At 41.0% G+C, this 72,089-nt stretch overlaps 2 protein-coding genes across 3 annotated transcripts in view; one reads left to right on the top strand and one right to left on the bottom strand.

Moving 5' to 3' along the window:
- The window catches only part of MGAT4B (alpha-1,3-mannosyl-glycoprotein 4-beta-N-acetylglucosaminyltransferase B), a 210,510-nt gene extending 197,323 nt beyond the window's left edge, over window positions 1-13,187 (top strand). The window contains exons 13-15 of the mRNA XM_075210020.1: window positions 8,144-8,231; window positions 9,408-9,520; window positions 11,564-13,187. Coding sequence (XP_075066121.1) covers window positions 8,144-8,231; window positions 9,408-9,520; window positions 11,564-11,587 — 225 coding nt within the window. The 3' untranslated portion in view covers window positions 11,588-13,187. The remainder of the gene's footprint in view (window positions 1-8,143; window positions 8,232-9,407; window positions 9,521-11,563) is intronic.
- A 17,073-nt stretch (window positions 13,188-30,260) lies between these two features.
- Window positions 30,261-62,767, bottom strand: LOC142150175 (leukotriene C4 synthase-like). Of its 2 annotated transcripts, XM_075205381.1 has the most exons (6): window positions 62,549-62,767; window positions 58,341-58,446; window positions 47,852-47,951; window positions 41,683-41,753; window positions 34,866-34,947; window positions 30,261-32,256 (listed from the first exon to the last, which is right to left on the bottom strand). In XM_075205381.1, the coding sequence occupies exons 2-6, from the start codon at window positions 58,396-58,398 to the stop codon at window positions 32,124-32,126; spliced, it is 444 nt and encodes a 147-aa protein (XP_075061482.1). In that variant the 5' UTR covers window positions 58,399-58,446; window positions 62,549-62,767; the 3' UTR covers window positions 30,261-32,123. The 2 variants fall into 2 exon arrangements, with proteins under 2 accessions (XP_075061482.1, XP_075061481.1); XM_075205380.1 differs by lacking the exon at window positions 62,549-62,767 and having other exon boundaries at window positions 58,341-58,538.
- Window positions 62,768-72,089: the final 9,322 nt, after the last annotated feature.

Genomic DNA, 72,089 nt, shown 5'->3' with positions numbered 1-72,089 from the left:
ACTCATAATTTTTCTTATTGTGTCCGGCACATAGGTATGGATATGCTGGTCACCGTTTTATGCTATCTCTTTATACAGGCAAAGGACTTAGGGTGTTGTGTCTATCACCTGTTTGTTCTTGATAATTTTTCGGACTGTTGCATTTCACCAGTGATGTCATACTTGTACTTTTGCATTTGGCCGCCTCTAAGATGTTGTGATAATAGAATGTTTACACATAAATAAGATTGACAGGAGGGATTTAGGAAGAGATAATTATGTGAGTGACGAGTGGCATTTTACTGAATAGGAATGTAGGAAAATATGTAAATATTTTGGTATACATTTATCAGTAAATATATCCATTAAGCAAATACAGAGGGAGAGTGTAAAACAGGGTTAAGGTGACTTTATAATGATATTTATTGGGAAAACATTTTTGTAGACCTTCTCTTTCAGATAATAGTACTTTAGCTATGACCAAAACATAAGATAGCCACCAAGGAATTGATGTTAAGTTCCTGGATAAATTATTTGATTGATAATTTATCAGACATTAATGGAGTTTATTGCACACAGAATAAATACATTTCATATAATGTGATCATCCGCTGCATTGGCTCTGATCGTGCATAGTGGTACAAACAACCAAAAATTTAATTTGTATATAACATATGAAACACGTTTTTAGCGAAGAGTGTTGCCAGCTTTACTGCTAGATCCAATTTATTATGCTACCATTTCCCTGTGAATTTGTCCACCAGGGGAACTGTTCTATTTGAGTCTGTTTGTTTATGAACTGGAAAAATTCTTGTAAAAGTTTCCTATATGTCCGCCTTCGGTGCGAGCTCCCCGCTCCACATGTTAAAGTGCGTCCGTAAAATTCCTTTGTGCGAGCATTTGTGGGGCAGCACGGTGGCTGTGTGGTTAGCACTTCTGCCTTACAGCACTAGGGTCATGAGTTCAATTCCTGACCATTGCCTTATCTGTGTGGAGTTTGTATGTTCTCCCCGTGTTGCGTGGGTTTCCTCCGGGTGCTCCAGTTTCATCCCACACTCCAAAAACATACTAGTAGGTTAATTGGCTGCTAACAAATTGACCCTAGTCTCTGTCTGTCCCTGTCTGTCTGTCTGTGTGTCTGTATGTATGTATGTTAGGGAATTTAGACTGTAAGCCCCAATGGGGCAGGGACTGATGTGAGTGAGATCTTTGTACAGCGCTGCGGAATTAGTGGCGCTATAAAAATAAATGGTAGTAGTGATAATAATTTAAGGGCTTGAGTCCTGTCTGATGAATCTGCATGTTGGCAAACAAATACAGGTCACTTCACAGTCCTGCCTACTATGTCAGGATCACCCTTTCAGTTCATTAAAACGTAATGTTTTTCTCCTAAATTACTGCTTGTTGGAGCCTTGTTTATGTTTTAAATTAATAATGAGTCAGGGGACATCTGGACTTTGTACATTTCATGTGTCATTTATCATGTTTCTTTATATGCACATAGAAATATGCTTTCCTGTGCACCTGAATATAGCAAAATTAGTCTTCTAGGAAGTAATGACTTGTGCTTGATCATTTCTACCTCGGAAGGCTTCAGAAAGGCCTGTCATTTTACAAGGTGCCCACTAAACTCTGTCGTGCCCTGTACAAATCATTATTATAGGCTTCTGATTTAACTTGATGTGTAGGTCGAGAAGGATGTAAATTAACAGCCATATGACTAACAGTCATAAGCTATTTTTTGCCTGTGTGTGTGACATTTTACAGAATGCTTAGACAGGAGTTTCTTTATTTTGCAAGATGTTTTTCTTAAAATACTGCCCAGCTGGTAAAGTGATAAATCCTGTGACTTACATACGTGTCTTACCATGTGAGGATTGATCACTCCTGCAACTACATGTTATAAAAACTGTCTGGAGAAAGGAGGAATCGGAGTCCTTCTCTAATGTACTAGATTACTACATGCCAATATGCTCTCCCACTGAATGAATTTCCCATTTTAATAAAAAAAAAAAAAAACTTCTGATCAACTCGTACCCAAATCTCCTCCTGTGTCATATTTGAACGACACGGACTCTAAACACTTTGTAGTTCATTTAAATATCTTGTGCAGATTAACAAAATCTGATTTTCGCATTTTGCTGCCAGTTCACTTTCACCAAGAATCCCCCAATCTGCTTTGCTCCTTTCAGCAGAACTAATAGTACTCACTCTCTCTCTCTCTCTCACTCTCTCTCACTCTCTCTCTCACTCTCTCTCTCCCTCTCTCCCCCTCTCTCTCTCTCTCCCTCTCTCCCCCTCTCTCCCTCTCTCCCTCTCTCCCTCTCCCCCTCCCTCCCTCTCCCCCTCCCTCCCTCCCTCCCTCCCTCCCTCCCTCCCTCTCTCTCTCTCTCTCTCTCTCTCTCTCTCTCTCTCTCTCTCTTTCTGTTTGCTGAATCTATGATAGTGAAGAATCTAAAGCTAGGAACACACTGGAGGTTTTTCAGATGATTATCGGGCCAATCACCCGATAAACGAACGCTTGGCCACTTATCGTATTAGTGTGTAAAATCACACGATGAAGACAATCGTTCCAAAGTGCCGATTGTCGTTTCATTTGGTTGGTCGTACTGGTTAATAATCTTGTTCCAATCACCTTCCGATCGTGTAGTGTGTACGCACTCACGATCTCCATAGAGTTTACAGAGTCATGATCTTTTCATCTTGTACTTGGAATAGTTTGTTCGTTCTGAGACTGAATATTTTGTTTCGTAGTCACGGAAGCTAACGAAATTCGTAAGGACATGTGTAAGGACATGTGGATAGCGATAACAAGGCGGTTTTAATCAGTGTGACAGGAATGAGTGACTGTTGTGTTGTCATTCTCTAAATGACTATAGGACCAGATGAAGAGCACAGATCTGAAGGTAAATAGTGTGTACACATGAATAGCCCGATCAAACTTTCAGTCGCAGGTACAATCGCTGTAGATAACAAGTCGGTCAGAAAATTCTTCAGTGTGTACCTAGCTTTAGTATAATTGTAGATCATAGACTTGGCAATTACCTCCAATACCAGTCTGCTGCATGCAGAATCGCAAGATATTATGTTTACACTAGAAACAGAAGATTAAGATGGGATATAATCACTATGTATAAATATATTCGAGGCCAAATAGCAACAGTCTGGAGCAACTTGTCTGTTTCAAGTCCCCAAAGAGGTCATAAGCCCACACCTGGCAGCTGGAAGAAAGGAGATGTAATAAACACCTATCTGGAAGGGTTCTTTACTGTAAGAGCTGTGAAACTGTGAAATGCTCTCCCACAAGAATTGGTATTAGCAGGATATTTGGGAAGAGATTGGATATTTTTCTAACAAAACAAAATATGGGTTGTATTATCAGCCAATGCAGCTGGTAGTAAAGATCCAGGGCCTGGACATGTAAGGGCTGATGTCTGCCACTGAACATCAAAATGATGTCTCTGCTCAGATGAGGTCAAATAAATATTTAACGCTTGTTGATTTGATCTAATCATTGTGTATAACAGTGATATTGGTTGTGTTTGTACAAGTGAGATGAGGGACCTTTTTGAGAGGCAGAAGTTGTCAGGTATGAAGTTTGAAGGTTGAAAGAGATCATTAATGTTGAATATTAACAAATAGGAAACCTAGAGCTTTTTGGGGAGGGGAGGAAAGTGTTTCTCTATAATTTATTTGTTCCGTAGGAAAGATATCGGTGCTGAATAAGACATTTGCTTCCAAGGACTTGAGCTGGAAGGGCAGCTTCCTGTAAAGGTGATCTGGAGAATGGGTGCTTAGTGTGGAGAAACACATTGTGCCAATATTGAGGTTTGGAGGTCAGCCAGCATTTGGAATAAATGAAGCATTGCTCACTGTAGAAAAATACACATTAATACCAGTTGGTCGGGACATATACAATAACCCCTTTTTTAACAGAAGTGTGTGTGACTAGTAGGGTAGGATTCTGTTGGAGGGATTTTACAAAGGCTTCTGTAAATGATTTGTAAATGTGTAATTATTACTATCCAAAACTATAATCTGTGTAACATCAGTATGCATCTGGAGCATATCCTTGTTTATATACAGTACAATGTAAGTCATCTGTCACATAGAGCCGCGGTACTGTCATCTCTGTGAGATAATTATTTCTGAGAATTACACAATCTAAGCAGATAACCCGATTGCACATTGTACTGTTTACCATCACAGTGTATACTGAAGATAAACTGCTTGTGCAGGCCAGCGACCTAGTAGTGTATAACGGAGATAAATCACTTGTGATGGCTAGTGGCACATTCATGTGTATGGAAAGTAGACTAGCTTGTGCGGGTTAACGACCTATTAGTGTATATTGGATATAGTACAAGTTGCGAGCTATTTGTGTGTACTGGACATTGTGCATTGTCCCACTTGTGCAGAGCTAGTGACCTGTACCTGTCTACTGGAGATGAATCACTTGGAGAAGTTCCCAAAACAGTATTGTATATTGAAGATATATTTTCAGGATAATACGCTCTGCACACCCGTGCACACAGAATCTAAGTCAGATCTGAGGCACAGAAGCCTCTCAATAAAACATACACCAATATTTCCGTTTGCTATCGTTTCCATTGTAAATCTCTGGTAGGTGAAGAAATGAATTGCCTGTCATTGCAGTTTACATGGCAGTATTTTTAAGTTAACTGCTTCCTGCGACGTGCTGGGGACGTATGAAGAATAGTAATAAAACAACACGCTAAGATATATCTTGTTTTGCAGAGGGCTGAAGATCTGTAATATACAGATAAATTGGCCTTTGTGTTACATTTCAGATGGATTTTATTTTTTTTGCTATACTCCATCAAGTTTAAACTGTTGTTCTGCTTCAGCAGATCCCTTCATAAATGAGGTGACAGTACCATCTAGTGGCATCAAAGGCTATGTTTTATGATATCACATATTACAATTTGGGTGCTGATTATTATCAATAGTCTGTATCTATAAAGTGACATTATACACACGTCTTGTTCTGCTGGTGGTGGGATCCCTGTGGGCCCTTCACCTGCACACAGTAGAGGAAGCTATATTGGTGACTTCAATAATAATTAGCAGGAACATCACCAATACATCAGTCAAAAATAGCAATGGTGTGCCATAAACTCTAGATCCCATACAGAGTATATTATGTCACTAGTCCCTAGCGGACTGAAAGCCTGAATATGATTCAGAACACATGGTTGCTTTCACTGTGTGTAGGTTATAGGTCAGTTATGGCTAACCTGTGGCACTCCAGCTGTTGTGAAACTACAAGTCCCAGCATGCTCTGCCAGCTATCAGCTAGTTATCTACTGGCAAAGCATTCTGGGGCTTGTAGTTTCACAACACCTGGAGTGCCACAGGTTAGCTATCACTGTTATAGGTCCTCTTTAACCTTTTTACTGCTAGTGGTCTGTGTCAAGATTGTTCCTCAGGAGGTCCCACAATGTTTTGGGCTTTTGTGCTGCATTTGTTTCACTGGAAATAGAAAAAAAAAATTATCCTATCTTTCCCCAAACAAATTTGAATTTGGGGGGTGATAGGGCTTGGTTTTGAGTACTGCGCTAAACAGGGATTACAATTGGATTTCTTTTTTATTTCATTTTTTTAAATGTGCTATGTAATGAGTCCACCCAGTATGGCAAAAATGGCAGGTCTTGTGGGGTGTTCCCAGTATGCAGTGATTAGTAGCTACCAAAAGAGGTCCAAGGAAGGACAACCGGTGAATTGGCAACCATTTCATGGGCGCCCAAGGCTTATTGATGCACGTGGGGAGCGAAGGCTAGCCCGTCTGGTCCAATCCTACAGAAGAGCGACTGTAGCACAAATGGTCGATAAAGTTATCTCGGCTTGCTGCGTAGCCACAGACTAGTAAGAGTGGCCATGCTCATCCCTGTCTACCACCACATGGGCCCTTGAGTGCCAGACCTGGACCATGGACAAGTGGAAGAAGGTGGACTGGTCTGATGAATCACTTTTTCTTTTACATCACGTGGACGGCCGGGTGCGTGTGTGTCATCTGCTAGCAGAATGCACTATGGATTGAAGCCAAGCCGGTGGAGGCAGTGTTGATGCTCTTTCCAATGATCTGCTGAGAAACATTGGGTCCACATACCACCTACCTAAACATTGTTCCCTGATGGCAGTGGCCTCTTTCAGCAGGATAATGCGCCTTTCCACACTGCAAAAATTGTTCAGGAATGGTTTGAGGAACATGACAAAGAGTTTAAGGTGTTGGGCTCCAAGATTATTTTGTTGTGTCACATAGTCATGCGGCATCCATGCTAGCAGGTGTATCATGACACCAGAATGGTTGGGACTCATTCAGCTAAATAATGTAGTCAGCAAAGCTTTGTTTATACGCTTGCCGTTATATTGCAGGGTCTAACGTGCACATACCCCAGTAATGGAAGCTTGGACACAGTTACTCAGAGCCGTAACTAGGGTGGTGCGGGCGGTGCCGTCGCCCAGGGCGCAAGCCCGAGGGGGGCGCAGCAGCCGCCCGCTACCTTACCTTCTGGCACAGAGTAAAAAAATAAACTAAAAAAAAAAATAAATTAAAAAAAATAATAATAATTTGTGGCCCCTCCCCCGACTCGCGGCACCCCCCCCCCCCCCCCGCGACTTGCGGGGAGGGGGGTGCCGCGAGTCGGGGGAGGGGGGGGGAGGTCGGATGCCGCGAGGGGGGGGGGGGGAGGTCGGATGCCGCGAGAGGGGGAAGGGGCTAGTGTGGTAGCTGGCTGACACATGACACATGACCCATGGGCTGCAGAGAGCGCGCGGCGCGGATGGAAGGTGAGTGTTATTAGTGTGTGTGTGTTTCAACCTGTACCTCCCATGGAAATACATGTACTGCAGAACTAGTGAGCTCACACATAGGATCAGATCATTTGTGATGATTCATTGCATATGCCAGTGTTACAATTATGTAGAATTATACACGTAGCAGTACTTCATGCTTCTTTGGGCCGTTTGCTGATTCCAGTAGGAAAATATATTTTTCACATTTACAAAGGGCTTTTGTAAATGATAATAGAGAAAATGTAAATGTTTATATTTCTGGACCAAAAAAGATGAATTGATTCAATTATGGGCCAGTATTTTGTGCCCAAACACCAGCCAAATTACAAGCAGATTAGAATTACAGACTAATCTAGTTGATAAAATGTCAAAATATTAAGACCATTCTGCATAAATTAGTAATTAAGCAATGGCAACAGCTAGTTTTTTTTAAAATCTCTACTTTCACATAACTGATTTGTTTAACTCTGTATAAAGTATAAACACTTCTATGAATGTAGTGAGGGAGGGAGGGGGGTCTTAATATAATGTTGGTAGGCTATTAATTTAATTGTGGAGTGCACGTGGCGGCTAATTATTGGGTGCTATTTTATTTGTGGGGTGATGGTGGGGCTATTTAATTTAATAGTGGGTCCTATGAATTTAAGATGGAGTAATTGGAATGCAGACAACCAGCAAATGAGCTAAAGACACCAGCAGCCACAAGTGGTGACAGTGACAAGAACAGGTAGGAGAGAGCAGGACAGTCTTCCAACTGTCCTGAATCTGGTGGGACAGTCCCAAATTTGGATGACTGTCTCGCTTAGAACAGTTGGGAGGTATGTCCCGCTTCACCGTGTACTGCTCTTGAAGGCAGAACTGTGCACCTAACAGTAGTGCACACTGTATTGCCTGTTTATTTGTCTAAAATGATAACCATGCTACATCATAGGAGCCCCCCTGCCTTAAGTGCCCCGGGCCCCCCAAAGCCTTAATCCAGCTCTGTATGTGAGGGGCCACTGTGTGTGTGTGTATTATGTGTATGTGAGGGGCCACTGTGTGTGTGAAGGGGGAGGCCCAAACCAATATCTTGCCTAGGGCCCCATGAGGTGTAAATCTGGCTCTGATAGATATATATATCATGCATTTGCAAATATGTGTAACAGAATTCTTTCAGTAAAGTTCTAGCCACACCCCCACATTAGGTTGGCCACACCCACTTGGCAAATGTCACTCCCACTTCGAAGGGGGGCGCCGGTGCCCTGTCTCGCCCAGGGCACCGAAATGTCTAGTTACGGCACTGCAGTTACTGAATTTTTCATCATGACTTTTTAAAGTTTTAATAATAGACTTTCTGCCTTTGTTTCAGAGCCTCCAGTCTGACAAAGAAGCTTTACAAGAAGGACGGGGTAAACCCTCTAAATACCACCGCACACCGGATGGGTACTTTCAGATCGGTGAGCTTAGTGATGCTGCTTTACATACCTCTATCAGAGGAATGTATTAATGACTGTCTGTCTGTGAATATGTAACCAAAGTTGTAAAGTGTCATTTTCTGTCGAAAACACAAGTTTCACTAAACAGGTTAAGATCATGTAATGTGATGCTCTCTTGTTACGTGCTGTACTGGTGTTATCGGCCTGTTGCCATCCAAAGTAGTTGGATGACAACAAGCCGATGTCAGTATAATCGATTAATTAGTTTCTGGCATGATCAAAAATCTAGTAAGCAGGTGGTGCTTTGTGCGCCAGCCTCATGGGATCCAGTACTTACCCGCATCTCCCTATACATGGCAGGTGGTGTAACCTCCAGGTTCCAGTAACGATGGTGCCAATGCACTCTCAGCGCAAGATTCAGCGCTTGTGGGACAGGAAATAAGAGTGTGCACAGGCTGTAGGCAAACACACTGTGTAAGCACCCTCTTCAAGGTGGCTGGAATATGCCAGCCCATATATTTGTAGCCTTAACTGCACAATTTTTACAAAGTGTACATAAACGGGGGTCCAAACTGCACAGATCTGGCGATCCACACTCAAAACTAGCGGTCAGATTGAATGGGAGTGCGGTAGTACAATCTGCAAATGACTACTCATACAGGTCACCAGTAGTGACCGCCCCCTGGAATGTCTGGACATGTGTGATCAGTGTTACAACATGCCTCTGACACTTTAGTATGACTCAGAAGAGAACATGTGGATATCGTGCTACACAAACATGTCTAGCCATTACCAAAAAGAGGTTTTGAAAAGATAAAGAAAAGCTGAAGCATATTAATTCACAAATGAAAAATATTATAATGTATTTCAGAAATACAAATGATGTTTCTTATCGCTGTCATTAGCTGGAAATGAATCTGCAGTAATCAAGCTAAAAGATTATTCTCAATTAAAAATACTGAAAGTGAAACTAATCATTTGCTATTTCTTTCCCGCTCTTTAGAATTATTAGCAATCCAATAAGGACTCAGATTAACTAATGTGTAATTATGAAATAAGCTTTTACGCTATTTTTAAGCACGGTTTATTAGTAGCAGGAAATAAAGTAGCCAGTAATAATTTTACACGCTGTATATACTGGTGACCGTTAGTCTCCCAGACTTCATTTATTTTATTTGGTTGATGTGTCTTAATTAGGCTCATTTAACAAGGGCATAGCAGAAGGAGAAGTGGATTCTTCATTTGGACCACTAGAGGCACTACGTCTATCCATTCAAACAGATTCTCCGGTGTGGGTCATTTTGAGTGAGGTACGTGGCATTGGGACTGGGGATATGTTTATGTGTATGGTATGTATATTAATAACGCTTGTTACAGCTTTATGAGTAAACTGATAAAAAAAAAATGATGAATGCTACTGGAGTTAGTGGACATTTAGTATCAAAATAAAGTACATTGAAAAGTCTTAAAATATATATATATATATATATATATATATATATATATATATATATATATATATTTTCCTGAAGTTGAATTACTTAATACAGTGTTAATAGCTCTGAAAGTTGTTTTCTTTGTCTGTATAATGTGTGATACAATAGCTAGCACTTCTGCACACTTATGGCCTGATGCTGTGGAGCATAACATTACTTACCGCTGCACATGCCCACAACGAGGGTGAACACATATGCAGGAACCAATGCGGCTCACATCTGGCACCTGTGACTCCTTATTCCTGGAGAGGCAGAACGGGGGAGGGACAAGGCGTGCACACACAGCTTGAGTACAGTAAGGGCGTTTTCAAGCAAATACGGTTCTCAGTAGCTATATCCTATGCGGGTGCCTCAGGGCTGGTGTAGGGTTTTAAAAGGAGAACAAATTTAATTTAAAAAATAGTGTTGCCGGCACTAGAGCCTAAGCTGGTAACGGCAAAATCAGAAGGACATGCAGCATTCCTTCCCCAACCCCTTCCCCAAATAAAAAAAGCAACCCACTACCAGCACACGGTGATAGCAGGCTGGGCTATACTATACCATAGTAGGGAAACCTGCAGCATGGGGTACCACTGCCATAATGCCACCAGCCTAGCCACTTTAGCACCGGGCTAGATTTCCCCAAGGGAGACAATAGCATTAAAAATGCAGGACTACGACTCTTCCTACAACCCTGATGCAGTGGGTGTAGGGTAATAATTTTGTTGAAACACTGTTTAAAATATTTCCTGCTGGTGCAATACTGTTCACAGAAAGCCCTGGCAGCTGTAAACTGGATGAATATGCTGGCACTTGTAGATTACCCATGGCTGCTAGACCATGCTAGGGCTTTGCTTGATCAGAACATGGGAAGGCCGCTCTGTGTTGGTTAGTAATGGTGAGACTCTACATGGTGTCTCGCCACTATCCGCAATGATTGTAGTATCTGTTGCATCCATGCTTACTGCCAAGAGTGACCTGATGTATGTGCAGGGCTTGTGTTGGGAGACAGTCATCTACACAGACAGATATCAGATCCAGACATCAAGGAGAAAAACATCAATTTAGACGCTTTATTTCCTGCAATATCTGTTACTAGACACCAAAATATACTTAAAAGCATAATACTACTAATATGTATTCACCCACCTCCTATTAGGCATCTCACTCTAAGCCAGTGACTAAAAAGTTGCTTATATGAACAGAAAAGCTTAACAACACTGTCAACATGAACTTTTTAATTTTAAAGCATTTCCTTTACATAGAACTCCCACTCCATAGTCTGTCCATTCCCCATAGCCTTAAACTTATAGCTTACCCTACGTATAATATATATACTAGATGAAGTACCCAGTGTCGTCCAGGTTTAAATCTTCACGTTATTAAATTATCAATGAGTTGTACGTAATTGTCAACCTTTTAAAAATAATTAGCAGCTCTTCCAACACACCCATGAGGTGGCTGCCCAGTGTCGTTTTTGTTTTTATATTAAATGTCATACAAATCCATCCAGTGGAAGACCCAGAACAGGCTCCCCGGGTCAAAGTTCTGGCCAGCAAACACCAACAGGAGGTCCGACGTGACCTTAACACCCCCCCTAAAAACAGCCCAGGATCCAACTTGAACCCCTTCACCTTGGTTTCATCCCAGTGTGTGTGTGTGGGACCATCTCTACCTTCTGATTCAGTAATCCATTACACATAACCTGCCTATTATATTATGCACCTGTTGTACATTGCTACATAATATGTTCTTGCATTAGAAACTCTAGAAACCTATAATAATTATAATAGCAGGGTGTTAATTTGGTCTTTTGTTACTGACCTCATATCTTTATTTTTTTTCAAAATTTTTTTCCCCATTCATTCCATTAAACAGATATTTATTAAAAAAGCGGACTGATGTCTTTTGGACCAAGTTGTCAATAAACTGAGCTCTATGACTCCTCCAGCTGCTCTGCCTTCGTTCCTCTCCTGTAGTTCTGCTATTACGGGAGCCCTGCGCAAGGTCAGTATTGGACAGAAGCAGAACATTTTCCACATTGCCCCAAGTGCAGCTGGAGAAGAGCTGGTGCGGTTCCCTGCCATTCAGGATTGCCAGAAGGCTGTGCTGCTCATGGAGAAGCAGCCTACTTCTCCTAAGCCACTTGTCACCACCACCTACACCAACTATGATGATGATCCTGGTGGAAACATTTTCTCAGTGAACTAAATATACCCTGTCGATGGCCCACTTTTGCCCGCTCCTTGGGGGCGGATCCTCTATAGCAGTCGTCCTATGTGGAAAGCACAATAGTAGTAAACAATGGACACCAAAGCATTGTTTTCTGCATTGGATTTGTTACATGTAGAAGTGTTTCATGTGCAGATGGATTGAAGGGGGGTGTACATGTATACAAGATCATGCCTAATTCTTAGTTACCAACTCCTTCAGTGGTGTCTGGCTCGAGTGCTGTTCGGGCACTTTCAGCGCTGAAGTAGTTAAAAAGGCCTTTTATTTGTGTTATACTCGCTGTGATCAAGTTAGACTACTCTTGTTTTTATTTTGTTGTTTTTTTTTTTTGGTTTTTTTTATAGAATCATGCGGTCACTTAAATAATACATTTTCCATCTCTACGCAGTTTAAAAATTCAGAAAAAAATATCAATTATTCCTCCACAGTCTGAAGGGGTTTATTTTATTTTTTTTCCTTTTAAATGGGTTTGTATGGCTGCAGTGGGGCGGTTAATGCCGTATTACGATCCTTATCCAATTTGTGTTTCAACCTGAGCAGGAGATGACGCATTTTAGCGATGCACAAAGTCCTGCGTGTCCTGGCCAGTCGGGAGGTCATTTTACAATGTGCAATAGCAGCACATTGTATAACGTACCTGCTTTTTAAAGGACACCAATGCACATATAAAGTCTGCGTTAGATGAAAGAGGACTTTTTTACATACACAAACAGTTTTGTTTGTTTTCTGCAAAAAAAAAAAAAAAATCCCCATATATTTATTTACAAGGAATTCTCCAGTTTTACAGTCTAATACGCCTCGGTCATGCCAATTACGTGCTACATTATGTACCGAGAGTGCCTACAAATATCTCAGCAGCTCTCAGAGGCCAAAAACATATCGTCACTTAATGAGAGGAACCTAGATACTTATTTATTGAGTCCTACGAAAACAAACAAACACCGCTGTGGTATTTGGCAAAAAATTCCTCTTTCACCAGTTTTTATTTTGTTTGTTTGTTTTTCTGCCATTATTGTATTGCAGAATCTTTTCCTGCTCTTGAGTAAATGTTTCTGTATATTTTGATCTGTTATTGTGGATTTTCAGGAGCCGCCTTTTCTGGAAATGTTTCCAAATTATACTTCGGAACTATTTAAAAAAAAATCGCCATAAACTCCCACTTCCTCTGTTATATACACTGGGAAATGTTTAAAAATAATGTTGTCATTTGTATTTTATATTGATTTCTCAAATACATCTCTATGAAAAATTAAAATAATATTGTGCACTGTTACTGTCTGGATTATAGTTACTTGTATAGGTTTGGTTTTTTTCTTGCTTGCTTGGAAACAAGAACGTTTGGAGCACATCAGAGCACATAAAATATGGGAGGTAAATTACTTTCGGATAACCTGACTCTGGACATGATGTCATTAATTTCTGGTAAGTTGATAGACCTCATTCTCACAAAGGTTGGTTCATATCCAAAAATGACTGCCCCCAATGTGTGCAGACTGTGCGTTTACTTTCAGAATCCACAAATGTGAAAAATATCAAATTATAAGGCGTATGCTTTTTATGTCTATTGAATATAAATATAAAACTTGCTGCAGGAAGACAGTGTTCCAGAAAATTAAATTAATTTGGCTGAAAATTACTCTAATGCGGTTTAGTCGTTTTATGTAGTCGGCTCATGCGGTTTTCCTAAAAGCGACTGAAAAAAAACCCCAAAGAATCACAATGCATTTGATAGTAATATACATGTGACTTATCGCCACTAAGTGACATTTTTTTTATTCAATAGTAGTAATACAAAAGTATAAAAAACACACTTCCTGCTGTACCAAGGATTTTATTATTATTTTTAAGTAATAATAATAATATCGTCATCTTGATATTATCGGGTTAATTTTGTTTGCCAGCAGCCAAATTAACCTATCAGTATCTGAGTTTCTCTTTTTGTTTTTGCTGTGAACCCCTGTGTTATTGTTAGTACATTTTATTTATACAACGCCAACATATTACACAGTGCTCTTCGGAGGGAACGTTTAATCATTCTCATCAGTCCTTGCCCCAGCGTAGCTTACGGTCTAAAATCTATCACACAAACAATAACTTTCCAGTACGGATTTGGACTGTGGAAGGAAACCATAGCACCCATTGGCAGCTGAGGGGGTGATCGATAGATGACCTATGGCAGCAGTTTTAATAGTTAGTTACAACTAGAGATAATCCGACAATGCTGAGTTCTACCGGAAAAGCGTTCCAAGATAAAAATGTAATGTGACAGAATCTTGCGATTTTTGCCCCTTGCAATGTGTATATACCACGATCTCTTTATGATGGGCGTTGTTTGATGTTGGGGAAGCATTTGTATCTGCAGCAGACAGCAGTGCAGCCAGCAACTTTAATATTAATAAATAAATAGGAAATATTCTGTTATTGGGAATCACAGTGCTAATAATGAAATAGTAGATATTTCCCCCTTTCTGCAAGACAGGATACAGAAGAGGGGTTTACTGTACACAAGGAAAAGGGCATAGAGAGTGGTGACCATTAGTTGCGCTGGTTTTTTTCTCTTATAGTGTTTTTCAGACAGCCTATAATGTTAAACCTTAAAAATTAAATAATGCACGTCTAGTTATTGCAGCAGCAAAACATAAGTTAAGCAAACCTCTGTGTAAAATAAATGTCACATTGATATTACATTTGTGTCAAATATTGTGTGTCCACGCAAGCAGCAAAAGTGAGTGGGGGAACAACATGTAGAGAAAGTGCTCAGTGGAACACAAACATAGCCAGGGCAAAACTCTAGCTAAAATGTGCAATAAATCTGACAAAAGTATACATACATTTTTTTTTTTTTCAAAGGCTGCAGAAAGGAATTAGTGATTCATCTGTATGGTTTGGTTATTGGGTATGGTTATGCAAGCACAGGCAATAACACAACGCTTGGTTGTGGTCCTACCTGAAGAAGGTATCTTAGAAAAGGGGCACCTGAAGTGGAACCACCATGAAACATTGGTGTACTTTTCTGTACTTGCATCAATAAACAGTACCCCACATGGTAATGATTCACTAACTAATATTGAATAGAGCCCCAAGAACATGCGAGACAATCAACAACTACCAGCGACCACCTAAAATAACCACTGCTGCACAACCAAGCAGGTGCACACCAAGGTAAGCGCACAACAGCACCACACAGCAACAGACACACCACACCGACATCTCCTTCTACAATGCGCCACGGAAACCTCCATCTAATCATCCACTGCACCGGAACCCTTGTAACCTCAGTAAGGGAGCAACCACAGGTGCAGACGTCCAGTGGTGCCCATCGCTGTTCCATAAGACTTATTTGTTCTATGGATATTACTTAGTTACTTTCACATAGTTTGTGCTTCTGGTGTACATTCATGATCGCTAGTAACTTACTCCTTCTACATTTCCAGCTGGCCAATTCACTGCAGCTCATAATGGTGGTAATTGTGAGGTGATCTCTATAAAACAGACTGTTAATCCATGTAAGTGATATAATACTAATACTGTAGGAAGGAATAAAAAGCTCAAATACATGATCTTGAGTTTTTGCCAGTGGTGTCAAATTTGAGGTGAAATCGAAAAAGAAAACACAAGCCTGGCTTTACCACAGTCAGCACTAAATGATGATGGTTCTGGAAACAAATGCCATAGCACTGGGTGCTTCACTCATTTCTATGTACAAGGACCATGGTGAACAATGAAGGGAAGGTTAGATTTCTCACTTTCCTTTTTACTCCTCTGTGACAACAATGGGAGAACTAGAAAATTTTCCAGCCACAGTGCCACCTAATGGCTGCTGTTTGAATTGTTACGCAAGAACAGATAACAGAAATGTCAGATTTTTCTCTTAATATAGCTTTAAAAATGACTTTTGTTCATTATTATCATTTGCACCAAATTTAATTCTAAAAGGGAGTAGTAGTATCTAACAGAGAGAGAAAGAAATTGGGTGTCCATGTGACCGGCTCCTGGAAGGAAGTTGGCAAATTCTTCCACAATGATAACAGCACCAAGCCCCAAATAGTTAAAATGTCTGTTTTAGAACATGGAATTCATCTAACAAACAGAAGAGTCCAATCACTGCCTAGAATTCAAAGAAAGCTCCCACTTGAATTACACTCCTTTGCTTAGAATTGTTCAATCTACTAGTATGCGCCATATATTGTCTCTGGTTTTTTTGTTTGTATTGTTTTTCCTGGGTCCATCTGCACCTGATTCTTCAAAGTTGTTTTATATCCTTCTATTACATATTTACATATGCAGGGAAACTGATATCTGTAATTGTTGATTTTCTACACCTAGTACAATGACTGGAGATTAGCCACAGTCCTTGGTGATGGCGGATGCACGGCATGCAGTGATTATATATATATATATATATATATATATATATATATATATATATACACACATATATTACACTCAGTAGCCACTTTACTAGGTACATCTTTTTAGTACTTTGTTATGCCCCCATTACCACCAGAACAGCCTGAATTTTCCATGGCTTGGATTCAACAAGGTGCTGGAAACATTCTTTTGAGATTCTGGTCCATGTTGACATGATAACATCACGCAGTTGCTGCTGGTTTGTTGAATGCACATTCATGCTGCAAATCTCCTGTTCTACATCCCAAAGGTGCTTTATAGGATTGAGATCTGGTGACACTGGAGGCCAGTGGAGTACACAGAGCTCATTGTCATGTTGGTAGAGCCAACTTGAGGTTTGGTTTGTGACATGGTAGAATTATCCTGCTGGAATTAGCCATTACAAGATGGCACAGTGGTTAGCATTTCTGCCTCAGAGTTGGGGTAATGAGCTTGATTCCTGACAAGGGCCTTATCTGTGAGAAGTTTGTATGTACTCCCCGTGTTTGTGTGGGTTTCCTCCAAGAGGTCCGATTTCCTCCCACATTTCAGAATCATATTGGTAGCTTAACTGGCTGCTGACAAAATGAACTCTGATATGTGCTAGGGAAGTGAGACCCTGAGCTCCAATGGGGCAGGGACTGACTGATATGAATGACAATATGAAATGGCAGTATATAAATAAATGATGACGATAATGGGTAGACTGTGGCCATAAAGGGATGCAAATTTTCAGCAACAATAGGCTGTGGCATCTAAAAAATATATATATATATCTGAGCAAGGATGGGTTCAATAAATAGGGAAACGTTGTATTTGTTGAGCTACTGCACCAGACTCTGTTTGAGTGATTACACTGGAGGGACTACAGGTGGTGCTGTTCCCTAATGCGTTACTGTGCTGTCTCTCTGTGTTAAAGTAATGTATTCTGTTACTAATAATGTTTTTGTTTTTTCTCCCTTTGGTTTCACATGCCTCATGTGTTATCAGTATGAGATCAGATAACTATATGGTTTAATAGAAATGTTATTCCACAAAGCACTTCCAAGTGTGCGTTTATTGAATGAATGAAGATGCATAACCTCCAACAGTACATTTATAGTCCCTGCTCTGTCTCCCATCTCTCTAACCTCCATAGTGATCAACAGTATCTGTCTCTCCACCATGGCCCCATCAAAAAAAAATAGAACAGAGCAGAAATAAAAAAGGACGAGTGCACATGTCCTTAGGCACTTCATTGCATGTATACTATGCAGTAATGGTGCACCCATAATCATTTACATCCATCCATTATCATGTGCAAAATCTCTATGTTGCATAGACCCATCCAGGACAGTTATAAATAGGTGAACTGTCAACAAATAGACCTGACATCATAGCAATGCTTGGAAACTTGCTCTGGTCCATAATAGTGAGCAGATCATGCTTGTTCTGCAGAGATGAACTTACCTGTTTATGAATTATGCAGTGTGGCTTTATTTGAAAAGAAGGAACAAATATTGTATTGCATATAAAAGCAGAACATCTCAAAAGTGTATTTTACGCAAATGAAGGAGCAAAATGAATGTATTTAAGGATAAAAGGGAGAAAAAGCTCATGTATACAATTATATAATCTCCCAATTTCCTCCTACATACTTTATTTTTTGTGCGATATACACTATATGGACAAAAGTATTTGTAAAATCAAGCACCTAACTGTGTAGTCTCCATTTGCAAACATTTGTGATACAAAATGGGTTGTTCTGAAGAGTTCAGTGACTTCAAGCCTGGTGCTGTGATAGGATGTCACCTTTGCAATAAAACTGTTCGTGAAATTTCATCCCTGCTGGATATTGCACGGTCATCTGTAAGTGATGATATTAGAAAGTGGAAGCGTTTAGGAAGAACAGGAAATCAGCCATGAAGTGGGGGGGTCAACGACTGCTAAGGCGCATGGTGCATACATGCTGCTGATTCCATAGCTGAAGTGTTCCAAACGTCCACTGGCATTAATGGAAGCACAAAAACTGTGCATCGGAAGCTTAATGGAATTGGTTTCCATAGCCAGGCATCTGCAGGCAAGCCTCACATCACCAAGACCAATGGCAAGCGTCGGATGGAGTGATGTAAAGCATGTAGACACTGGACTGGGTAGCAGTGCAAACGTGTTCTGTGGAGTGACGAATCGCTCTTCTCTATTTGGCAGTCAGATAGGCGAGTCTGGGTTTGGCGGATGCCGGAAGAACGTTGCCTGTCTGACTGCATTATGCCAACTGTGAAGTTTGGTAGAGGGGGGATAATTGTATGGGGCTGTTTTCAGGGTTTGGGCTAGGTCCTTTATCTCCAGTGAAGGGCAATCTGAATGCTTCTGCATACCAAGTCTTTTTGGACAATGCAGTGCTTCCAACTTTGTGGCAACATTTAGGGGAAGGCCCTTTTCTTTTCCAACATGAATAGAAAGCAAGGACTACAAAGACATAGTTTGAATTCAGTATTGGAGAACTTGACTGTCCCACACAGAGCCCTGACCTCAACCCCATCGAACACCTTTGGGATGAACTGGAATGGAGATTGCGAGCCAGGCCTTCTCTTCCAACATCAGTGCCAGACTTCCTAAATACTCTACAGAATGAATGGGCACAAATTCCCACAGAAACACTCCAACATCTTGTGGAAAGTCTTCCAAGAAGAGTGTAAGTTGTTATCACTGCAAAAGGGGGACCAACTCCGTATTAAAGTGTATGTATTTGAATACATTGTCATTACAGTCCCTGTTGGTGTTTCGGTCAAGCGTCCGAATTCTTTTGTCCATATAGTGTGTGTGTGTGTGTGTGTATATAGATATATATGTATATATAGATTATACATGTCTAAGGGTTATATTCATACAAAGCAGCATAACATCTAGTTGAAATACCATTAATATCAGGTTCAAATAAGGCAACTCATAAAGGTCACATATATGACAATTGAAAGGTATTGATCGCATTCGTCAAGAGAGCCTGAAATGTCAAATTCTTCTGGTGTAGATTTGTGCAATGCATTTTACAATGTGAATCACTAAATAGAATGTACATCTTATTTTGGGATTTATCAAGTATATCTGAGTACTCCTAAGAAGTTGTCTTGATACAATAAATAAACAAAAACAAGTTGTAGTGTTTGTTACAGAAGTACCTCCCTCCTAACGTGACTCTTATTGCAGAGGAATGAGAGAGCATAGTGGACATATGTAGTGATGTATATACATTGCTCAGCTCAGTAATACATAGGGATATATTTGCTAAACTGCGGGTTTGAAAAAGTGGAGTTGGTTATAGCAACCAATCAGATTCTAGCTGTCATTTTATAGAATGCACTAAATAAATGATAACTAGAATCTGATTAGTTGCTACAGGCAACATCTCCACTTTTTGAAACTTGCAGTTTAGTAAATATACCCTATAGTCTGTTCTGTGATCAAACTCTGGAATTGTTTGATGCACAAGGGGTATAATATTCCTAAAAGAAAAAACTCTTTGAAGTGCCTGTTCACAAGAGCTCCAGTGAATCTACTAAGGAGAATTGGCACTAAAGGATCTCGTCACATGGATGAGAAGATTTGCCTCTCAGCCTATTATATTGTGTACACCAGTGGTTCCCAAACTGTGTGCCTAGGCTCCTTGGGGTGCCTCGGACAGGGCCAGTGGAAAGCAAGATGGGGGACTACTTGGTAATTATTTTGGCTTAGGGGTGCCTTGAAAAAATTATGGAAACCCTAAGGGTGCCTTGAACTGAAAAAGCTTGGGATCCACTGGTGTACACATAAGTGAAAGCTACAGTGTTCTAAAGACCATATACCAAAGGCTAACTTTCAGAGGACCGCTAATGCAAGCACATTACCATTAGGTGTAGAAGGCAGATCATCACTACTACATGAAAACTTTGGTTACATTGGGGCATGCACTTTTGAGGTCACGTGGTGAAAGTGAAAAATGTATTATCTATGACATACTTGTGAAGACGAAGAATAATAGAAGAGAATATACTTCCGTTTGGACATTACATTATAGGTCATAGGCTAATTTGGGATGCTTAAATTTATATGACAAGATTATAGCGCCGAGGTATCCATCATTCTGTCATATTATATACGTTATAGTGAACTGTCCCTTAGGATGTAAGCTCGTATGAGCAGGGCCCCTCTCCCCTCCTGTCTCCATACCTGTTCTTCTGCTCCGTCTTTACAATATTTGCCTGCCTGGAGTTTCTGAAGTTCTGGTACTTTGTGTTTATTGTTCTGTATTGTTTTACTCTGTATAGTGTACTGTTTGTGCTGTGTACGGCGCTGCGGAAACCTTGTGGCGCCTAACAAATAAACGATAATAATAATAGTAATAATAACTGTCCTCTTGACTTTACTCTTGACTCATATGCTAATAAATACAACATACATTGTGAAATTATAATATATCATTACTGAACAAAAAGACACTTGGGGAAAAGTATGATTTGTGAACAAGCAAATTAAGTTATTGTAGTTCAGCATATAGTTTAAGAACTTCCTATTATAAGTCAGTGACTATGGAGGTGGTTTGGAATTTAATAGAAATGTGCCATTACTCAGCATCCTAGCCGCTACTTCTGATTAATTTTCTGGTTAACCTTAGGTGTTCTTTCATGCAGCGTAAATGTTTCATGTATGAGTTTGGTCTTAAGTCCAACTTTCTTATGTTCAACATTGTCTTGGTTAGAGTCAATGATTTTGAAACTTTCGGGAAACCATTCTGGAAAACCTCTCTTTATGTTCACTTAATCTAGTCGCACTGGATTCCAGTTGAGTGTGATTTACAAAGCTGGAATGGAAGTTACAAGGTGACCTATCTGATATTGGCAACGCCACAAGGTACTTCAGTGATTAATAATATTGGGATCAGTTCCTTCTCAATATGTTTCATTTCACTTCTGTTAGATATACATTTCTTTGGTTTAAGAGCCATTTGTTCTGTGGCTTTTGTGATATGGCAGTCAGTGTCGCCTATTACTGTTGTATTGAGGAATTTCAACATTTCACAAATAACTTGTAAAAATGTATAAAGAAAATCAATATTTGCTGAATTGTTTTGCAGTTTATTTATTTGGTTTCCTTTTAATCATTTATATCTTTATTTACATCTAAATAAATATGAAACACTGTAGGCCATTTGAACAAATACAGTTGATGTGCCATCTGATATAAGTTGTATGTAAACGGTATCCTTCATATGTAGGTGTGTTAACTTCTTTGCTATACATATCATGCAACAGAATGAGACATGCTAAACATATGCGTGGTGTCTGTTTAGAGAATACATATGAGATTGCAGAGATTAGGTGGCACAAAGGTTAGCATTGCTACAGCAAAGTGTTAGGGTCATGGATTTGATCTGGGCACAATCTGTGTGGAGTTTGTATCTTCTCTCCATGTTTTCCTCCGGGCGCTCTGTTTCCTCCCATTGTCCAAAGACATACTGGTAGTTTCATTGACTTCTGATGAACGTAAGCCTAGTGTGTATCTCCGTGTAGTAGGGAATATAAACTGTAAGCTCCACTGGATCAGGGACTGAAATGAATAATTGCATTCTTTCTGTAAAGCACTGTGTAATATGTAGTTATGTAAAAAAATAAGATTCAACAAGGGATAGCGGAGAATAAGCTAGATTACATTTATTCAATCCGAAAAATGTTTTCAAGTCTTAAGTATAAAACAGTTAATGACAAGACATACAAAATAGGTTGTACCAATAAGTTTCAGAAATATAAAAGGAAATTAAAACCAGAGTCACTAACTTATTAGTTTAAGACTTGGTGTGGGAGGAGCACACTTTGGGAAAAATGGCACAGTCCAAACTAGGCAGGTCTCCCGATAGAATGAACACCATTACTGGGTGAGGCAGCTGATTTTAACTTTCCTCACACTGCTCCCACCCCCACCTTTGGAAATGAACTCTCCCGATGTCAGGGCAGACTGATTCCCAGAATGACAGGGCTTTTGAAATGCACCTATCTATTTCCTGATATACAGGTATAGGCCTGGAATTTCAAAGGACAGGACTTCTCAGTTCTTTGCTCTGCCTGGCTGACCAGTGTGTTTACACACCCTCTGTAAAGCCTCAGAGAAGTTATCTGTCCCTGGGCATGCTTACTTTCAAAAGACTCTTATCACTTTGACAGGTGAAACTCATGTCATTCAGCAAAGCACATTTTGACATTATTTTACAATACAATACACACATGGTCATATATATAATATGAATATTCAGGGGAAAAGTAACAATCAGTGATTAGGTACAATACATAATCGCCACAAGTGAAGATTGGGACAGCTGTCAGGGAGCTTTATAAAATGAGATGGGTTTTTAGAGAACGTCTAAAAAAAGGCTGTGGAAAAGTCTGATTGGGTGTGGTAGGCAATTCCAGTGGGGAACAGCAGAAGAGAAATGTTGTAGGCACGAGTGGGAGGTGGTTTAGGCGCCGGTCAGAGGTAGATCTAAGAGGGCTGGAGGGAGAGTATTTTGATATGAGCTTTGAGATGTATGAAAAGGTGGTTTTGAGGGTTTTGAAGATAAGGGTGAGTAATTTGAAATGGATTCTGGAGGACACAGGGAGCCAGTGTAGGGATTTGCAAAATTACACTGAATGGCCGTAGTCCAATCACTGCCACATAACATTATGTGAAACGATCAAGTCCTCCTGCCTGACCGAAATTGCTCAACAGACATTCAACAAATGCTCAGTGTCCACCCCTTGAAGTTCAATAAAATATCTTTAGTACCTATATTGGTCACCATACTGCAGTGTGTTGGGCACCTTTAATTCACCACTCCTATGTACATATAGCTGTTAATATTAGCAAAGCACCTTTTGTTTGAGTCTTGCCAACAGAACACGTGTCAAATCTGCAAGGAGAAGAGCTATAATCCTCATTTGCTTGTTCTCTGTTGGGTGTTTGTATTATAATGGCTTTAAATTAATCGCTAGACACCAGTAAAGGGAATGGGTTTAATGCCGCGCAATCTCTTTGCAAACACAGTGGTGAAAGTATTAATACTTAAATACCCTACATCCCTTCAGAGCAAAAGTATAATGCGTTTGCTTTAAGTGTTTGTTTCTTTTTATAAATATAATTACTGGACCTTTAACTCACCCAAGTCTCCATAGACACTACAGGAACTCTATTGTACTAAGCCATTGTTTCATGTTTACTAAAAACAAATGACTGCCTTATTTGAGGTTATCAAAAAGGGTTTATTAAAAGTGATGCGTAAACCATTTTGTTTTATAATTACCATTACAAGTATCTATTATCTGTATTGCTTGGGGCTTGCAAGTTTTCTCGGTAGGCTTACTACAATGGAGTGCACCATACTTAAAATATGCTGCATGTTATTTCCCCACATCACCCCTTAAATTTCCCTCCTCATTATATGTTTATCAGTGTTCCTGAAAAGACTGGAGAGGGGGCTGTTGGTGATTGTCTCATTGTAACCTAACAGCAGCTTCTTGTTCCAATAATGGGTTCCTCCATGAAAAATATCTGTTGCTTGCTTTGGTTTTAGAAGAGCTCTCAAAATGTTGCAGATGCTACTGAAATTGAAAAGAAGCCAGAAGTGCAGATGGACACTCTCTCCCTTACCCTCTGCTCCTCTCACTCTCACCCCTGCTCCTCTCACTCTCCCTTACCCCCTGCTCCTCTCATTGTCTCCCTTACCCTCTGCTCCTCTCACTCACTGTCTCCCTTACCCCCTGCTCCTCTCACTGTCTCCCTTACCCCTCTGCTCCTCTCACTCACTGTCTCCCTTACCCCCTGCTCCTCTCACTGTCTCCCTTACCCTCTGCTCCTCTCACTCACTGTCTCTCTTACCCCCTGCTCCTCTCACTCACTGTCTCTCTTACCCCCTGCTCCTCTCACTCACTGTCTCTCTTACCCCCTGCTCCTCTCACTCACTGTCTCTCTTACCCCCTGCTCCTCTCACTCACTGTCTCTCTTACCCCCTGCTCCTCTCACTCACTGTCTCTCTTACCCCCTGCTCCTCTCACTCACTGTCTCTCTTACCCCCTGCTCCTCTCACTCACTGTCTCCCTTACCCTTTTCTCCCCTCACTCCCTTACCCCCTGCTCCTCTCACTCACTGTTTCCCTTACCCTTTTCTCCCCTCACTCCCTTACCCCCTGCTCCTCTCACTCAATCTCTCCTTTACCCCCTAATCCTGTCTATCTATACTTGTCACTGATCCTATTATTACCTCTTCCTAGTGAACTCTGATTCAGGAATATATGATACATATCTAGGTTTTCCTAAAATTTTAAAATAAGTAGCAAGTGAGAGGAAGTGATATGTGTGTTTTTTTGTTTTCATTTTCTTTGTTCTAATCCAAAATGACAGACTAAATACAGGACCCTGACTCCAGCTGAGGCGAAGTGATGTCAGGTTGCTTAATAAGTAAAATGGTTATCTGAAGATTTTGCCTTTTCTACATCATTCTCTCTTATATGCAGTTTAACTAGTGCATAGCACATGTAGAGAAGCTGCAGTGGACCTATTACTGCAAAGAACCTGGAATCTGAAAGAAGATGTGTCTGCCAGTGCTCTCCTCCTGTGCACTCCATGGCTTTTTCTCCTGTCATATGTATGTGTGTATATATCTATATGTATTCATACACTAGCATGCAAAAGTTTGGACTCCCTATGAAATGTCTTTGTTTTTGAAAGGAATTATCCTTTTTTTTTTTTTATCAAGGTACCATTAAAGTTACCTGAAATTATAGTCAATACATTAACAATGTCCTAACTTATTATTTTTATTTCATATAACTGTTCAATTCATCATCATATAACTGTTCTATACATCAAAACAACCTCCAATTCCAGCTTTGCATACATTTGGCATTCTATCTGTCCATTTCTGATGACATGCAGGGGAAATTTGTACCCATGACTTCTGTAGCTCTTCCCAGAGGTTTAACTGGTTTGTAGGTTTTTTCCCTGACATTATCATCAAGTTCATCCTACAAGCCCAATAAGGTTGAGATCTGGGGATTGTGCTAACCAATTCATCAAAGACAGTACTCTGGCTCCCTGTTTTTCAAACTCTGATGTACTTGTGCAGTTGTGTATCTGGGCCTTTTGGTTCTTTTTCCATTCTGGTGTGAGAATACCAGTTATTAGAACTGAAGTTCACTAGGTTACCACCCTGCCCTCTTAGTTTCAGGAATCGCACAGCCAAGGAGGAGAACGAAAGATACGCTATCTTTACTTTTTCTATAGTAGCACAACAGAGCATAAGCCTGCACACTTTAAACAATATGTCAGTGAATCACCAGTGTCCCACCAAAGTTCACTACCCACTTTAATCATGCGGCATTTCCACAAGCAAAAAGTCTGTCAATAAGAGGTTTAGGGAGTCCTGGTATCTGCGCTTCCTGGCTGCTTGGCCAATTCTACATCAGTGTGGTGGGGCTTCGGGTATCAATGTCCACTCTCCTGTGGGCGCACCAATTAACCCAGAACCTGGCAAGTATCTCCTGATGGAGTGGGGTGATCCCCAGATGCAGCAACAGCCTCCTTCCCAAGATACAGGACAATGGTGATGATCAGGTCTGCTGGTAGAGTACAGAAACTCAACACCAGACAGCCCGCCCAGCACTTTCCAGGAAATCAATCCTCAGAAAATTTCCCTCTCGAGTGGCTCCTTTATATCTATGGTCAAATTCCCACAGTGTGTTTCCCTCCCCCTGGTAAACCCCTGGGTCTCTCCTTCTTAAACAATGGTGAGTGCTAGACAGGGGTTTGGAGTGGGAGTGGAGATGAGTCAGCCTTCCACAGTGGATTCCCTGCCCTAATGTCTGGGTCAGTCCTGTGGAAGGCAATAGATTATCCTTGGCTTTCCCCACTTCCAGATCTTAGCATCCATTCCCTCCTGAAATTAACCTCTTCCACGCCTTTGGTACGTGTCAGGGTTTCTAGCTGCCCCTCACTTCCTGTCTATTCTTTCTTACTCCCCCATGTGTCTGCAGTAAGCACTTCCCCTATCCACCAGACAAAATGTAAGAACTGGTCCTGGGGTGACAATCCATGCAACCCTGCAAATTGACAGGCCGGTGGGAGATGTTATCTTGGCAGTGTGGCCTGGTCCTGTCACACCTGGTAAGATCCAGTATGCCTTTTTTGTCTCAAGACCGTTATCCACAATCGGCATCATCCATCACAGAGGTCTTGAGGACATGTCAAGTCAGCATTGAATGCACTGCCATTTTACTACAGAGCAAACCAGTGGGAAGGGATAGTCAGACATGATATTTGATATCCAATGGTAAACTACTGCTGCTACTTGACATTGTGGCTGATCAGGAGGATCGTGTACCCAATATTTTATCACTCTATTCTTTCACGTCTCTAAACTAATATAAAGGGAAATTAAAAAAAAGCGGTTTTCCGGTTTTCCTGTGGGTAATATTTACTATAATAATCTATAATATAAAAGCCTAGCGGCGTGTGTTAGTCTGTGTGTGAAAAAACAAAACAAAAACAAGCTGCAGCGCCACCTGCTGGGTGGAGTTATACACTGACCTAAATTCTTAGCATTATCTAATATATAAAAGTAAAAGCCTAGCGGCGTGTGTTAGTGTGTGTGTGTGTGTGTGTAAAAAACTATTTTCTCAGAAAGGACTCATCCAATTGACCTGAAATTTGGTATACTGACATTATTTGACAAAAAAATTAGAATAGTGAAGTCTGTTAACTTCCATCATCCCCCCCTTCCCCCCGTGGGAGGGGTAGTAAAGGCAAAATTTACGAGTTGAGGGCTCGAACTCATTTATGTGAGGTAATTTTACCTCATGAACACACATTAAAAAGGGCGCTTGCGTCGGGAAGTAACGCTCTTCCCCTGAGGAGGCCTGGGCTAGGCCCAAATGCATGACAAGAACCTTTTTAAGACCTTAAGTAGCTTGATTTGACTAGAATGCATGAGTATCATGCACGGGTTAACTTGTTACAGTAATAACTTACCAGGTCTGACTCATTCTACTACCTGTTTTATTCTGCCATGTACTTCAGCTGCCATTTGATATCATCCTAACTGGCCTTATCCACAGCCTTTGTCTGTTGTTCTTACACCATATTATTATTATCATTTATTTGTTAGGTGCCACAAGGTTTCCGCGGCGCCGTACACAGTACAAACAGTAGACCATACAGGGTGACATAGTACAGAACAATAAACACAAAGTACCAATACTTCAGAAACTCCGGGCAGACATATGGAGTAAAGATGGAGCAGAAGAACAGGTATGGAGACAGGAGGGGAGAGTGGCCCTGCTCATACGAGCTCACATCCTAAGGGAGGGTGAACAAACAGGCACAAAAGGGAGCCATTAAAGTAAGGGAGAGAAAGGCGGGGGCTAGGGAAGAGAGGGGAGAACAAGAGAAGGGGGTTAGCGAAAGAGCAAAGAAGGTTAGGGGTTAAGTGGATGATTGGTAGGCTTTGAGGAACAGGTGAGTTTAAGTGCCCGTTTGAAGGAGCACAGACTGGGTGAGAGACAGATGGAACGAGGGAGGTCGTTCCAGTGCAGCGGAGCAGCTCGGGAGAAGTCTTGGATTTTAGCGTGGGAAGAGGTAATCAGTGTGGAGGAGAGGCGACGGTCACCCTATATTAATTTATAATGATATAGCACTTCCTCAGTTTGTAAAGCAACTTAGAAATATATTGGCATTATAAAAGATACCATGTATAACATCAAACGTTTGTTTACTGGTATAAAATTATTTTCAAGTGCTAACCATCCCAATTGGTTTAACGCTGGACTGAAGGTAAGTAGAGTTATGTATTTTATCTTCTCTTACTGATATTCACTCAAAAATATTTTTGTAGTTTAATTGGTTCAGATGTACAGTATAAAGTGCCAGGACAAATGGTGTGGAGTGGGAATGGAGATGTGTCAGCCTTCCCAAGTGGCTCCCCTGCTGTGTCCCTGCCACAATGTCTGGTCCTGTCCTGTGGAAGATTGGACCAAACATTGTCAAAAAGCCAAAAAACTTTCCACTTTTGCGTGTTACAGTTCCATATTTGAAGTGTAACTCTTGAAGGCGCTTACTGGTGGGGGATATGGAAGTGATTTCCCTTTAAGGCTGTCCTAGGAGCTGAAAGTAGTAGTAGCATTGATTTAGCATTGGCTGAGCAGTTACTGTTTTTCTGAGTCTCATACTTTGGTATGTACTGTGTCTGATCACTTGTTTTAGCAAATACGCTGCAGAGACAAGGGTGGGAAGTGTTTGAGGTAATAACACTTTCTCTATACAGTGTTGTGGATCCTTTGTTGTGTTTTATAAATAAAAGATAATAATAATCCCAAACCAAATATCTACTTTAGAACAGCAGAGGAAAATAATTTACAGGAGATCTTGAGTGACAATAAAAATTATGCAAATTGGACAAATAGGATACCAGTCATTTTTTTTTTTTTTTTACTTAAAACAAATATTTATCAATATAATAACCCTTTAACAAAACTAACTTTGTATGTAATATACATATTATGAAGTAATATGGGCATCTAGCACCACAGTGTAGTATATAAAGAATGCAGTGTGTACATAAAGTGTTCACAGTCTTGGCCTGCACCTTACATTGGGCAAAAATTGGGATTGTCCCACTAGAATCACAACATTTCACAGACTATCCTGCTGTTCTTGTCACTTTCACACCTGTGGCTGCAAGTTTCTTTAGTTGCGGTTTGTCAGTCCTGGAATGTTGGGGGTCCTATTTGGGAAAAAAAATGGGTACATTTAGAAAATTGCAACCAGCCCTGGCATTAAATCAATAGCACCCACGATTAATAATTAGGCCTTCCTCCAGCCCCAACATTAAAATAATAGTATTCCCATTTAATAAATAAATCTATATCACGCAACCATCACTGCCATTAAATAATTCATATTCACATTTAATAAAGAGACCTTATTCTCCCCAAACTCACCCCCACATTCAATAGCCCCCAAACCAACCCATCTTAAATTAAGTCTCCAATATTACATTGCCCCACCATCACCCCACAAACAAAATAGCACCCATTAATTAGCCACCACCTACCTTACACGCATTATATTGCTAAAAGCTCCCTGTGCCATCACACACACATTACTGTGCCCCTTCATCACCCCGCTGTGCCTCCTTATGATCACACTGCGCCCCTTCATCACAACCACGCTATGCCCCCTTATGATCACACTGTGCTCTCCATGGTGCTTTTTCCCCCTTCACCTGGCCCCCCTCCATCACACTTTGCCATGCTGATTTTGCCCCCCTTCACACTCTACCATGCTGCTTTTGCCCCCCTTCACACTCTGTGCCATGCTGCTACCCCCTCTTCTTCATTACTCTGTGCCTCCCCCCTGTTCTTCATCACCCTGTGCCTTTCTCCCCCCCCCCCTCTTCTTCATCACCCTGAGCATTTCTACTTTCCTCTGTTCTTTTACTTAGCTTTGTATTGGCTTCTTTCATCTCTTCTTTTCTTTTCTTCTCTTTTCTCTCTTCACTCTTGGTCCTCTCTGCGTCGCTCCTCACTGAATGTTGGACGTGACGTGATGTCATGCCCGACATTCAGTGCAAACGGAGGAAGGGAGAGAGACGCTGGCCCCGAAGACGAAACTTAACAAATGTCTGAAATTCTTACAGTAACTGTGTAGTGTTTTCCAAATGACACTATCCACACTTTATAGTGATGATTTTGAAATAAATAATTCAGTCTCATTTTGATTCCAATTCTGTACTCCCTCTGTTAAATTTTAAAAGTTACACAAAACCGCTATTTGGAGCTACTATGTGTTTTAAAAATAAAATAAAAAAAATGACAATTCGATTTAGAACTCTCAACAGATGAGTGAATGTTTTTCTTTTTTTAGGAAATACACATATGCAAAACAGCATACAATAAAAATCTTTATTACATTTCGGGAACAGTAATCATAGCATGGTAACATTTGACTCGAGTTTCAATATCATGTTTTGCTGGGAAGCTACAAAAACTATGAATGTTAGAAGGACAAAGTTTAATCTGCTCAGAGAACCATTGAGAGAAAATTGGATTTTCTTTAACTATTTAAAAAAATATTGTTGTTGTGTTTATGGCAACAACCGTTCTAGTGTGGTTAAAAAAAAATAAAAAAAAATTGTGGTCTGACAGCAGGTGGGTGTATTTTGTGGCATTTTGGAATAAATTACTTGCTGGTAGACTATTTTGGCACAGTTTTTTTTATTTTATTATTACTAATATTAAAGGTAATATGCAGCCCTCTTGAAAGTGAGAGGCATCATTGAAGTGTATCCATATGCCAATTGTTGATTTAAACTGTTAAAACTAGTTAAAATGAATTCAATAAATATAGCAGATTGTGTAAAAAGGAAACAAGGTTAGCAGGAAATAAAGCTGAAAAACAAATTTCAAAAGATAACAAGTGTAAGCCAAAAACTTGTTTCTAAAATGATATAAACAGCAAGAAAATGAAAAATTTGAGGCGACTAAACGATATAGTGGGAAACTAATTGTAGACGATAAAGATGAAGCTGATATTTTCTTGTTTATTTTTCTATCTGTATTAACAAAGGATGAAAAATACTAGGAAATAGGTTGGGCAGAAAAAGGCTTTGCACACCAATAAATGTTATTTGTCTAACACAGGAGGTTGTGCAATTATGTTTAGACAAGATAAGGACAGCTAAATCACCGATCCCAGGTGGCATTCACCCATGGGTGCTAAAGGAACGAAGTTCAGTAATTGATGGACTCCATTAGGAGACTTCACACAGATGATGTGGTGTGATGATTAAAATCGAAACAAGGAGATTTTTGGATCTGCGTCTAACTTCATTGGTGGGTAAATCATTTGAAGGAATTTTGAGAGATGCCCTTCTGAAATTTAGTGTAGGAAATAATTTGATAACACAGTGTCAAAATGGATTAATGAAAGATCGGTCACGCTTAATAAATATTCTTACATTTTGTAAGGCCTACGCTATATTTGTTTATTGCAAAAGTGGTAAATACTGCTGAACATAACAGTCTGGCACATATGATTGGAGTATTCCTTGAAGGATAGAAGACAAAGGGTAGTCAAACATACTTAGATTGGGCTAAAGTTGTTAGTGGTGTACCACACAGGCTAGTACAGTGCTGGGGCTATGAGTTCTATTAATAAAAAAATGATAATATTTAAATGAGTATGGAGCTGTGTGTTATGTACCTAGGCCATGAAAATATGCTACTTATACATTCAATTAAATGGAATACATTTGAAGATGGAGAAAGACTTAGGAATACTAGTTGTCAGAATGCTGAGTAACAGGGAAACCACATCTTGAATATTGGAAAAGGACATAAGAGAATTTGAGGGTTCAGAAGCGGGCATCAACATTAATAAAGAGAATGGAAAGGTTCAATTATAAGGAGAGATCAAAAAACTAGGTCAAATTACTTTGGAAAGAAAAGGCACTTTAAATGCGACCTAATTAATTTGTATAAATATGTTCAAGGTCAATACAAAGATTTGTATAACGTACAGTGAACAAGAGGTATACATTGTGAGCAGCGTTCTCTGTTTGTTAATACCCGGTCTTGTGTTAGCACTATGGTTTTATTGACTTGTATAATACTGCAGAGTATGCTGGTGCTGTATAAAGAAATGTTAATATTAATAAGGGATCATCAGATGTAAATGCGACAAAGGCTGTTTTATTTCTCTAGATCAACAAAATTGAACTGGATGCATTGTTTTTTTTTTTTTGTTTTTTTTTACATCATTACTATGTAATCCAGGTTTCATTAAATCCACCAGACCAGGGTTTTCTTAATACTGACACCAAACTGTGAGTGTAAAAAAACCTCTAGCAGCCCAACTAGAGACAATCCAATGAGAATCCAGATGAAGGTTGAGCTGATGTACATTGGCTTCAGTCTGTAGGGAGAAAAAACATCATTGAATATTGTTACTTAGTATGCTATATAACATGGCTGTGTATTAATCATATGGTCAATACCTTTAGTATCTATTACTCGCTGCGGTATGATTGGCCAGATATTATTAAAATGTAATACAGGAGTACTTGTATAAACAGCTGTGACAGATCTCCTTATCTTTGTCACTCTCGAACATAAGTAGCCGTCAGGGAGAACCCGTGTCACTACGGTGGCCATGTTAGGACATTATACCAGAGAGACACAAACATAACTATATTTCATGATTATTTATACACTGCTTGTCTGTTTCATCCTTTACTCCCTTCATCTTTACATCAGAGCATGAAGCATGCTGGATGCACAGAGCAGAAGCTTTGGTTTTTGCAAAGATGCGCCTGGATCAGGGGAGGGCTGGCTAATGTTAGCCCGCGGGGCAAGAGTCGACTCAGTAGCTTATTTTAATGGAAACAAATGCAGGTGGCCAAGTGACCCAGCCCAAAGTAGTGCACTATGGGATCGACCCGGGCGGCATATGCCCCCCAGCCCAGCCTGCCCCTGGCCTGAATTGTCTGCCCAATGCATGCCCACTAGCAGGATATGACTTGGCAGACCAGAACGGCGGCTAGCTATGCAGATAGGCAGAGAAATCCCAAGATGGACACTGTGCAAAAGTGTAAACGTCACATCAAAAGTCCAACCATTTACCACTTTCATTAAATTGTTTTTCCCTTCTTTATAAAATGCTGCTTGGTTTATTTAGAGCTGAACACATCCTGAGAATGAGGGGGTAGAGGGATTGCAGAGATTACATGTGACACGCCTGTGCGTTTGACGATTGTTTTTTTACATTAGGCAAAGTGCAAATGGAAAGTGTGAAATGCATACCATTGAAAGTATAGGATGAGACCTGACTTCCACTGGCTCGCAGCCAATCAGGAACTGGGAGCTGTGCAGAGATAATGCTGACTGGCTGGATTAGCTGTAGCTGATTTTGTTTGTGTGTCTGTGGCATGATGATCTAAACTCAGATTCAGTTTTCTTGGAGAATCAAAAGGAGGAGATGAATGTCATCAAGGTGGGGGTTCTAGGAAGATATCTATGAACTCGTTACCGCTTAGTGATTGCGCAAAGGAGGGTTCCCCTGAGCTCCTGCTCTTTATGCCAGTGTGATCATCTGTTTATATAGCTGGTTCCTTATGGGACAGTAAAAAAAATAGTATTGTTGGGGACCGGTAACTGCTTGAGTCATATTCAATGTGGCTAACAATGCAGTTATTGCCAACTCACCAAGCAGTAGCTTTTATTTATCATTATATTAGTCACAAATATGTATTATAGACAGGGGCTGGCGGGCATATGACCCCCCAGGCCAGTCCGATAGTGGGCTACCTTCAGCTGGGTCATTGTGGGCTACATGCATTTATTTTCCTTTAAAATGTTCCAACTAGGATGCTGAGCAGAGCCTCGTCCCCTGGGCTGAAGTTTGCCAGCCCTTCCCTGATGATAGGGTGCCTTAAATGTGCCTCCTATTAGCTGGTTTACAATTTGAGGTGTAATAGCTCCCTCTAGTGGTTGAAACACAGCAGGTAACTACTAGTTAAAAAAAGACAGTTACAGTGAGGACTCTAATTTACATCCACATATAAACAATGTGGGTGACTCCTTTTGTATCTGTAGGTGATACACAGTTAATGCAAATGCTTGAGGAGCCACAGCCAAGGGTGAGAAGAACTGGTGACTAGTTATTTTGTACAGTGGACTAGTTCTCATGAGATTGGGTCAGATATAGGGTAACTGAAAAGGGAATCGTACTCATTACCCCAGTGCTGTGAGGCAGAAGTGCTAACCACTAAGCCACAATGCTGTCTATCTGATCCTTCCTCACCTTCGATGAAACCTCATCACTCTTGTTCTCTCTCACCTCAGCTATTGCGATCTCTTCCTCTCCGGCCTCCCTCTCACCCATCTCTCCTCACTTCAATCCGTCCTCAATGCCCCTCACCATCACCTATAATGCCCTCAGTCTCTCTTCTTCCACCTACATCTCTAAACTCATCTCCATCCAGTCTCACTCCCACCCTCTCTGCCAACAACTGCCTCCATACCTCCCTATTAATTATCTCATCTCACTCAAGATTTTTCCAGTGCTGCTCCCCACCTTTGGAACTCGCTCCAACAACCAATCAGATTTTGTGCCAGTTCACCCCCCCAGCTTACAGGCAGCTTCCTCTTTCCTCTTGTTTTTCCTGCCTGCCCCTCTCCTGTCCACTTTCTGCCTGGTCTCTGTCTCCTCCTACAGTATCTCAAGCCCTGTTTGGGGGGTGTTCCTAAGCACAGGTTTGCTTCACACTGATATGCTCCCAACTTGTCCCCATCTCCCCTCTGTTCTATGTTACTCGTTGCTGTTTGTTCATTTTGTAATTTGTTATGGTTTTGATTTAAAGGCCGCAGGGATTTCATAAAAAGGCCCCTTACCCAGAGTGATTTGAGGAACAGTATTTGGCAGAATAAAAATGAGCGCTATTAAAATAGGGAACAGTTGAAGAGGAGGAGACTTTAGTGCTTCAGATTTACATAAAATGTATAATGCATAAGAAGGCTACTTACCTGCCTTGCGCAGAATCTGTGTAACCATGGAAGTATTCATACCGGGCATACAGATAGAATAGGCCACAGATAGCAGCAACTCCTTCATAACATTCAGGGGGAAAAATGATGTAAGCTATCAAATACTGATGTACTATAAGTTATATGCATATTAGAAGTCAACAAAGAATTCTATTACCATATAAAAGCACAATAACTATAAATATATTATAATAATTTATTCCTTCCTTTATTGCTTTTCACTGAAGTTATGATATCAGAACTTCCCCAACATCTTTCATAAATCTTATACCATTCCAAATACACACATACATAGAATTATTTGCAAACCAAGGGAGGTGCTATTGCATACAGCACTTTATCACATGGACCTGTAAGCTTCCTGGCCCATACCCAGATACCAGAACATATATAATCTACCACCAAACCAGGCTCCACGCAAGGTGTAACCTCACCTGTAGAGTCCTGCAGAGCAGCGGTCACTCACCTGTGTACAATAAAATAGTAGAGGAGAGAAGGGAGATTCCTGGAATGTCCACTAGGTGGAGTGCACACTAAATAATTCTTCATTAGCCATTTCTTAAACCAAAATTTTATGTTTATCACAAAGTTGTACTTTTTTACAGATTTTACGTACACATTATTCTATTCAGACAAATGAACCAATTCTAAAATAACCAGACAGCAAAAATAAAGAAAAGTGCTCAAGTAGGGGAACTGGATAATGCACCATCATACTTCCAACTGTCCTGATTTATCCTGTTGCATAATGTTGTGAAATATGCATCACAAGGATAATTATTGTATGTATATGTCCACATTTGTAAGCTTTCTTTCATCTTTGTAAATATTATTATTACTGTATTGCAAATAGATTATCCTGCTTAATTTGGTTATAGACACTTCTAGTACTTCAGAGTATATGTAATATTACCTGCAATGACACAAAAATCCCTTTTGTTGTGTAGCTTAGGACAGAGCAGCCCCACCACTGTTGTGCTTCCAGTGGCTGCCATTGCCCTGGGTCCTGCCACCTATGAGCTTTGCCACAGACCAATCAACCATTACTCCCCTCCCCCTCGGGTCTCCTCTTCTCTCCTCTCCTCTCCACGGCTCTCCTCCTCCTTTCCCTCTTTTCTCCTGTCCTACCCACTCCTCCTCTCTGGACATGTGCTTGGTGCACGGGAAGCAGACAGAGAAGTCTGCTTCCCATAGCATAGGATCAGGAAGTGTTTTAGTGGTATTAATATTAGGTGGGAAGGGGGGTAATAGATTGCACAGACATAAAACTCATGCACAGAAATCACCCTCCTAAGCGCCAGTCACATAATGCACAAACATAAACCCCCATAGCCGGTCATGTATTGCACATACATACATAAACCTAATTGCCAGCCGTATATTGCACAGAGATACCATCCTCTGCCAGTCATGTATTACAGAGATGACCTCCATTATCACCCATATATTTCATGACTATAAACCTCCACTATCAGCCATATACTGTATGGCTATAAACTCATGGACAATCACATATTACACAGCCATAAACCTCATCATTGATCCATATTTTGATATCCGTGAGTTCTCTGTATAGCGCTACGGAATTAGCTGCTGTTGCTGATATATTGCACAAGAATACCCTGATCCCTAACTGCCAACTATATATTGCACAGACATACCACTCCCCTATCAGAAAGAGATCCATTCTGCCAGTCTTACCCCCCCCTTCACCAGGGCCGTCTTTCCCATTGGGCACGCTGGGCAGGTGCCCGGGGGCCCTGCAGCCCAGGGGGGCCCTCCGGAGGCAGGAAAAAAAAAAGAAAACCCTGAAAAAAAAGAAGAAAATACTTACCGTGCTGTCAACTGGCGATCCGGCTCCCTCCCTGGTCTCCTCCTCCGTCACGCTGGCAGTGCATGTCGGGTGTGACGTCATGCCACACGCCCGACATCCATTGCGGAGCGCGACGGAGGAGGAGACCAGGGAGGGAGCCGGATCGCCAGTTGACAGCACGGTAAGTATTTTCTTCTTTTTTTTCAGGGTTTTCTTTTTTTTCCTGCCTCAGGAGGGCCCCCCTGGGCTGCATGGCCCATATATATATATATATATATATATTATATATAATCATTATTTTTTTATTTTTGTATATATAGGGGCCCCGGTGCACTGCTGTGCCCGGGGGCCCAAGAGGTTCTTAAGAGGGCCCTGCCCTTCACTCCAACTCCACAATGCACTGAGTTAGAGGATCACTGTATTGCATTTCATCTTCATGCAAAGACAGAGACAACTTCAGCCTGTCAGTGTTTTCCCTTCTGGAGGACTGTTAGAAAATATTAAACTAATATATTCCCGCTGAGTTCATATAACCCAGGTTACCAACCAAATGTGCCATTGGCACCTCATATTCTTTACTGATACTAAATTGTTTGGTCCACCATGTACTTCTTTCAATGAGATGTTCTACTGCTAATTAAGTAACTATACTGGGTAACATGTCGTCATGTAAAATTAATTGAAAATATCTTGCTGACCTAAAAATAAATGTATAATATATCGGTAGACCAGCCTAAGTAGAATATGAAACACTATAACATGTAGCACATGAGCACATAATCTATCCATGCCAGAAAGGACCTGGGAATGCAAAGTGTAACATCCAGTCTAAGGGGTATATTTACTAAATTGCGGGTTTGAAAAAGTGGAGATGTTGCCTATAGCAACCAATCAGATTCTAGCTCTCATCTATTTAGTATATTCTACAAAATGACACCTAGAATTTGATTGGTTGCTATAGGCAACATCTCCACTCTTTCAAACCCGCAGTTTAGTAAATCTAGCCCTAAGACTTTCTGCTCCAATACCAACAGACACAAACACCAACAAATGAGTTTATCACACACTCTACACCAATGATGGGCAACCTGATACACTTCAAGGGCAGCTTGTGTGGCCCTCTAACCTTCAAAATGGCCACACATTATCGTTACTCTCAGCAATAAGTTAAAACAATATATTTAATTATAGCTATAGACTCCAACATGTAATAACATATTAGCAGCCATTTAAATGTAAGATAAGTGTTACAAGCAATAACAAACTAATCTGACAAATTAATGCCTTCTGGGTGACCAATATTTTCCTCCAGTTTTCGAATGTTAGTGTGTAAGGCTGAAACAGACACAACGCGTTTCTGCAGAGAGGATTTCATCATCAATCTCTTGTGCATATTGTTTTTAATGTGACCCATGATACACATGTGAACAGAAAATGTTTAAGTGTAGCAAAAGATACACAATAACTGTGCAACATACTGTTGCATACCAGGGCTTGTCCAACCATTACTTGCTTTGCTTTAATGAAGTAAGCAGGAATAACACAAGACTGTAGGTCCCTCCTCTGATCTCAGATGTGCTGGGCAACCTCTCTTCATTGTATGGAAGGAGCCACATGATAGAGAAGTTAGGAGCTCTGTGCAAAGTATGAGATAGCGTTCCCTCCTTTTAGATCTTCATCCCGTTTTGATCTCTCTATCACTGTCAATAACATCACCATTTCATCTGTTCCCCAAATCCGCTGCCTGGGTGTCACCCTCTACTCATCTCTCTCTTTTGCCCCCCACATTGTCTGAATATTCCTCTTTCCTTTTTCAGCATTGTGTTACTGTTGTGTTTCAGCTATAATCCTGTGTATCATTATTGCCAGTTCAGTACTGTGACTGTGTCATTATTCCCTGTCTGCTGCTGAGTCTCAATAAACCATCTATTACAGCAACACAACCTCAGTCTTCCCGCCAGTGTATTACTAACAATGGGTCATAATGCAGGAAGGAACTGATGGCTGCAAGTGGGGCAGCACTTAATTTACTCCAACACACATCAGTCTGTCACCTACTGTGCACTCACTAGTTTACCACAAACACTTTGAACCAATCACACTCTGTGCCAACACACATCAGTTACCAGTGGATCACCTGTGTGTAGAGATACCACATCCAGTGCACCCAGCAGCAAGGGTCCACAGAGACTCTTTCACATTATAACGGATATGGTCTGTAGTTAGAACAGTACCAGAAAAGTTACTCTTATTGGGAATCCTCCCGCTCTATCCTTATTCCCAGGAGAATTGTGATATAGGGAGCAGGGGTGTTTCTAGTCCTTCTGCTGCTTGAGCTGGCAACTTAATTGGTTCCTTTCTTTTATACAAACTACTATTCACATTTTTACAAGTAATATGCATGTACACATTGTTACTATTAATCGCTTGGTGAACATTAATCATTATTAAGCAAGAGCACCGGTATTTTTAAAATGTTTAAATTTATTTTTAGCTGCCCCATGCCCCAAAAACCTGCAGCCTTAAGCAAAAGCCTGATTATAGACAAATCACTATACCAGGGACTGAGGTCAGAGCAGAATCCCAATCTACAGAGGCAACAAGGGAGTACATGTCTACTCAACATTGTGTGGTCCTTTTCTGCCCCCCCCCCCCCCCTCCCCCAGCATCACAACATTGGTGCAGAGTAACAATTATTTGATTTAAATAAGTGTGCTCCAAATATTTACTTTGGATCTTCTTGCTTCCCACTCTGCATATGGGGATAGCAGCTCAGCCTCTCACACTCAAGTAACGCAGGAACCAAGAAGAATTTGGGAGGTGACTCATTAGAAGAGTAAGAGAAAGACATCAGGCCCATATCTAGGACCAGCGCTGCTTCCAAGGAGATTCGCCTAGGACAGGAGGGTTGTTCCTTGCTACTGAAAGCATTAGCCGGGTATGTGTTAATATTTAATTTGTTATATGTAATTTGCTTGTATCATAAAAACTCATTAATGTTTAGTAAGATGTACTGATCATGGATGTAAACCTATTCCTGAATATAATATGCATATTAAGTAAGCATAGAAAAATACCATTTTCAATGTCTGTATAGTGTCACTGTGCAAAAATGCATTTTCTCAAAAGTGACAGGTTCTCTTTAAATTCTGTCCAACAGGATAAGAGAAAACTTAACATTATCTTTAACACTATCGTACTTGCTTGGCTTATCTTATCCAGGGAACGCACAGTAGCACAATGCTTCTGTTGGATTCAATGCTTAACAATATTTTTTAATGTCCTATCGACATATGTCAAACATTTTTAAGTTCCATTTCTTTTTTGAGTTTCATTTATATATAAATTATGTACCGATCTTATCATTCCCTTGTACAAACATCCTGCGAAGAAGGGAGGGGATGGTGAGAAAGGGGTGACCTTCAATTTTTCATATACAGGATGTGGCATTTGTTAACTTTGTTTAATATTAATGCTTTTAGAATATGGTATCATTATTGTTGTTTTGTTGGCCCTATTTATCAAGACTCAGGTATTTTGAAGATTTTCTATTACTGATTATCACAGCAATAGAAAATCTTCCGCTGCCCAATTTATCCATTTGCTCATCCCCCAGGAGATTCTAACAAGATTTACCACTCGCTAGTCCAGTGCAGGGTCACTCTGCGCATTGGTGAGCACATGAGCACTGGAAGCCAGTTCATGAAACAAATTGTAAAAAAATAAAAAGTAGAAAAAAGCAAGCAAAACTTTATTTAAATAACAAAAGAAAAAAAGCTTTATTTTACTAAAAAAGCATTTTTTCCATTGCTAACTTGGAGATAGTGATAAGAGGACAGAGGTGGTACTTGCTCTGCTGCTACCCTTGTTAAAATAGGCTTACCTGTGGTTTGCATGGGGAAGCTTTGCTAGAGGCCCCCAGTGAAGGATACCACCAGCGTTAGACTTTACTTGCCCGGAGGCTTTGATAAATAAGCTGAAGCCCTAAATCGAGTGAAAACATTAGTTAGGACTTATCTCCCTTTCACAAATAGACCACTAAGTCTCCACCATGAGCCCAGTGTTTCTGCTGCTATTTTTAACCATACTTACCAACATTTTAGATTTGGCTTCCGGGAGCTGCCGGGGGGAGGTGGGCGTACAGGGGGGCTGGGCTCCGAAAATTGCATCATTTTGGCCCCGTCTCCATGATGTAATGACGCAAATCGCATCATTTTACAGCGGGGGAGGGGCCAAACTCCGCGATTCCCGTTGAATCACGGCGTTTGAACCAAATTCTGTCCACTTCACTAGGAAGTGGGCAGATCAGGGAGATTGCCACACTCTCCCGGGAGTCCGGGAGACTACCGCGAAATGCGGGAGTCTCCCGGACATTCCGGGAGAGTTGGCAAGTATGTTTTTAACTTTAATTTCTAAATGCCTGATAGATGATTTTGAAAGCGTTTTCCACCTCAGTGTGAATTAATATAAGTTTTTGCTATTGCAAAAATAATAAGAAAAAAATCATGAGGATTTCTGCCTGTAAGATTATGTGCTTTAATTTTTTTTTTTTTATTAAGTTATATAATTTAAATTGCAGTTAATGAAGATCCTGCTCTGTTGACATATTACACAAGGCAGTGACTTCAGTCACATTCACAGAACATAATACTGTATTGTACTTAATTTACAAGCAGAGTTTAGTTTCTAGATCTTGTCGGTAGATGCTTTTTTTCTGTGTTATTAGATTGGTAAAACCATGTAAGTATTTTTCAATCCAGTATGTGACACTTTGCCATTGCCGTCTGATTGATAAGCCGATCTCAGCAGAGCAACTGATATTACAACTTCTCTACACTGTGCTCATATGTTTCAATGAATGTTTAAAGGAAATTGTCACAAATAGTCTCCACAGTATTAGAGAGAGTAAGTCCCGACGTGGTTCCTGAACTGGATAAAAACAATACGTACAATGATCACAAAACGAGATTTACATTTGCTTACCCTGGTGGAAAAAAATCCCGGCTACCCACAGAACCGAGAGGAATAGGGGGAAATATTCTGTGCAGTTTAGTCTGGAGAGAAAGTAAAAACATCACTATGAAACAGAATACCTAGAAGTGAAATTATGTCCCATACATGTGTAATATAAAGTACAAAATCTAATATATAGGGGTTAGATCAGACGCAAGTGGAGTATTTCTTCAGGGGTGATACTGCTATTGGCCTTGCTCAATATGTATTATTACCCTATCACTACATACATGCATAGATTTGACATTAAAAAATGAGTGTACAGAATACAGCTTTCTACGACCAAAAGAGGAACTAGATTGTAATTACATATATATCATACTTGACGACTTTTATATAGAGGGGTGTTCTGGTGGCAAGTGTAGGAGGGAACGTTCTGATGTGATCATATAACCGTGTTCACGCCCACTGATAACGCAATTCGCGTCATTAAGGCCAACCTCCACTGGGACCTGGGGGTGTCATGACTCCCAGATATTCAAGAGACTCCTGGACATTCTGGGAGAGTAGGCGAGTACGATGTATATTACACATAATAGTATATACCCCAAGTAATCATTTTTTTATTTTTTTTTAACTATTTATTTCGAAAAATAGTAATGTTATACAGATAAGAATCATCAAATCATCAAATAATACATTGCAGGAGTAGAAAAGGATAAAATAAATAAAAACAAAACATGGGTAAATGTCAGTGTAACAGCAAATGTTTGAGTATCAAATATCAAAAACAACAACAGAATGTCAATGAACAAACATGCATACGATTGTTATCCAATTTACTCACAAGTCTATAACATTTTATAACAGTATAGAATGGGGCGGGAGGGGGGTAGCACTGGTCGTCAGCAAAAAGGAGAAAGCATTCTTCCCATTATTCTCTTTTTATTTATTTTTTTTTATTTTTTTCCCATCACGAAAATAACATTTTTCGAAGGAGAGTACTACCCCGACCAAGCAATCATTTTAAATGTGTTCAGTTCCCAAGGAATGCCAGGGCTGTGGTTACTGGACAGAGCATATTTTCAATATTTAAATATTTTAGACTAAAATTGAAGCCTTGCTTCCCTCATCCTCTGCTGCAGTAAAGTCTCTGCTATAAATGTTTTTAAAATGATTCAAGTTCATTGACAAAATATTCAGACTAATAATGTCGGGTTAAGTGTAATCTGTGGGGTCCCGCCATTGCCGCTGTAAATGAAGATTGATTCAGGTCGCGATGACGTGAAACTGTTGTGCCGGACATCTGTGTTTTCGGGAATAACTTGCGGTGAGCACGCTGCTGCGATCGGAGATGTACAGCGTCGCTTTGGAGGTAAGTTTGGTTATATTCAAATCGGTTTTTCAGACATTCGGATTTTCCTTGTAGGTCTCCTTGGTGTCGGAATTTTCTGCACCGTTAAAGCGTACCCAACCCATTGGAAACACCAATATAAAGTAATTTACTACCAATGTCTGGAGTAGGGCAGGAGGGATGTAGCACAATTCCTCCATAATAAAAGTCACTAACTGATGCAAATTAATTCCAGAATATTCCATAAAAGCTTTGATTGGATGGGGAATCGTCATCATGGAAGTCACTTCTACCTGGCAGAAAAGAAATGCTGCAATATGGGGTGAAGTATCATTATGTAGTATTGACCTTACCTTCTAAGGGAATGACTGCTCCCCACAACATTCTAGAACCACCAAAACCCTTCACCGTTGGAAACAAGCACTCAGGGCTACAGAGATCTTTAAATTATCTTCACTCATGAACTTGTCCTTTTGTCACAAACATGGTGAAGGATGAATCATCTGACCAGATCACTTCCTCCACTATTGTGTATCAATTGCCTGTGCACTTTGCACCACTGTACATTCAAAAATGTGTTGCCAGGTGTGATAAGCAGTTATGCCCTGCAACCGAACTATGATGTCCTGTTCTACGTCAATATTACATCAAACTGGCTGCTCAATATTCATTCATTTGATCTGCAATTGCACACCTGTGATGCTTTGCACTTGGAATTACTGCACCTCTTTCACAATCCTGGATTATGGTGCACACTTTTACCCTTTGATGATTACCCGTGGAGTTCCATGTGGACACCACCTCAGATACTGATGTTTATCAAACCTTAGCAAGTTGGACTTTCTTGCTCACTTAGCTATGCCTGCTAAACGCACCCCAGCAATCACCCCTCTTACAAACTCCCTGAGATCTCTTTTTGCAGTCACGCTGGTTATAATTATAGGTATTCAAGGCAGTCCAGCATTTTTATACATCATCCTGACCATGCTGGGATGCCATTTGCTTAATTAACGCTTGAGCTATACGTGTATGAAAGCTCTTGCATCCTTCATGCTTGTTGTCACACGTGTTTTTATTTTTTTGATCAACTACCGCTATATGGATTCTGGTTTCCTTTAAATCTGTGTAATCTTTGCAAAAACGTACCGTGTCTGTGTGACAGCTCCACTAAGGATTAAGGGGCACATTTATCATCACTCGCAAAATATGAAAAATAGTTTTCAATCCTTATCGCATTGATAAGGATTGAACTATTTCTCATATTTATTAAAAAAAGCAACACAGGAACAGCAGTTCCGAAAAACTGCTGTTCCTGTGCAGTAGAAATCATACTTACCACAGCTGCTTCGTTCCCGAAGCAGTATGTGGTCAACGTGGGTCCTGTTCTTACTCCAGTGCGCATGCGCCGAGTGAAACCTTTGGGCATGCGCACAAACATCTCTGTTCTCTATCGGCAATTATAGTTTGCAGAGAGAGAGAGTGAATGACAGGGAGGGATCATGTGATCCCTCCACACATGCGCTGTCCAGTTCTGCTCGTCGGAGCAGAGCTGACAGCACTGAAACTTTTCATTTATGATAATGTACGCCAGCTTCAGCTGACGTACATTAACATGTTTGAAAAGTCAATTACATTTATTGTTAAATAACGTTACTGAGCACTCCCCATACATTGTTATGGGGAGTGCTCAGTAAAACCATAGAAGATGCAAAGCAGCAGATCTGCTGCGATGCTACTATCATAAATACCAATTTAGGGCCTGAGTCATTAAGGAGAGTAAAACATAAAAAAAGGAGTAACTTTGTATCTGGGCAAAACCATGTTGCATTGGAGGGGGAGGTAAATGTAAAATGTGGGGACAGATTTATAATTAGGGTAGAGCATGTCCTAAATCAACTTGAAATTTCAGTGTACAAATAAAGCTATTAAGTATTTGTGTGCTAGATGAAAAAACAGCCAGTATTTAATTTATAATAATATGATAATATGATAAACTGATTTGCACCCCTTGCATCATAACATGGTTTGTCCCAGAGAACATTTACTTTTTTTTTTTGCCTTAATGACTCAGGCCCTTAGTGTTTAATCCCCGAAAACTGTTGTTTTCAGGGATTTTACAGGAGGAAAACCTTTAATAAATAGGCCCCTAAGGGCATTGAGAATGAGTAAATACAGAGCCTGCGATACAGATGCTGACTTTGACTCTGTGACCCAATGAGGGACTGCAGTGAAAATGCCAAGCAGCCCTCTGTACACCAAGAGAGACAGAGAGAAGCTGTAGTTAGTATAGTGTGGTGTACACATTCTTCTATGAAGGAAGGTGGAGAAGAAAGTCTACTGGAAGTGCCAAGTGCTGACCCTGCAGGGCTACAATCTACACTTCCAAATGTCACTGGCTCCACTGACTGATGGGAACAGCCATGGTGTTATGTGAGGTATATGTCATACTAGTTCTCTTGCAAATATATGGAATATAAGGGCCTGGGGCAGTGATACTTATCGTTACATTATGGAATGGGGATATTATATTTTGCACATACAGCTCTGGAGTAGGACGTTGTCTCCTGCTTGTTAATTTATGCAGCTTGTAACGGTATTGTATTGGCTCTTGTTTTGTTTGTTTTTCCCTTTTGTATTCATTGACGTAAACATTGAAACATTTTAAAATTAAGCAGATGACAAAAAGAAAATGGATTCCAAAGTCCTTCAATAAGGTGATCTATATTTTTCATTCTAATTTCACAACAGCCTTGGTGAAGGAATGCGAGTTGTTTAAAGCGGCATAAATATATCTGATACTAATTGGTGGTTTAGTCGGAAAGGGAAATTATCTCTTCCTCTTGTAGATATTTTTGTATTTCCCTTCTCCCTCTCAGGTTAAACAGAGGAAGAGAGCTAGCTATAGAGTTTAACCATTTAGCCGAGTGCCTTTGTAGCAGTATACTCGAGAACAAATTTAAAGGTACGGTGATCGAATCCGGTGTATGTTTATACTAAGCTAACTCTTATGTTTCATTTGTCATGAGTAGACCATTATAGGGGTCTGTTTAACAAGCAGTGAAGCGTCAAAATGCCAGCGTTTCTCTTTCACCGCTTTTTTTTATTTAACAGAGGGTTAACGCCGGAGAACTCAGAGATTTCTTTGGCCTTAGCCTAATACCGGAGCTTACCTGTATGGGGACAGCAGCAATAGGGGCATATTTAACAAATCACGGTAGTGCACTATTGTGCACTTACCGTGGAATTAAAGTCCCGATGTGCCCTCCGCAAATTTATTAAAGGTGCATCGCAGCAGATCTCATGGATATCTGCTGCTTTGCACTTCTGATCGTTTTTGCGAGCAGTCACCATTCAACAGAATGGTGACTGCTCTGGCCGCAATCTAACAAGTCCCGGAATTTTTTTTTTTTCGGGAACTTGTCTTGATAATGTACACCAGCTGAGGCTGGCATACATCATCCGAATTGAGGAAATCCACTGCTGTCAGCTCTGCTACGAAGAGCAGAGCTGGACAGCGCATGTGTGGAGGGATCACATGATCCCTCCCTGTCACTCAGCGCGCTCTCTCTGCAACGATAGTTGCAGAGACAGAGTGGGGACTTTGTGCGCATGTGCACTGCACATGCGCAATTGAAGGAAGAAGAGGAGATCCTGAGACAGCGCGTCCGAAGAGGGAGGTAAGTGTAATTTTTTCTATCACAGAAACAGCAGTTTTTCGGAACTGCTGTTTCTGTGTTCCCTTTTTAATAAATGTGAGAAATAGTTCAATCCTTATCCTTGCGATAAGGATTGATAACTATTTCTCACTTTTGCCGATTAATGATAAATGTGCCCCTTAGTCAATTCATTAAGGTACGAAAAGCAAAGAATGGCATTACTTGTCATTTACAATGGGATGCAACTTTGCTGGAGCTCTCATGGGTGAAAGCACTTCCTCCATTACCCCGGCAGCGTTAGGCGGCATGGTAAATAGAGGTGGTACTTAATTGTGTATCCATACGATTTCTAGCAATACATAATGAAGGTTACCACCAGGGGCATGCTGGGCAGGGGGGCATCTGCCCACTGGGCCGGTCCGATAGTGGGCTACTCTGGGCTGGGTCACCTGCATTTGGTTTCATTTAAAATAGGCTGCTGAATCGAGTCTTGCCCCCCCCCCCAGGCTTAAGTTTGCCAGCCCTCCCCTGGTTATCACCAACCCATAATAAATGGACCCATAGACTGAACAAACTTCAATTCATAGTGCTAGTTTTCTGTTTAGATATATGGTACCTTTGATGTGGATCTGTCAGCTACAAACAGTGGAGCCATTGTGTGGGCTGGACTAATAGTCATCAGAAATTAGTTTATCAATTCCTTGCATGGATGTTACCCAGGATGGGCCTCTGAGCCGTCACTGATTCCTATCAAACTGATAGGCTGCATACTGGTTCAGCCCAAAAATGTAGGCCTCCACTGTGTGTGTGGGTGACAGGTCCACTAAAACCAACATTTATAAAATACCAGAAGGTGAGGAGTCGTAAAGCACAGTTCCCCATGTCTTCGGGACGTCTCTGGACTAGACTAGGAGAAGATAATTGAATTGTGAGTCTTCCCCAAGTTTTAGACGGACCAACGACAAAAGCAGTAATATTCTATAGTGGATTCTCCTTAGTGGTGATGGAGGTTAGTGTATCAAGAGCTTACATATAAGGATCCAATATAGTAACCAAATAAAGGGATGGGTCAATACATTTATTTTAAACATTGGGGGAGGGTTTAAAATTGTGTACATTACAATTTTAATAGTAATAGAAAATATTGTGCTTAGTTTCTCTATAAAACAAGTAATGACCTCAAACTTACTGCGCTCGGAAAATTCGTTCAAACGTTGGATGACCTGATGTACTTGGAGGAGAAATCTTGTATTTTCTGCGTGCCCATACGACTTGCATGGAGAAATATGCTGCACGACAAGAGTTTAGTATTTAGTCACTATATAGGTCATTTACAAAGCACAAAACATCAGCTTTGCAGAGCTTTGGACCCGCTGTGGGCCTTAATTTGTGCAGGTGCACCAAGACTTCCACCGGGGAGCATAGGATGCGGAGCAAGATGGTCCCATTTGTGCAGAAGTTTGCATAGGCTGAGGGGGGAGTTAGGCGGAGTAATGGGGTAGTTAAATTTCCAGATTAACAACTAAATTGTACCCAAGGGTCTCTTTGGAAATAATTCTTATATAACATAAAAAAAAATCAGTCGTAAATATTAAATACATAAAGAATAAAAACAATAATAATAAAGATATTACAGTATATATAAAAAGAAAAAAGAAAAAAATCCAAGAGGCACAATAACATCTTTAATCAGTTCATCATGTGTGATCCCTTCAATGCTGGATATGCACCAAATGTTCACTTGTGGGACAAAGGTAGTTGTGACTCACACCTCACCATCACCTCCGTGTGAAAAGTAAGAAATCAAATCCTACCAGAGGGTGTTAGATAATGAGCATGTAGCAGATTCTCTATTTCTCTCTCCGTATCCTCTTGAATAATCATAGATATATTGCTAGTTAATGTTTCCTTCCTCGTTGTATCTCTCAAACATTAAAACCATGGAAACAAAAAAAAAATACAGATCTAGCCTGATATAGTTTAAAAAGGGGAGGTTTTATTATGTCCCATAAACATGTGACAAAAAAGGCATAAAAAAACAATTCCAGCAATAAAAAGCCTCAATAACGTTTATGTAGAAATACTCCTACCATATAGGCAATGGAGAAGCGCATATCATACATCCAACAAATGGGTCAGCACCCGATCTCACTCTCTCTCATCGGCAAAATATTGAGGTTGATTGATAAATCGGAGTAATGGGGTACCTAGAGATGGATGGAATAGGTGCACCATTGTGTCTTGTTTTTGCCAAAACAAGATTTCATTGTGCTCGTTACCCTGGGCCGGTTTCCGCTTTAAGAGGGAGACAACGAACATTGGGTTCCCCTGCTATCGTTAAACCATCCCCTCGCGTTGGCGTTCGCCACACTTACTGTTTGCTCCTGACTGTTATTAAAACAGATAATTGATCCCTAGATAGCATAACAATATAATATGAAAGTTTAACCCATCAACATGAGATACACTGGTGAGGCCCCTCATGTTGAATGAGTTGGGGGGGGGGAGGGAGTGTATGAATGAGATATGTTCATGACAAGTGGAGGATTTCAAAGGGTATTTTTAGAGTGATACTAATCTATGGATCACCACCTTCCAGCATTAGCAGTTGGTTGAGTACTTAGGGATCTGAGAGGGATATAGTCTAAAATAGAGATGAGCGGGCTCGGATATCTGAAATCCGAGCCCACCCGAACGTTGCCGATCCGAGCCGGATCCGAGACAGAATCGGGTATTCCCGCCAATTGCAAAACTGAAACCGAGGCTCTGAGTCCTAATCCCGCTGTCGGATCTCGCGATACTCGGATCCTATAAATTCCCCGCTAGTCGCCGCCATCTTCACTCGGGCATTGATCAGGGTAGAGGGAGGTTGTGTTAGGTGGTCCTCTGTCCTGCTATATCTCGTGCTGTGCTGTGCTGTTCAGTTCTGTGCTGTGCTGTGCTGTGCTGTGCTGTGCTGTAATGGGCTGTGCTGTGTTGTGCTGTAATGGGCTGTGTTCTGCTCATTCCAGTGGTGCTGTGTCCTGTGCTCTGTCCTTCTGAGTTCACTTATTCAGCAGTATAAGTCCAGTGGTACTGCTATATTACAAAGTTCACTGATTCAGCAGTATAATTCCAGTGGTACTGATATATTACAAAGTTCACTGATTCAGCAGTATAAGTCCAGTGGTACTGCTATATTACAAAGTTCACTGATTCAGCAGTATAAGTCCAGTGGTACTGCAATATTACAAAGTTCACTGATTCAGCAGTATAAGTCCAGTGGTACTGATATATTACAAAGTTCACTGATTCAGCAGTATAAGTCCAGTGGTACGCTCCTGTACCGCATATAATTTTTAAAGGCTTTGCCGAGTGTGTGTGGCTTAGGGGTACGCTCTCTTGTGCTACATATAATGGAAAACAAAAATTTGAAGGATAAAGTAGGGAAAGATCAAGACCCACTTTCTCCTAATGCTAAAGCTGCTGCCACTAGTCATGACATAGACGATGAAATACCATCAACGTCGTCTGGCAAGCCCGATACCCAATCTCCTAGTACAGGGCATGTAAAATCCAAAAAGCCCAAGTTCTCAAAAGTAGCAAAAAGAGAAACTTAAAATCATCTGAGGAGAAACGTAAAGTTGGCAATATGCCATTTATGACACGTAGTGGCAAGGAACGGCTTAGGCCCTGGCCCGTGTTCATGACTAGTGGTCCAGCTTCACCCAAGGATCTAAGCCCTCCTCCTCCCCCCCCCCTACAAAAAATATAAGAGAGTTATGCTGTCAGCAACAACAACAAAACAGCAAAGAACTCTGCCTTCTAAACAGATGACATCCCAAATCCCCAAGGCGAGTCCAAGGGTGTTGGTGGTTGTGAAGCCTGACCTTCCCATCACTGTACGGGAAGAGGTGACTCCATCCTGCATTTGCAGCACACCCTCTGCATATGTTGGAAGGATCACCCACAGTGTAGATCCAGATTTGGATAATCAAGGTGTCAATGTTGTACACCGGGAGGAGGCTATTGATGTAGCTGGCGCTGTGGAGGAACTTGATGATGAGGATGGTGATGTGGTTATTGTAAATGAGTCACCAGGGGGGGAAACAGCTGATGTCCATGGGATGACAAAGCCCATCGTCATGCCTGGTCAGAAGACCAAAAAATGCACCTCTTCGGTCTGGAGTTATTTTTATCCAAATCCGGACAACCAATGTATGGCCATATGTAGCTTATGTAAAGCTCAAATAAGCAGGGGTAAGGATCTTGCCCACCTAGGGACATTCTCCCTTATACGTCACCTGAATAACCTTCATAGTTCAGTGGTTAGTTCAGGAACTGGGCCTAGGACCGTCATCAGTACAGGGACACCCAAATCCCTTGGTCCTGTTGGATACACACCACTAACACTCTCCTCGTCAACTTCCTCCACGATCTCCATCAGATGTAGAACTGCAGGACATGTCACCAGCCAGACTGAGTCCTCTTCTATACGGGATTCATCCGAGGAATCCTGCAGCGGTACGCCTACTACTGCCACTGCTGCTGTTGCTGCTGTTAGTCGGTCATCTTCCCAGAGGGGAAATCGTAAGACCGCTACGTCTTTCAAAAAACAATTGACCGTCCAACAGTCGTTTGCCATGACCACAAAATACGATAGTAGTCACCCTATTGCAAAGCGTATAACTGCGGCTGTAACTGCTATGTTGGTGTTAGACGTGCACCCGGTGTCCGCCATCAGTGGAGTGGGATTTAGAGGGTTGATGGAGGTATTGTGTCCCCGGTACCAAATCCCGTCGAGATTCCACTTCACTAGGCAGGCGATACCAAAGATGTACAGAGAAGTACGAGCAAGTGTCCTCAGTGCTCTTAAAAAAGCAGTTGTACCCACTGTCCACTTAACCACGGACATGTGGACAAGTGGTTCTGGGCAAACGAAGGACTATATGACTGTGACAGTCCACTGGGTAGATGCATCCCCTTCCGCAGCAACAGCAGCAGCTGCATCAGTAGCAGCATCTACACAAAGTCTGCTCATGCCAACGCAGGCAACATTGTGTATTACAGTATTTAATAAGAGGCACAACGCTGACAACCTATTAGAGAAAATGATGGAAATTATCTCCCAGTGGCTTACCCCACTTACCCCACTCCTGGGGATTTGTGGTGTCAGACAACGCCAGTAACATTGTGCGGGCATTGCATATGGGCAATTTCCAGCACGTCCCATGTTTTGCCCACACCGTTAATTTGGTGGTGCAGCATTTCCTCAAGAGTGACAGGGGTGTGCAGGAGATGCTTGCGGTGGCCCGCAAAATTGCTGGACACTTTCGGCATTCTGCCAGTGCCTACCGCAGGCTCGAGGCACATCAAAAAAGCATGAACCTGCCCTGCCATCACCTCAAACAAGAGGTTGTGACGCGCTGGAACTCCACCCTCTATATGCTGCAGAGGATGGAGGAGCAGCAAAAAGCCATTCAGGTCTACACCGCCACCTACGACATAGGCAAAGAAGTTGGGATGCACCTGAGTCAAGCACAGTGGAGACTGATTTCCGTGTTGTGCAAGGTTCTCCAGCCATTTGAACTTGCCACACGAGAAGTCAGTTCCGACACTGCCAGCTTGAGTCAGGTGATTCCCCTGATCAGGCTGTTGCAGAAGCAGCTGGAGAAAGTGAGGGAGGAGCTGGTAAACCATTGCGATTCCACCAAGCATGTAGCTCTTGTGGATGAAGCCCTTTGTACGCTTTGCCAGGATCCACGGGTGGTCACTATTTTAAAGGCAGAGGAATACATTCTGGCCACCGTTCTCGATCCTCGGTTTAAAGCGTATGTTTTGTCTCTGTTTCCGGTGGACACAAGTCTGCAGCAGTGCAAAGACCTGCTGGTCAGGAGATTGTCCTCTGAAGAGGACCGTGACATGCCAACAGCTCCACCCTCATTTTCTTCCACATCTGTGGCTGCGAGGAAAAAGCTCAGTTTTCCTAAAAGAGCCACTGGCGGGGATGCTGATAACATCTGGGCCGGACTGAAGGACCTGCCAACCATTGCAGACATGTCTACTGTTGCTGCATTGGATGCTGTCACAATAGAAAAAATGGTGGAGGATTATTTTGCTGACACCATCCAAATAGACATGTCAGACAGTCCATATTGTTACTGGCAGGAAAAAAAGGCAGTTTGGAAGCCCCTGTACAAACTGGCTCTATTTTACCTGAGTTGTCCCCCCTCCAGTGTGTACTCGGAAAGAGTTTTTAGTGCAGCGGGGAACCTGGTCAGTGAGAGGCGAAGGAGGTTGCTTCCTCAGAACGTTGAAAAAATGATGTTCATAAAAATGAATTATCAATTCCTCAATCAAGTACAGCACTGCCCTCCAGATAGTACAGAGGGACCTGTGGTTGTGGAGTCCAGCGGGGACGAATTGATAATGTGTGAGGAGGAGGAAGTACACACTGTAGGGGGAGAGGAATCAGAGGTTGAGGATGAGGACGACATCTTGCCTCAGTAGAGCCTGTTTATTTTGTACAGGGAGAGATGAATAGCTTTTTTGGTGTGGGGGCCCAAACAAACCAGTCATTTCAGCCACAGTTGTTTGGTAGGCCCTGTCGCTGAAATGATTGGTTTGTTAAAGTGTGCATGTCCTATTTCAACAACATAAGGGTGGGTGGGAGGGCCCAAGGACAATTCCATCTTGCAACTCTTTTATTGCCATTATGTGACCATTCAACAGTCGTTTGCCATGAGCACAAAGTAAAACAAAATTAAAACAAATTCAACAAATTAAACCAAAAGTAAAATGCCCTGTCATAATCAAAAACAAGAGGTATTGACGTGCTTGAACTACTGTAGTGTTTATAAGTTATAAACACTACACTTGAAAGCTTGAGCCTTTAATAGAAAAAGTCACTCTTCATTGCACCAATATTTGCAACAGGGACAGTTTTTTGGTTAACAAAGTCAACAAATAACACTTCGACCCTGTCTGTCTTTCACATACTTGATGGGATCTCAATGATGAATGCTCTGTACCATGGTCATCTAAAACAGGAGGTATTGACGTGCTTAAACTACTGTAGTGTTTATAAATTATAAACACTACACTTGAAAGTTGGAGGAGGTATTGTGGCCCCGGTACCAAATTGGGTACCGGGGCCACTCCACTATGCAGTCCAGATAGAGGCATATCAGATATTAAACAACGTTGACTGTTGCTGCCAAATCATAAATTAATGTAAAAACAACACAATTTTAAAGTTAACTTGAATTATTATTATTTATATAGCACCACTATATAATGCAGAGCTTGACAGAGAATATTTTAATCAATCACATAAGCTTCTTCCCCGTTGGAGCTAACAGTGCAATACTTCAGTAGATATCTTACTTTGCCGCAAATTATAATGTGTTTGTTGTTTTTTTATTTTTTTATCTTACCATTGGAAAGATTTCATGAGCCGGTAGTATTTCAGCAAGTTAAATTATATTAACGTCAACATGTTTGATAAAATTGTCCCAAATGCTCTCTAAGACCATCGGCAGAGACTTGTGAGTGCTCTTAATATTATAACGCCATAATGTACCAGTGAAAGATAATGGACTAAAAATTACTTTTAATTTTCTGTTGTTTTTTTTTAATCCTCACTCGAGAGTTCAAATTCCCAGAATCTGTGAGCGCACATAAATTGCTTGTAGCAACCACTGTATCGTTCATGGGCAGTTAAGATTATTAATAATAAAGAAGCATTGTTATGAAGGATACAAGTAATAACTCTGAGGTTTGGATGGGAACATTCAATTCTAAAAATCAATGGTAACATTGTACCCACTGAAATCCGCCAGGGGAGGGGGCAGTTAGAGCGCCGATTACATGCAAGTTAAACCATCTGGTCGTCACAGTCACTGTTCAAAGCATTTATGTAATCAGCATGAGCATGTCTAATACGTATTTGGATTTTTAAGGACAAATAGAAAAGTGCAGTATAGTGGAACCAGCAGAGGGAGCTGTCTGCAGTGAACCCTCATTCTAAAATGTCAAACCAGTTACCAATATTGTAAATAAGTTCCAGGGACAGTTTCCTGAGCAAGTGCATTACTAATTTGCATTGTGTCATTTAAGTAAATGCCTTTAATAAATATTAACTGGAAAGAGCTCCAATTTCAAACAATTCACTGAATTTGAGGGGTTCCATGGACATTTTGGGCTAAGTATGTGCATCTAAGCATGTCACACACAGTAGTGTCTAGGAGGACCTGTGATTACTATGATCCAATTGGGACATTCCTACTGAGAGCGGTGGAAGTACCGCCACATGTACTGTCATCTCATTGGTTTATGAGCGAGAGCTGGAGAGGTCACATGACTGCACATTAAGAGAGCAGTGTATCTAAATGTGTGTAAAGCAAGAACACTCCTTAACCATACTTGCCAACTTATGGCAAGTATGATCCGGGAGCTGCCGAGGGAAGGTGGGTGTGCAGGGGACGGGGCTCCGAAAATCATGTCATTTTGGCCCTGCCCCTGTGACATAATGATGCAAACACTGCATTTTACAGTGGGGGCGGGGCCAAATGCCGCAATTCCTGGTGAATCACAGCATTTTGGAATTAATCCTGCCCACTTCACTAGGAAGTGGGTAGATACGGGAGATTGCCATACTCTCCCGGGAGTACGGGAGACTCCCCCAAAATGCGGGAGTCTCCCAGACATTCCGGGAGAGTTGGCAAGTATGTCCTTAACGCTCCAGGAGGCTTGGCATGATTCTTTTATTAGCTTTTCAGATATCTTTCTATTGTCACATGGATGCATTCCTTAGGGTAAATTCTCTTAAAAGATGATTGGTGGTTTTTTTCCGTGACATTGAAAAGTGCTGTGTGTACAGTATTTGACATACCGTGATAGGTCAGAAAGAAATCACTGAAAGATTGGATGTGATTGGTTTTCCAGTGGAAGTGTCATTGCTGTGTACATCAACTCCTGTTGGAACCTTGGCTGCAGACAGAGCCGCATCTGATATTGCGCGTTACCTCTTACCAGTAGATTGTGTGTGTGGCCGCTTCGGGGCACAGAGGTTATGGGTGACTTTCTAATACAAAATCTCTCAGGAACAAGATTTTGCAATTAGAAAGTGTTCTATGCCAACTGATTGCTGGAGAGCACACAGGGCACATATACAAGTGGTATCTCCCGCACACAAAAGACAGTAGGGTACAAATATAAGAAGGCAAACAGGTGGCAACGGGGAACAAAATAAAGTGAGACACACAATGCACAAAATAGGTCAGAGAAAGGGTGGCACACAGCAGACGTGGGGTAGAAATAAAGGCGACACACCAGGAACAAAGGGCAGTAGATAAGAGGACTCGAGACCCCATCATGCAGGGGAAGGCAGACAGTGTGGGAGAAATGCTTTTCACATGGTGTGAGGCTTGTTTTTGTTTTGTTTCCATAGTAAGCGTTATGAGTGGGGAATTTGGTGTCCTTAACAGGATCGTGAGTGAAGCCTGTAGTGTGTACCCAGATTCTACAACTGGACTGGCATGAACGGGGGCAGAACTGTGCATCGCCATGAACCAGCCAGAATCTGGTTAGGGGCCCAGCAATGCCCATCGCTCTATCATCTCCTGATCATGTGCAGCTCAGAAGAGGTCTCTGCTCTGCTCTTGGAAGAGAAGGTGAGAGCCAGGCATTGCCTCTGGACAACAACAGCCCTTGAACCCACTGTAGTTCTACTCTTGGCCCTGTAGCTACTCTACTGGCACTGCTTATATTAGATACCTCAGTAATATTTATTTATTTGTACAGAAACATAGTCTCATAAAGCAAAGGCATAAAACCATAAAAAAAAGAAAACATTTTGGAATAATGGTTATTTAATGTTTTTCGTGACAGCTACTGTATAATGTATGCAATTTGTTAATAAAACAATTAGAGGCTAGGAAATGACTGCTTGTGTGTTGTTTAAGTTGTAGGTCTGCAGGGTAAGTAAAAAAGAAGCGCAAATTTAAAGTAAGTAAGCCTGATTGGATAAAAAAAAATAACAAAAAGCCCAAAGTATTATGTCCCTTAACCAAGATCAAACTGTGCATGAATACAAATGTGGAAAGAGCAAAAAGTGCATGAACGTCTCAGTAATAAATTATATGTAATCAGAAAAGTATGTTTAACGAAGGGGCGTAGAGCACTTATGTGGTATCTGGCAAGCAATAAGTCTTTCTCATAGATACTTGGTGGTCCCTGAGACACCTATGAAACTCTTGTGACCACAGTTGATGCTTAACCAAATGAAGAGCTCAATCACTGAATTTGTTAAAGACGAGCTTGTAGATGAAGTCACTATTTCACTATGTAAGTAATGTAACAAAGCAATGAGGAAGTCAAGTCCGTAGCAGAAAGAAAGAAGTAATAATACCACTGTATAGGTCATTGGTACGACCTCATCTAGAATATTGTTTTCAATTCTGGAGGCCATATCTCCAGAAGGATATAAATACATTAGAAACTGTACAAAGAAGTGCAACTAAAATGATGCATGGTCTACAGCACAAAACTTACCTGGAAAGACTAAAAGAACTTAATATGTATAGTTTGGAACAGAGAAGGGGAAGGGGGTTATGATAGAAACTTTCAACTATATCAAGGATTTGAACAAGGTACAGGAGGGAAACATTTTTCAAAGGAAGAGAAGTACTAGAACACGAGGACATGCACTGACACTGGAGGGAAGTAGGTTCAGAGGAATTCTGAGGAAAAACGTATTTAACAGAAAGAGTAGTGGATAAGTGGAGCAGCCTCCCATCAGAGGTGGTGGAGGCTAATACAGTAGAGCAGTTTAAACATGTTTGGAATAAATATAAGGATATCATTATAAAGGAACTAAGGATTAAATAGGGTTTGAGGTTGTCATAGGTTAAAAAATGGGCAAACTTGATGGCCAAGTTGTCCTAATCTGCCATCAAATTCTGTTCTATGAATACAAGCGGAAACAGATAGTGTAAGTAATTAAAATATGTCCATAGTGGAATCTTCACTAAAAACACAAGATTAGGGTAAGGACTATAGTTAGTAACACAATACAGGTGAATTATTTTTGGCAAGAAACCTGGTCACTTAAAGGTCGACTGCCAAGTTTGGAAGCTAAAATGAATCCGGTAAATAAATAATCATCAGGTATCCATGTTGTAAAAGAGAATGACACCAATTTAGGTGAGTTAAATTTGGAACCATGGATCATTGGACAAAAACTTTTTGTCTCTACTTGTCTAAGGTAAGAGTTACCATAGAGTGGACCTCAGTATATGACCTTAGAAGGAATAGGGGAACTACCTTCACTGCTTAGTCTCGCTGCGTTCGCCATAAGGATATCTGTAAAGAATGTACCTACTTTGACATGTGAGTGAGTATGTTGCATCCTGGGGCATGAGACTCAGGAATTTGAGCTTGAGAGTGCTGCAGGGCAGAAGGCTGTTAAGCTCTCCTGCCTGTGAGTCGAGAAGTATTTGCTCTAAGACACCCGTGAGTTCTGAGGCTACACTTGACAGGGGGAGAAGTGACTGTATGGCATACAACCATATACCAGCCCACGGCAACCACTGTCTACAGTTATTTTTAAACTGAGACAAAGCTGGGGAAAGAGATACAGGAATAAACACTACAATGAAATGATGAACCTATCTCAGAGAAATAAATAATAGGATTACCTTGTTCCAGGACGGCAGCAACAGTTACCAAAGCCAGTTGAGCCACTTGGTCCTGCATGGCAGAGGAAACACCCGGATCCTACACGGAGGCTTCAAGTTGTATGTTCTGGTAGAAGAAGAAAAAAGGACGTTCTCAGATTATGAACTATATGTGAAGAAACTGGCTGCAGTGTGAAATGTGCTGAAGGTGTTGTGTTTTCTTGCTTCTGATACAACTGGTGGAACACGTTGCTGTGTAAGATGCATAAACTGATAATTGACTTCCTCTTTCCAATGAATCAATAGCTGTTTTGCAAAGGCTAAAACAATGATCCTTTATTGTTAAATACATTGACAACTGCTGCCTGCAAGTTGAAACACAGGATTCAGCCCTGGAGTGGTCAGCTCAGGATCTGGGGGACAAGCAACTTTGCACCTTGACTTTTAGGATTATTTGTTTCACCATATAGTATACCTTCCTGATTTGGGAAATGTAACTGTTTAGACCATGCACTAAATCTATTTGGAGATCGAGTGGTGTGCTGCTAGTTACGATCATCATCTCACTATCCGGTTTTGGGATATTACTACATTCAAGAAGTGGCCCGTTATCGGGAGCTATTGGGAGATCCGAGTCCAGATTATCCGGTGGTAAACTCTTTGCCGGACTGACTGATTAGGATCAATCTCGTGGATTCATCTTGACACGGTATTTGTAATGCTTGCTGGCTAAACCGGATGAAGTTATATAATCTTTCCACACTGAGAGATTGAACTAGTTTTGTCATTTGGAGATCTATCAATGAATGATTAGAGACCTGATCGTCCCCATTCACCTGTGTATCCATTACTGGATGAATTGCACTATCGTTTTTGCTCGTAGATACTTACTTTGGAGACCATTTACAACTTGTCTGATTGATCAGAAATCATGGCTCATTCAGAGGTTCTGCGGACATAGTACTACGAGTACTTTTGATCTAGCAGACACACCTGCTTTGCAGACTTTACTAAGTATATGTTCCATTTTATTACTAGCTCGGTTGAGCAAGGGAGTCATTACCAACTTAGAGACACTTGAGGAGTTATTTAGTGGTCATTAACCATCTTTCTACCCTATCCCTATTAGACCACTTTGGAACATTGACATTATTTGTTAAATTTTTTAATGTGATCAGCTGGTCATTTTTGATTATATGTATCATTCATTTATCTATTTGTATGTTCAAGTTAAATAAATTGTTATATTTTCATCTATCCATGCTGTTTGATATTGACAGAGATATTTCCGAAATCTCACTCAGCGCTGTTTTATGAAATTTTTTTATTTTCCTGTCTTACCCGCCGCGTTAAAAATCAATTGAATAACTTTTAACGTGGCTGCCTCTCGTACACCCTATACTTTCAATAGACCTTCTACTGGAGCGCGAGAGGACCGTTTCATGAAAAAAAATGTAGCGTTAAAAATGGAATTGAATTGCGGGTAAAGTTAACCTGCTCGAAAATTATAAAAAACAGCGTTAAAATTACTGAACAGGCTCAAAAAAAACAACTCGCTGACAATTGAATACCCCCCTATATGTTTAACCATATTCTATTAGACTGTATTTATTTATTTTATTATATTAAATGCGTTTTTTTTATTTTTTTTAGTAACTTCACTATGACTTATTTTAGTCTATTTAACGACAAGATCATTTCCTAATTTGTTTGTGAAGTACAGGGAAATAATAATCTATTTTATAATGCATAGTCTAAAAAAATAGTGCCATTAGTGATATTTTGTGGCTTTAACAAAACCACAACCACATTTTTTCCATTGGCATTAGATGAAGGTAGAAGTTGCAGTGAAATTTGTAATACACAGAAGGACAATCCTTAACACAGGATAATATTTCTGTTCCTCCTTTTTTTATAGAGAATTACAATTCCCACATTAGCAGCATTAACTCAGCATTCTACAATATCCTAGTATATACAGCTTAAAACCACCACCATTTGGTGGCAGGACCGACTGAACAGCATTACAGGGCCCCAGGCAAAGCCGTGCACTTTGGCCCTACCTATACAGCCACTCATAGGAATAAACATTCAATTATTGATAAAATTAAGCTTTTATTTATTTGTACCTCCAACAAAATCAGTGTTTCAACGTTAAAAAAAAAAAGCATCCTAGCCTTCAAACTTCATTGTGCTCTATTCCATTTCTTTCATTATTTACGTTTAGTAGATAACAGGGGGAGGTAACTGAGATGGACTGTTAAAAAAATATTAGAAGAACTGTAAACTATGTGTAATGATTTTATCTTGCTTATGTGCAAATAGTACGTGTATGCTGTTATTAGTCAAGATCAAGATGTGTATTCGCAACAGCAAGACCGCATGTACAGATAACAGCTGATACTGAGGTGATTAGGCCATCTTAACGTTTTAATAATGAGGGTTTGAAGGTTCTGAATAAATTTCCTGGAATAATATACTAAAAAGTTGGCAAGCCTATGGGGCGTCTATGCTGCCCAGCGTGCCCATGGGTTAAGATGGCTCCGATTGGTGGTGTAAATATACCACTTTAGCGTTGATGAGTTGGAGTTTTGGGTTATTACTGAAATATAATGGGGCAATAACTTTTGGTGTTCTCCTAATTATCTCCATAATATAGCGCACTGAAATTTGAGCACAATGATAGATACAATAAGAAAATATTGAAAAAAAAATGTTTACAAATTTGAATTGCACAAAGCACAAATCTATAAAGCAAGATCACAAATAAATTGGACACATGCATTAAAAACATATTTTGAATCCCTCAAACACCTTTATAAGCTTGTTCTTTCTGTTTTAATCAGGCATAAAAATATATGAATTGATGAAAAGAGAGCTTGTGTCTCTTGTCCGTCCACATCAGGTGGTAACAGAGTCTTCCAGCTCACTTATAACTTACTTGTCCATTACTCTTTCATTTAGTTTATAATGTTTGTGTGTTACAGAGCTGTACTTAGTGTTAGTACTAGTTTAAGTGAAGCCATAAGCTGAGGGCAATTAAAATATCGTGTTATACTTCATCAGCACTGACCATTAGGGGTAAAATATTTTTTGCAGCCAGCCAAACACTTTGTGGGGAGTGGTTTTGCAGGAGGTGATAAATTAACTTGGCTTGGTGGGCTGGCTCTCTTGGTTCCTGGATTTCAGATACCACCTTCCCGCCCTGCATGGGTTTGGTTATGTTACGATTTAATTTCTTGTCTCAAGACAAGGCGCAGTGGGTAGGAGAGCAAGGCAGTCAGCGACTAATCGCAGGTGCTACCGTTGAATTGGCCACACGTCACTGCCTCTTTTTCAGTAACCTGACTCTTGCTCCTCTGGGGCGGAGCATACCCTGTCATATGCGGCAATGTGAGACCAGAAGGGGGCAGTCGCGATAACGCCAAGTTTAGTACCGGCCAATCGTAAAGTCTTGGGACAGCGGTATTGAGATTCACCTTACGTTGTATAGGTTTAAAGATTGGTTGTTAGCTGACTGCTTCACTTTTGTTGCCATCAGAGTTTGAAATAAAATTTCCCACTAAATAAAATATGCCCCTTTTTGCCAAAATTATATCTTGTGTCCGTGTCGTTATTTTTAGATAAGAAGGTTATCAAGTTTAGCTGAAAGGTATAAGTGAAATGATCAAAGGTATTACCATTGAGTATTTTATACATACAGTTAAATGCCCACTTCTTACATTTTCACAGACTCCTCGTTCCTTAGTGTTGTGGACTATACATGTTGCTATCATTTTGCTCTCATAATTCCATATTTTACACCACAAATTCTTTGCAGATACGGTATATTGCGCTGTCATACTGTACAGTAGCTTTCAGTTATGTATAATAGGTGTTCGGCGCAGTATTTCATGTCATAATAATGCAAACTTTACAAATTGCAGGAATGGATATATTCGCTCAGCTGAGGCAAATAAAAAGGACATGTTTTCCGTTACTCTGTTTTCTACATGACAGATGTTTTGTGGCAGGACAACCTTCTCCCTATTCTCACTTGAAGCTGTATAGTTTCTATTTTTGATATTTTCCCCTCTGTTCAACACCTTTTTCTTGACATTTTTAAATTGGGGTTTAACAATAATTCTTATAACAGTTTATGTTTGCAGACGGCTCTGTCTAAAGCCAAATACTCTTTAAGAGGAGATAGAAAAGAGTGTGAGAGAGAATTGTGACAATGAATGAATTACCTTAATGAGGACGTTGTCCCTTCAATCCTTTGCAATGTACTGATTACCTTCAGCAGTCCCAGGCTTGTGTGGTAGAGGCTGTCTGTGGTACCTGAGCTTTGTACACTGCTTGCTCTCACTTTAGCCGTTCTCTAGTGGTTCCTCTGTACAGCTTCCCCAGCTGTGTACTGTGTTTTCCGGGCTGTATGGGAGAACGTGTTAGAATATCTATTGGTGTATGCTTTCAGTTTGCAGCACAAGTAGTAGCAGTTACTACGTGGACACTGTTTTATAGTTGCTGACCTCCCTCCTACACACCCCGATCATCTATCTGACCTGCTTCGTGTCAGCAGTTATGATATTACAAAGCATAGGTCCTGATGTCATGCTGGTATTTGGATGAAGGAGGAACCATGAGATATACTCCTGCTTAGCTATCATTTGCCACTAACCACAGGCAGGGCTTCCAAGAGGAATTTGGAGCCCCTGTATATCAAATTTTTGATCCCTTCCCCCCTCACAGGTGATAAGCAAGCGTGCCGTCAGCCACCGCGCAGAGGTGGAGGCGCCAGAGGGGCGTGGTAACATGTTGGGGGCGTGGTCAACACAGGCAAGGCTGCACTTTTTTAGGCATGACATATTGAGGGAGATTCAGTTGCTGGCGATGTGACAGGGTTAACCTGAAACAAACAATATGAGAGGTGGCACTGGGAAGAGCTCTAGGTGTCAAACTGACACCCTGTCCCAGATCTGGGTTAAGGCTCTGGGGAGCACATTAGACAGGGGGCCTCTATGATGTAACATGGTTATCATTTTAGACAAATACACAGACAATACTGTGTGCACTAAAGTTAGGTGCACACAGCTCTGCCTTCACGAGCAGTACACAGTGAAGCGGGACATACCTCCCAACTGTCCTTGTAGTCAGACTAAATCCTGACTAAGTGAGACAGTCACTCAAATTCAGGACTGTCCCACCAGATTCAGGACAGTTGGCAGACTGTCCGGCTCTCTCCTACCTGTTCTTGTCACTTTCACAACTTGTGGCTGCTGGTTTCTTTAGCTCAGTTCCTGCTTGTCTTGATCCTGGAATGTTGGATGCCCTATTTGGAAAAAAAAATGGGTACATGAGATTTAGAAAACTCCAACCAGTCCTGGTGTTAAATCAGTAGCACCCACGTTTTAAGCATCCCTCCATCCCCAACATTAAAATAATAATATTCACATTTGCTAAACAGATCTATTGACCCCCAACCAGCCCTGACATTAAAATAATAGTATTCCCATTTAATATATAAACCTATTTATCTCCATTCAAACAGCCCCAGCAATAAATTAAATAGCATTTACCCGTAACAAATATTCCCAAAACCATCCCCGGCATTAAATAATTCATATTCAAATTTAATAAATAGCCCTCCTTCCCAAAATCAGCCCCATTTTCAATTAAAAGCCCCAAACCACCCCAGCATTAAAGGTCCGTCACCTCACCTTAAATTAATAAGCCCCATTATTAAATTATATATCCCCACCAATAAATTAAATTACCCCACCATCACCCCACAAATAAAATTGCACCCATTAAATAATTAGCCACCACCTGCACTCCACCATTAAATAGCCTACCTCCTACACTATATTAAGACCCACCCATCCCTCACATATTGAATTAATATACTGCCCCCCCTCACACACACTATATTAACATAACAAACAGGGGGAAATTCAATTTGGCCGCGTTCAACGCGGCGTTAATTCTATTACCGTTAATATGGCAATTTTAATCCTGATTTCTGCTCGCGGCTCCCTGAGCTGCGTGCAAAAATCAGAGTTAAAGATTACCATATTAACAATAATAGTGCGCACTATTACTGTAATATCGGTAATAGCGCGCAGGCCGCGGCACTTTTGGCAGTAACACGGCCAATTGAATTTCCCCCCATACACACATACGCTATATTAATATGCTGCCCCCACACACATATACTATATTAACATACTGCCCCCACACACACTATATTAACATAATACACACTATATTACCATTATGCACACACACTATGTTAACATAATACACTCTATACTAACATTTCCTCCCCCCTTACCTTGTTGAATCCACAGCAATGCACACATGGGACGGCGCCTGTCACGTGGTGCACGTCCCATGTGACTCACTGACAGGGCACACATAGGAGAGGGAGGATGGATCTCAAGGCTCCGCGGTCATTATGTTAGGTAGCTGGTCCCCCCCCCCCACTCTGGGGCACTCCAGAAGCCCCCCCAGGCAGGCCCGGGTACATTGTACCCCCCTTTCTCGGCGGCCATGATCACGGGTATTTATATTGGAAATAAAAGTCTGTTGCAAAATGTTTCTGACCCACAGGTACTGATGGGTTATAGTTGAATACATCTCAATCTGTTAAAAGTCTTGAAGGGGGTTTATACCTTCCTACTATATATTTTTTTTAAACCACTCTCCGTCCATGTTCCCACGGTAGCACTTTAGTGGCCGACAATCATTGTCGTCATGAGTTGCATTTTAGTTTTAAGTTAAAGATCATACCGGAACATTGCCTACCTGGGTCTTGGCCTTTATGGATATCGTGGGTGCTCCTTGATTGCTCCCATCGACAGTGCATTCTGATAGATGTATTTCAGGACAGGAAAAAAAAAAAAAGCAGTGCTTCCCAACCCCAGTCCATAGGAAGCCCTAACAGTGCAGGTTTTTCAGGTCACAAAAGAAATAATTAGAACAACCTGTGGAGCTGTTACAAAGTGTAAGTCAGTAATGATTACACCTGTGCTCCAGCAGATAGATATGGAAAACCTGCACTGCTAGGGAGCCCTGAGGACTGGGTTTGGGAAACACTGATCTAGAGTCACAGAAAACATTGGGCCTACTTCCCAACAGTACCGAATCATAGACCTCGCAAGGGGCAGGCTTATACTGAAATGGAGGGGGGAGGGGGGGGGAGAGTTCATCCCAAAGTGTTTTTTTTGGGTGTATCAGGGTGGGCCTTAATTTGTCCCAATTATACTTATTTGACTGTTGGGAGGTATACATTGAGAATATTTAAGTATGGCAAGATTTCTTCAAAGGCCACATGGTCCCAGGCCTAGAGCGGCAGAGTGTTTGTTGCAAGAGGTCGCTTTTTGTTTAACCATGTTACTACACGTTCTTATGAATGGGTGACCTCACTCTATAAACTACATAAAATGTTTGGGCAATCTGTCACACTTCAGCAGAGATGTTTGACAACATGAGGAATAATCGCAAAGATAGCAGTAAGTGTTTATTTGCTGCAAACTTAAAAATTTTGTCTCATTTTGGAACTTGTCACTTGTCATTACAACACAATATCATTTCCCTGACCAAAAAAACCCACACATGTAACGTTTCATTATGATGTGCTAAAAAAAACATTTTTATTAATACATTGTTTAATGTCCCACCATTTTCGAGCATATCCTTCAAATTGTTACTTTTGTTATTTATTGTAATTCTGGTTGTTTGGGAGGGTCTAAAAACATCAGGGTTGATGAATTGGCCGCAAAATGGGAGTAAATTATTCTTTAAAAAACCAAAAAAATGAACATTTTTTTTTTTTTTTTTTTAAACATTTTCATGAACTCATCTATACACACTACTGGTAATCTGGTCTGCAGTGCTGTAATTTGGGTTCTATATCATTAGTTTTCTGAAGAGCACACAGGCTCTTCTACAGATTGTACCAATGTAGATTGTTGGACTTACCTCTCTAGATATAAATAAAGATTCTCTCTCTTAAGTGTACTGGATTATTCAAGTGTAGTACTTTTATGTATATCGTAAGTATCTTTTAGCAAGTGAAACTGTTTAATATGATTTAGTTATCAGATACAAGAGAGCTTTTTTCCCAGACCATTTATTCCTAATAATGAACTTTCCCCAGATGGAGCTTTGCGAGAATATAGCACCATTGTGTCTATTGTGCCCTACAGCTCTTCGTGTGGTTGATACAGTGGCGGATCCAGGGGCGATCGACACTTGCTGCCGACGGCTGCACAGTATGTGCAGATCTGTCCAGCCGTGACAGATTGCTCTGACAATCAGAGCAGCCGGGCAGCACACTGTTCCCGTCGGCAGCCTAAGACGTTAGAAAGGGGCGTGGCCTAAATCCATGTGACTCAGTGAATTTACCCTTCTTGAATTTTTTTTATTTAGATGAAAAGATAAAGAATTCAGTTCTTATGTCAGGAAACTATATGAATAGAATAGAGGAACTTGAAACTGTATGTAGCCGCCCAAGAAGTCCAATCACAAGGGTGTACTTGGTATAGTCTCTGGGACAAAAGACCATGAGTCCTGGAATCCCTACTTCCTACAGTATAAGAAGGAGACATCTAGATTTATTCATTGTGTCCCTTCAGTAATAACTGTATAAATTTATTTTTATAGCTGATACTGTGGCTGTTGGGTTGTCATATAGTGCTTAGATTCCTCTAAACAAAAGCACCCATGCTCCCCATGCTCACAAGGGTGCACTGCATGAAAGGCCAGGGTACTCTAGTGAATGCCTTATTGGCATCTAAAGCGACCACTAGAGCAGGGACAGCAGTGCGCTTTGCAACATGAATCAGGTTAATTATTCATATGGTGTTGTCAGAGGACTGTGTAACAGGAAGAAAGCTTACCTGATCAGAATGCACTAATGAGGGCAACACCACCACACCTAATTTATTAGATAGGATTGTTGCAAACAGTTTCAAGTCCACGTTAAGAAGGGAGAGGAGTCTGGAATTGCTCGCTTCCATGGCATCCTGATCTGGTTTGTGATAACCACTATCCCTGCTCCAGTGGTGGCCCTGTCAAATTTTTCTCCTGCTAATATCGAATTGAACAGTCCCGCGAGCTTCGGAACCACAGATCCAGTGAACCTCTTGTAGTACAATGCAATAAAACCAACAGGACCCGGGGCTGATTGATATCTTAAAGCTTTAATGCATCAGAGATTTCCTCAGGTTATATCGGCGTTGAGTGTGGCCACTTGTTCTCTTGTAAGTTAAGTGAGGTGGCATGTTTGAATGTAGGCTTTTATACCATTTGCAAGTAAATTTGGAACATCTATGGTCGGCTGTAAATTGTATAGTGTGTCATAATAGTCCCGAAATCGTTGCTCTATTATTTTGGGGTCATAGAGAGGCGAATCAGTTAAGGATTTTAACATCATTTTTTCTCTTTCGTGTGCGACGGGCTCTAAGATCCGGGCCAGTATGGAATCTGCTTTGTCCCCTTTTTCATAGTATTGTTGGTGGACCCAAAGCAGTGTTTTAGCTACTTGCGTTGATAATATTTGATTCAATTGTCCTTTTAGGGAAAGGATCTTAATATATAGGCGTTTTTTTGGGATGGGTTTGCCGAATAGTTGCTGCTTATATTTGGTTTTCTAGGTCTTTGATACTTTCTGCCTGTGACAGGATGGACCGCCTATGCCACCCTGTCTGCTGTTGCTGGGAACCGGCTGGGCTTACTTTGCCACCGTTCCCTTTTGTTATCTCAAATGCACCCTCTTGCCGCAGTAGGAGGGGCTTACAAATGCTGTCACCACTGGACTCCTTACCGACATCCAGAACCGGGTTTCTTCTGGGTAACCGACGCTGCTAACCACTTGCTGGTCTACCTGGGCTGGTACTCCTGACCTCTTCCGATTGATCAGGGTTGCTGTGGATGGATCTTCCCTGGCCTATCACACTGGCCAGAGCTGCTGGGTTGCGGGCAGAGCGGTGGTACCGAAAAAGCTGGGTCCAAACCTCAGTAACTGCCGGGAACGGATTCGATTTTGGGTCTAATCTGTAGGTCATAGGGCTAGAGAAGTTTTCCAAGCAGGTCTTTGAAGCAAGTGATGTTTATTTGCTCACACTGGTTGGAGGTTCCAGGAGCAGGTCAGATGAAGCAATAAGAACAATTTTCAATACAAGACAGGGCTTTTTATACCGATTTGAACACAGCCTCACAGGCTATTTTTAGAATCAGGATGCAATTTGCTTACCCAAACATGGATTTACATGCAATGCAAAGCTAACAATATTTACACTTCTCTGTTAACGTAACGCCAGACAGCGGCCCACTGCTAGGTATACAGGCTAAATAGGTTTTTTGTCACTTTACATAAAGACTTACTTATCATTTCCTGCTATTAGCATCAGACTTCCTCTAGCAATGTTACAAACCCAAACAATGACACTTGCATACAAAACAAATCCCAATGTAACACGATAAGTGCATTTCAAATTATACATTGGTGCCTGCACCTCGGATTGAAATACATTTCTACAATAACATTTTTCTACATGATCAAGTCACAAGTAAGTTATTTATCAGTGATCCACTGACACTGCCCTCTTCTGTGCCACAGACATTTTCACATTTTCATTGGGATTCCTTTTAAGGTGGATTTGTGGCCTTCCCACAGGATATACTGTGAAATCTCTGGTAGCATTTTGTGCTGTATAATCTTATATAGCCTGCGGTATCTCAAAAATATGCTCTACTTTAAGAAAAAGTGATTCATTAAGCCTACATCTAGGTTGCTCTTGGGATGGTGGGATATATGTAAAGTTAACTATAAGGCATAATGGTCAGACCAGGAAACGGTAAGGACCTTGACCTCCCCTAGTCTCTGTGTAATCAATTGATCTACAGAAAAATAGTCAATTCTCAAGTATAATGGACCGGGTAGTTTGTGTAAGCTCTGGTAGTATAAACATAAATATAAATACAAACATATCACTGCCGCTGTGAACACTGACGTGAAATGAAACTCCCGGCATTGACACCAATCGGTATGTAGCATAAGGATGTGGAGGATGTCCACTGTCATTTTTATTGTACGTCATTATTTTCTTTTTGTAGGCATTCTTTAAATTGCTCTTTTTTTTGTAGGTTTAACCTATGTCTGTATTGCCAACATCGTTGAATGGTACTCAACCTGTTAAGCTAACAGTGCCGTTAATGAACTCTACAGAGGGAAGACATTGTTGTCATCATCCTCAGCCTTATCCTTACTCTCATCAGTGTGTGCATCATCCTCACACAATATTAATTCATCCCCGCTGGAATCCACCATTACAGAAGTCTCTGTATTTTGATGTAGTTGCTGGGAAAGACCTTCCACGTGGAATTTGAAGTTCATTTTCATGAACATCATCTTTTCCACATTTTTAGGAAATAGCCTCCTACATTGATCACTGACAAGGTTCCTGGCTGTGCTGAAAACTCTTTCCAATTACACACTGGAGGGTGGGCAGCTTAGGTATTGCAAAATGAGTTTGTACATGGGTCTCCAAATTGCATTTTTTCCCTCCCAGTATGTAAAAGGACTGTCTGACGTGTCTATTTCTATGCTGTTAAAATAATCCTCCACCATCCTTTGGATGTTAATGGTAGGATCAGGTGGAGTTGTGGCAGAGGTGTCACGGTTTTTAGACCAGACCAGATGTCAAAATGTTGTGCTGAGTCATCTACATCATCCCTGAGTCTCTTGGGAAAGCGAAGTATTTTTCTAGCAGCAGCTGCCTGAGAAACTGAAGGAGAAGATGCCGTTGTGCCACGTAGCACTTGCTCACCAGGATCTCCTTGCATCGCTTGAGATCTAGATCAGTTGGAAGCAAAGAAAAGACATAGATCTTAAACATAGGATCAAGCACAGTCACCAAAAAGTGAATCGATTTCAAGATTTTGATAACTCTGGGATCCTGGCGAAGCAAATAAAGTACTTGATCTACAAGTCTGACATACTTAGCGTAATTGCTTTGTTTCATCTCTTCCTTCAGTTACTTAAGCTGCTTTTCCAAAAGTCTAATTAAGGCAATAACTTGGCTCAAGTTAGCAGTGTTTGAACTCACTTCAGAGGTAAATACTTCTAATTGTTTGAGCACCTTGCACAACACGGAAAGTATTCTCCACTGCGCCGGACTAAAATACATTCCCAATCCTTTCCCAATGTCATGGCTTGTGGAGTAATTGTGGATGGCTTTTTACTGTTCCTCCATCCTCAGAAGAATATATAGGGTGGAATTCCACTTTGTTACCACCTCTTTCTTCAGTTGGTGGCAGGGCAAATTAAATTGTTCTTGTAGCTGCTGGAATCTCTAACAGCTGTTGCAGAATGCCGAAAATGTCCCGAAATTTTATTGGCCAGAGACAGAATCTCCTGCACGTCCCTGTCATTTTTTAAAAAGCCCAAGTTGATTGTATGAGCAAAACAAGGAATTTGATGGAATTCACCCAGCTGTAATGCTCTCACAGTATTGGTGGCTTTATCAGAAGTTACATATCCTTGGTATGCCTCTTACTGAAGCCGGGGATACACAGAGTAGTCTGCCTCGGAAAAATCTGACGTAGTTGGGTACATGCTGCTGCTGTTCCTTATTGTGAAGGCAATTCACCAACCCAGTGGGCTGTCACAGTCATATAATCTTTAGTTTACCCAGTTCCGCTTGTCCCCATATCTGTGGTTAAGTGTACAGTGGATAAAATGGCATTTTGTATCCCAATAATTACATTTTTACGAACCTTCTGGTAGAGGTGAGACATAGCTTTTCTAGTAAAATGGTGTCATAATGGAATTTGGTAACGGGGACACAAGACCTCAAGTAACTGTCTAAAACCAGCTGCATTAAAAGTGGATATTGGACGCAGATCTAATACTAGCATAGTCACCATGGCGTCTGTGATCCGCATTGCGACTGGGTGACAGCTTTCATATTTGCTTCCTCTTGCAAAAGATTGTATAACAGTCAATTGTTGTAAACTACTAGTAGTCTTCTTTTTGGTCTGCTTCTGGGATGAAGATCCACCCCAGCAGCAGCAGCATTGGCACTAACACTAAAGAATTCTTCTGAGGAATCCTGGATAGTGGAGGAATCATCTAGCCTTAGCAACTTGGATGCAGAACTAACTCTGATTGCTAGTGAGGATATTGATGAGAACGGTGTTGGGGGTGTAGAGTGCAGGTGCTGGGATCTAGGCGAGAGAAGGGAGGTAGCTGATGCTGGACTGCTTGTTGTTATTTCTTTTAGCATAAGTTTCAAATTTTCCCAAAAGCTTCCCATGAACTCTCTTCAAATGGCATAACATGGCTGAGTTCGCTACCTCTACTGACTGTGGCTTTACAAACGCTACAAATGTCTAGACAACTGTTGTCAGGATTTGGGTAAAAAAATAATTCCCCACATAAGAGGTGGATTTTTGGTCTTAAGAAGAAGGCCATTGTCATGCCTGGGCCTATCACTGGCAAGAACTGCTGCAGTCTTTGTTTGAAAGTGTATGAAAATAATATTGTGACCTGTGAGGTGGTCAAAATTGACTGCAAATGATTTTAAATTAGTGTTGGTGAGGTTAATAATAATGTAGGATCAAAAAAAAAAAAAAAGAGCAAAATTATGTGATTTTAACAATTTGTCTAAAAAAAATACAGATCCAAAACACGAGGGTGGTTTTGCCAAAACAAAGACACGAAGCTAACCCAGATCTTAAACCAAAACCACTTCACCGGGGTTAGTTAGCATCTCTAGTCTCTGG

The sequence above is a fragment of the Mixophyes fleayi genome, chromosome 4, assembly GCF_038048845.1.
Source record: "Mixophyes fleayi isolate aMixFle1 chromosome 4, aMixFle1.hap1, whole genome shotgun sequence".
NCBI lineage: Eukaryota > Metazoa > Chordata > Amphibia > Anura > Limnodynastidae > Mixophyes > Mixophyes fleayi.
This window is presented reverse-complemented; position numbering and strand designations above follow the sequence as displayed.

Bases quoted from the DNA above. Each gene is read 5' to 3' on its own strand.
- LOC142150175 (XM_075205381.1), bottom strand. From the start codon at position 58,398: ATGCAGGACCAAGTGGCTCAACTGGCTTTGGTAACTGTTGCTGCCGTC. The intron at 41,754-47,851 runs GTAAGTTTGAGG...CTTTCTCTCCAG, and splicing joins GAACGAATTTTCCGAGCGCA to ACTAAACTGCACAGAATATT. The intron at 32,257-34,865 runs GTAAGTAGCCTT...TTCTCCCTACAG, and splicing joins ACAGATTCTGCGCAAGGCAG to ACTGAAGCCAATGTACATCA.